The sequence below is a fragment of the Genypterus blacodes genome, unplaced genomic scaffold (genome assembly GCF_046128005.1).
Source record: "Genypterus blacodes isolate CSIRO-AG114 ecotype Tasmania unplaced genomic scaffold, CSIRO-AGI_Gbla_v1 ptg000156l_1, whole genome shotgun sequence".
In the NCBI taxonomy this organism is placed as follows: domain Eukaryota; kingdom Metazoa; phylum Chordata; class Actinopteri; order Ophidiiformes; family Ophidiidae; genus Genypterus; species Genypterus blacodes.
The window spans coordinates 5,360,001-5,413,059 of record NW_027466957.1 but is presented as its reverse complement, the minus strand read 5'-3'; the positions used below and the strand labels follow the sequence as shown (position 1 = coordinate 5,413,059).

Genomic DNA, 53,059 nt, shown 5'->3' with positions numbered 1-53,059 from the left:
GTCCAATCATTCGGCGTCACACCCTGATTGCTCGCCCATCACATCCCATCCACTCCTTTACATCCGTCTCCACCGTGGATCCATCTCATGCCCTCTCAGCATCCCTTTGATCCTGCAGGCTCTCTTCTTATCCCCACAGACACGCACACACACTCACACACACTCACACACACCATGACTTCCCCAGAATGTGAATGAAGCTGCAGCTATGAGGGCTCCTTCTTCGTTCTCTTCTCATGCTGTCTTCGCCCCAAACTTTTCTAAGGTTTCATATCACGTCTCACACACACACACACACACACACACACACACACACACACGTATGTAAGGAAACCCCACAAACATAGCTGCAGTGTGTTATCTACTGGCTGTATTTTCCTCGGAGCAGTAAATAAATAATGAGAACATTGTTAAAATTCTGCCTGTATTCAGCTGCTCGGCGCCTCTCTGCCCTCTGCTGCTCTGCTCTGCCTCTCTAAAGTCTAAAGTCTAAAGTCTGGCCTCACACCAAAAAGACACAGACTGCCTCTCCTTCCTTCCTTCCTTCCTTCCTTTCTTCCGTCTCCTCTTTTCTTCTCTCTTACACTTAAATGTTCAACCCCTCAACACTAAAGAGACTCTCTGCTGTGAGACAAGACTCTTGATTCGTCCTTTTCTCTCACTCCTGCATGCATAATATTTTTGTCATTTACATTTTTTCAGAGATGACAGCGAACTACTCTTCCCTCTAATGTGAGTGTGTGTGTCTGTGTGTGTGTATTGATGTGCAACTTGTAGAATGTTGCACATGGTCGTTGGGATTTGTAGGATATTATAAGATCACTAAGACGGGAGGAGACAGAAAGAGAAAGAGTTACAGGGTGTGTGGGTGTGTGTGTGCGTGCATGTGTGTGTGTGCGCGTGAATAATGGAGCTCAGACAAACCATGTGAAATTGTCTCGTTTTAACAAGCAGATGATATTTAATATCCACACAGAACTTTGACCTTTAACGCAGCGACGACCAGAATCTAAATCAGATGAACATGAAGTGTGTGTGTGTGTGTGTGTGTGTGTGTGTGTGTGTGTGTGTGTGTGTGTGTGTGTGTGTGTGTGTGTGTGGAGTATTCGTGGCTCTGTAGCCTTTTGAAATGGGCTGAAATGTACATAAACCTATTCAACGGCTGAACTCAGTGACCAGTGTTAAGTTGTTTGCTGCTTGTGTTTACAGCGGAAAGGAAAGGAAACCAGGAAACTAACAGGAGGAAATAGGAGATGAAGAAAGCATCTGCACTGAGCGACATCGCTCTGAGCAGTTTGATATCAAACCAATCTAATCCCCTCATTGACTCCTCCAGCCTGAGCTATTTGGCACTGACACTGCAGGAAATGTGCCAATAGAAAATGATCTAGTAAGTGGTACAAGTGTGAGTGTGAGTGTGAGTGTGTGTGTGTGTGTGCGTGTGTGTGAAGTTGAACAGAGGGGGGAGACCGAAAAGGAAGCCGGTAAATCTCAGGCCGGGCAGGTACTTAAAATGCAAAGCGTCCATATGCCTCCTCCTCCTCTTCCTCCTCCGCCTCCCCCCAGCAGGTCATTCTGATCACTGCAGAAAATCATTGTTCCATCTCATCTCTGCCTCTTCGCCTGCGCTCTCTCCCTCTCTCTCTCTCTTTCTCTCTTTCTCTCTTTCTCTCTCTCTCTCTCTCTCTCTCTCTCTCTCCCTCTCTCTCTCTCTCTCTCTCTCTCTCTCTCTCTCTCTCTATCTCCCACACACTCATTTGCATTTCCCTCTCCTGGCTCTCCTCCATCTCTCTAAAGCCATCCTGTCACACCTGTTATTCACTTGTTTTCCCTCTTTCCCCCCTCTTTCCTTCCTTCCATCTTTCCTTCCATCCTTCCCCTTCCTTTGGAGGCAGCGTGGCTCATCTACATGCACAGCCAGTCACCAGCTCCTCCACCTGCTCTTTGGGCATTTCTGCTGGTGTGTAACAGTGTAATCATCCTCCTCTCTCCTTTCTTTCTTTCTTTCTTTCTTTCTTTCCTCTTTCCACCTGACAGCCACTCAAGGTGACACAGACGTGCTCGTGTGCTCGTCAGACGTCTACGTTTCCATGGTGCTGCGCCGGATCACCTTGATATGTCACACACTTTAAGGTTCTGTGGTCCTGTTTCTGCCCGCCTGAGCTTTGCAGTGTTCCCGCTCTCTCTCTCTCTCTCTCTCTCTAGCCTGCAGACAGGCAGACTGAAAGAAACACAGAGGGGCAGGGGAGAGGAGAGAGCGAGTGTGAGGGAGAGGGAGAGAGAACGAGGGAGGGAGGAGGGAGAGAGTATAGCAAATGAGGTGTGGGAGAAAATTATGGGGGACCAGGAGAGCGCAGTAGCCCAGCCCTGGATGTGAAGAGAGAGAGAGAGAGTCAGCGAGAGAGAGGGTAGAGAGAGAGCAAGAGAGAGAGAGAGAGAGCGAGAGAGAGAGAGAGGCAGAGAGAGAGAGAGAGAGGCAGAGGGAGGAATCCTACAGTGAAAGATCCAGAATTCAGCTTTAGTAGTAGTGTAGCGTGCAGATCAGCCAGCCTTTGTGTTCCCCCGCTGCAGTTTGTGTGTGTGTGTATATGTGTGTATAGATGTGTGTGTGTGGGGAGGGTGGGAGTGCATTTACCGTCGCGCCCAAAGGGGGAGAAGCCAAGAAGAAGTGTCCTCCAATCAGCCGGCAGGATTTCTCTCTTCTCGCACAACGCTGGTGATGGTGATTTATCACTGACCTGAGACCGACTCAAACACACACACACACACACACTTACACACACCTAAGCAGGAATACTCACATCATGATTGTTATTTCCTCAAACCCAAACGCTCAGCTGAGGATATCTGGAGCCGAATGACCAGCGGGGGAGGAAGAAGTGGACTCGCTGAACACCGTTTGTTTGTTTGTTTCCTCTGTGCAGGGATGAAGATGGACTAACTTTACTGCTGCATTTGTGCCTCAGAGGAACAGAAAATATACGACACTTTCTTTCAAGAATACAGGCATTTTCATCACTTCTTTACGTCTGGACTTGCTGCTCTTGTGTTCTCATCCTAGTCTGCAGACATGGAGATCAGGGGACCTCACTGCACTCGTGGCGTAGGACGCTGACACTGGAGCAGATGTGCCTGATGAGGATGATGAGGATGCTGATGGCTGGGAGACAGAGATGAGAGGAGAGAGAGGAGATAAACAGCTGACACACCTGCCTAGCACGTCTGACACTGACATTTGAAGACTTTTTTTTATCAGATTGGAATCTTTTCTACCAGGAGGCGTAAGAGTGTGGAGGGCGTGCACGTGTGTGTGTGTTGTGAGCGTGCTGTTGGGATTACAGACACACACACACACATCTCCAGGAGGGGATACAGGTGTAGCGAAGCCTTGAATGAGGGATTAAGGAGCTCTAACACCTTATTTCTGGGCTGCAACACGCCGGGGATGGAACCTTCCAGACGAGGAATCGCTCAGGGGGGGGATTTAAGATAAAGGTTTGAACCAAGATGGCACTGGAGAAAGTTGCGTGGAGGCTGGGCTGCTTATCTCTGAGGGATGCAGAGTAGGAGTTCCATATCAGCAGATATTGAGGGGATTTATGAGAGCAGACAGATAAAGAGCACAAGAGCATGTTTACGGGAGAGGTTGATGAATTTTCGTCTAGGTTAAAGAGGGGAAAACAGGGCTGTGGGACTCAAACACGTGAATGAAATTGATCGTCTCGTGAGCACATCGAGATAAACATAGAAGGCGCAGACGATAAATGACCTCCAATTCCATAATCAACTGAAGGAGACTGAATCCAATTGATCCGTGCGTTGGCTTGATATTGATTTCCCCCACGTTGGCCCGGGACAGGAGGTTGTCTGATCTCTGCTTAAGAGGTCACTAATTTAATTATAATCCGTCACTCAGCCAGTCACGGCTCGGGAGCAGTTGTAGGAATATTCCCGGGGTGCTTCAGGTTTAGAGAATCCATATTGACCCTCGTAACGTCATTTTGTTACGCTGTTTTGTATTATGTGGCACTTGCCTGGTGGTGTGCGTGTATGTGTGTGTGTTTGGGTCCTTGCAGCTGAGAGAGGTGTGTGTGTTTGACGGTGCTGCAGGTGTGCTCTCAGGCTTATCTGGGCCCCACAGCAACAGCTTAGAGGTCTCTCACTTAAAGACCACCGGCACTCTGACCCACCTCCAGTCACCAGTTAAACTCCTTTAAGAAGCTCTAATCCTGATGTAAAAGGAGGCAGAAGAGGCGTTTAGTGAACAGGAGTTATCTCAGCTGGCCACACACACACACACACACACACACACACACACACACACACACACACACACACAGACCAAGCTGCGGAAGCAGAGGATTGTGGGAGGTGAGGGGAAGCAAGTTTGGAATCGTAAAACTTTGAGAGAGTTGTTTGGGTGCGTTTCGTTTGTTGCTTCCAGCGTGAAAGACTCAGGAAGGAAGACGGAGAGGAAGAGCGGAGAGGAAGAGCGGGCAGATGTGCGGCGTGATCGTTTTTGACAAGTCACCGGATAAGCATTGATTGGTCTGAAGCTGCTGTCTGCTTTATTTAATGACACAAGCACAAACCAGCAGAAAGACTGAAGCACATTTTTCTGTATCATCATCATCATATCGCGTCTCAGTGTTCCATCGGATATGATCCTCAACCAGCACAACAACAACCTAAACTAGACTTTGTTTTCTATATATATTTTTTGAACCTGCAATGGAGAAAGGAGCAGACGCCCGGACCGCTAAGGCTTCTGTCTCAACCTTCTCACCAACCGTGGATGGAGATCTTGTGAATGGACGGCGGGAGACGAGTGGCGGAGCGACAGAGTGACACCTGGGAGGGACGCGTCGTGTTGCACCGCGAGGAGAGGAGGAGGACGAGGAGAAGAAGGAGGAGGAGGAGGAGGAGGAGGAGGAGCGGCGGCGTGCGACAAGCGCCAGGCTGCGAATGAGGGTGGGGCTCTCCCACTGCCACAGACAAAGACCTTGAGAGAGAGAGAGAGAGAGAGAGAGAGAGAGAGAGACGCCGCTCAGCATCTGGGGCGGGTTTTGGACCTGCGCGGCACAGCGGCAGCACCCCAAAAGTCACAATGGGGTGCAACATGTGTGTGGTTCAAAAGCCCGAGGAACAATACAGGGTCATGTTCCAGGTGAGCGTCCTCTGTCCCCTCTGTCCCTCATGTCTGTCTGTGTCTCTACCTGTCTGTCACATTGCTCATGAATCCCAAATCAATGAATCACGTTTTAATTACTCATATAGTAAGTGCTACACGTGCATTATGATAATCAATACAGCAGTGATGACTTCACATTAACCAATGAACTAATTACCACGTTCACAGTTTCCATTCAGTAAGTGTAACAATGTGCATATATTAAGATTTAATACAATCTAATGATGTACAAACAGAAGAACAGGTGAAACATAGATTCCCTTTTCCTCTTTTTCACAGTCGTCACATATTTGTAATCCACGCTGCGAGGAGTGTGAATCATTTTGCACCTCTTGAATCTTGGCCTGCTTGTTGCTCTGATGATGACGATGATAACGACTCTTCACAGTGATTATACTGATTAGGATCAGAGCGAGAGGAGCTGAGCCGGTAGAGTGGTGCATGGAGACAAAGGCAGGAGGATGGATGGCTTGTTATAGACGGTCTAAAGAGTTATGGGAGAGAGAGAGACAGAGAGAGGTGTTGCCACGGTTACAGCCTCAGCACCAACGGCCAACTGGGACTGCAGATTGTATGTGAGTAAGCTCCTCTGGCTGTGCGGTGCTTTAAGGAAAGGCTCCCTGTTCGGTGACTTGATGATGCATGTGCGCGACCAAAATAAGCCCCCGCCCGTGCTTACTAAGCTAAACTCAAACTAAAACAGGAAAAAAAAGGTGCGAGCGTGTGCAGTGCAGCACTTTCAGTATCCCACGGCAATAGCGAGGAGCTTCGGCCCCGCTCGGGCGCTGTTGCATGTTTGGAGGGAGCGGAGAGGGTCTGGGCTGCATCTGGTGGCCGAGGCCCTGCCAAGAGAGAGAGAGAGAGAGAGAGGGGAAAACATGGAGGTACAGTCCAGATTGGGTGGCAGGAATGGAGGAGAGGGAGGGAGGGAGGGAGGGAGGGAGGGAGGGGGAGGGGGTGGGGGAGGGGGAGGGGGGCTGTGGGGGTTTCTCCTTCACTCCGGCTGTTTCTGCTTCCCTCAGACTACAGAAGTGGTTCATTTATTTCAGCGCTTCATGAAGCAGGAGCGAAGAGAAATGCTTGACCGACCTCGCAAACCCCCCGGGGTGGAGCGTCAGAGTCGAGAATATATGTGTGTGTGTGTGTGTGTGTGTGTGTGTAGTCTAGGGCTCGATGAGAGGGAGGGGCTGCACATTTCATAACCGGTGACCCCGCGTTACAGGGGTCAGCTGTAATGACACGGAGCATATGCAGGTCAAAGAATTTCAAAGTGGAAATCAAATTATTCAGTCAGCTGTGCTCCATAGGTCATGTCATCCCGGGAGCGTTTGCAGACAGATCGAGAACGTCACCGAGATACAGAGTCAGGTTTTTTCTTTTTTCAGATGGGTGTGGTGATGAGCAGAGGGTGAGGGCGACTCCCTGCTGTGCGCTCGGGTGGTTGTTACAAGAGCAGCAGTTAGTTTTGTGGCGTCGGAGCTGCACGTCTGCATCAGTTGCGGTCTGGTAAACCTGAAACCACATTGTCGGCAAAGAGCAGCAGAGTAGGAGACAAGAGACGGAGACAGGAAGCTGTTTGATCCTGCGGCGTGTTGAAACCCTGAACGCCTCACACGTGAAGCAAGAGCCACTGTTTGTGTTAAAACTGCAACAGGATGAAAGGAAACAGCAGGAAAATGACCTTGCCAGACTATAAATTTCCGGGTAAATTGGTATAGCGGCTCACAGACTCCGTGCTGCGTTTCCCTGCATCAAATTCAATTCCAGTTATTATTTAGAAATGATTAAAAACACATTGATTCTGGCTGTGCAGATGGCTGATTAAACCAAACACCCGCCGAGCTGAAGATGAAGGTGTGCGGCGTCTCCTCATGGAAGTCGGAACATAAAATCATATTTTCCTCACATTCCATGCCTTTTCACGCCTTCTATCTTCAGAGGTTTCCAGCTTACTGCTCTTTTCTTTAACTAACGTGTATAATTACATCTCCAAATTAGACGCAGTCACTGAGCAACCGAGGGGTTGTTTTATTCTTTATTTAGACAATAAATACGGCGTTAAACAGCTTAAAGCCACATTAGGAAGGCTGATAAATTTAACTCTATCCAAAACATTTGCTTCTATTGCCAAAGGAATCAAAGTCATGCATTATACATGGGCTCTCTGCTGCTGCTGCTGCTACACTCACGCTGCACAGTGGCGCTTGGTACACACCCAACTGCATATGTCTGATCAATTTGCCTCCTATAGCCTCGAGTAATGAGGCAGATTGTAGTTCCACTGATGAATTACACACCGGGCTGCAGCATCTCGCGCGCACACACACGCACGCGCGCACACACACGCGCACACACACTTGTGCACACACTGAAGCGAGCAAGGCCTTCGGCTTCACGTATGCATTTGACCCACTATTCCAGCACAGACACAGAAACCTCTGCCCCTGAATCCTGCAGCCCCTCTGCCCCTCCCCTCTCTCTCTCCGTCGGCCCCTTTCAAAAAGAGAGGCTGTTTCCATGGCAACCGGAGTCATTAAACAAACCTAATGTGTTTTTATCCGCAAATGACACGAGGAAACGTGCTGACAGCCACGAGGGGGGAGACAGATGGGAATCAATACGTGCACGATAACCAGCTGACAATCACCGGGGAAACGCACACATATGTATGCATGTAGGAACATATGCACACCCGAACAACACAGCATGACAATCTGACACCTTAACAATCGACCACATAGAGCTGAATCAACAGGACTCGACTCTTCTTCTCTTCTCTTATTGTAAAGCTCTTATCTCTGTTCTCTCTTTCCACCTTCACCCTCACATGACAACAGACCTCTGCTCAGGATCTAAAGCATCTAATCGTCTGTGAAATCACATCAAAGCTCTGAAACTCACCTGTGTTTGTCTCATTATAGCGTTCCAGCGAGTAATAACACTTTCTAACGCTCTGTAATTGAATCGCCTCCCAAAACGAGCATTGGGTTTCTTTTTATCTCCAAAGTGAAGGCTGGTGTGTGTGCAAGCGTCTGTGTGTGTGCTAGCGTGTGTGTGTGTGTCGTCTCTTCTCCCTTGTAAGACTTGTCAGGCGTGTGACTGACACGGAGATGAGACACGAAGGATGCTGATAGAGATGATGTTTACCTGCCACATGTCAGTCCCATCGCTCCCATCACAGGGACAAGAAATGGGAAAGAGTGTGTATCTCTGAGTGTGTGTGTGTGTGTGTGTGTGTGTGAGAGGGAGAGTGCCCATAATTCATGTTTCAATCTAATTCGTAATTGATGAAAGTATCGATGTTAGGTGTATTCCCACAGAGGCTCGTTAGCTCAGGTTGTTCTCCGTTTTACGATGAGCGCCGCAGCCTTCGCACGTCTTCATGACATTGAGTTTGGTGATATCAACCAGCAGGGGTCAGTGAAGAGCAACCAGAGGTCAAACTCCCACTGGAGAGGAATCGATTTTCCCAAGGAGGTGACTGCTCCCTCCTTCAAAGTGCTGGAGATGGAGGAATCAATTAAGGGAGCAAGTGGGATTGAATGCGTGTGTGTGTATGTGTGTGTGTTTGGATGATGTGTATAATTGTAGCGCTCGGAGATAAAGTCTGTAGTCGTTTGTTTGTGTTTCCACGAGCTGAGGGGCTTTGTGGAATTAAGGTGCTTCACCTCCTCCACCGTCTTAATATCAGCCTGCTGTACACACACACACACACACACACATGCACACACCACACACAGATTAATTTGCTCGTTGAAGGCCTTTCAGGTAAAAACTAATTACGCATCAACCACTTATTGTTTCCCACAGGCCTCCGCTGTGTGTGTGTGTGTATGTGTGTGTGTTTACATACACAAGCAGTGAACCCTGAGCAGCTATTTGCATTCACTCGACAGTTTGTTGTGTTTTTGCACATTTTTCCCGCTTCATTACCCTTCCTCACCTCACCTCCTCCTTCCTCCTCCTGCGCTCTCATCTCCTCTCCTCTCCTCCTTCACTTTGAACTCTTTGCATGTCTTTCATCTCCACCCCCCCCCCCCCCCCCTCCCCCTCTCAGCTCCTCACCCCTGCACCCCCTGCTGTGAAACTCTGAATTATGAAGTCCTTGGTTTTTTTATTCTTCGCAAAAATCGCTTCCATTTTAAACACAAACACAAATTAACATGTAGCGCTGGGACGTGTGTGTGTGTTTGTGTGTGTGTGTGTGTGTGTGTGTGTACTAAATTCTTCAGGACCAAACACAACAAGCACCACCCTATATGAAGTCATCTTCAAAGCAACCTCAGCACCTCTCATTGATAATGAATGAGGATCCTTGTCTCTACTCTCTCTCACTATTCACACCTGTCACTCATTTCCTAATAGCTTCCTCCATCTATGCATTATTCCGAGGCTGGAAAATGGGGAAGTGTGGTCAGTGAAACAATAGAGAGGTCCTATTGTCCAGCGGGGGGAAAGGAGCAGGAGGTGAGATCTGAAGTAGAGATGCAGAGCGAGGGAGGCTGCATGAGGAGGACACGTCTTATTTGTTTCCAAGTGGAAAGACTCATTAAGAGCGCAGAGGAGAGACAGCAAGATTTATGAAGGACCATTAGAGTGAGGAAGGACAAACGTGCACAGAGAGGGACAGACAGGAATAGAGAGCGTTAGTCATCTCCAGGGAAGCGGCTGAGCAAAGACAGATCTGCTGAAACAGCACGGCAATATGAAAACCAGCTCCTGGAGAAGGAAGGAGAGGTGGGGAGAAACACACACAAAGGCAATGCAGGGGAAGGGAGGAGGAGGAGGAGAAGGAGGAGGAGGGGTGTTGTGAAGGAAAAGGATCAAAGGAAGAGGAGGTGGACGAGGCGAGAGAAGTTTGTGCTTGGCTGCACAGGGGGGACATTGATTTGACAAGCAATTACTGGGAGAGGACAAGAAAGAAAGAGGGGTGGAGAGGAGAGAGAGAGGGGGAGAGAGAGAGGGAGAGAGAGAGAGAGAGGGAGTGAGAGAGGGAGGGAGGGGAGAGGGAGAGAGAGAAAGGGAAGGAGAGAGAGGGGGAGGAAGGGGAGAGAGCGAGGGAGGGGAGAGAGAGAGGGAGGGGAGAGAGAGAGGGAGGGAGGGGAGAGAGAGAGAGAGAAAGGGAAGGAGAGAGAGGGGGAGGAAGGGGAGAGAGCGAGGGAGGGGAGAGAGAGAGGGAGGGGAGAGAGAGGGCGGGAGGGGAGAGAGAGAGAGGGGGGAGAAAGAGAGAGAGAAGGAATCCATCATTTCATTTGTAAATACACTCAAAACAGTATTTCAGTTCCCTGCGCTACACTTCCGATCCTACTGAGTGTAAAAATGTATTCTTGAAATATTTATATTTCTTCATAAAGGTGTAAAAAAAAATGCTTTTACTAATTTTTCTCCACATCTACTTCACAGAGGACAGCTGACAGTAGTGTGTATCAGTGTGTGTGTGTGTGTGTGTAGCGCTGATATTAGCTGGTCACAGTTGTATTCATGTGAGTGAACACAAATGTACATTAACTCTTCTTCTTCATTGACTCTTCTCCTGCTTCTCTCCACAGAAGGGTCATCTCAGCCACTCCCTGTGCTCTTATGATGCTGCTGCTCGAGTAAAGGTCTCAGTAAACAGCTCTTAACCCTCTAGACCCTGCCCCCCTCCCCTCACACACACACACACACACACACACACCTTCTCTTATGATTCCATCTGAATGACGCCTTCATGTCCCCTGACGTGTGTTTACCTGTTGTTCTTGTCGTCTTACTGGTTGTTTGCTCCAGGTGTGTGTAGCAGCAGCTTCCCCCCCTCTAACCCTGCCTGTCTATTAAGTCCTCCTCTCTTCCTACTAGTTCATCTCCTCCATCTTTGTTTCTATTCCTTCCCTGCACCAGTAGAAGTAGATACACCTCCCTTCCTCCTTTCCCTCCTTCACGCCTCCTTTCTGCCTCCATTCACCGTACAAACCTTGTCTTCCAGGTGAACGGGAAGGAGCTGTCCCGCCTCTCTAGGGACCCCACCTTGGACATACGGGACCCTGTGCTGTCCAACATCCTGCGGAGGGGGGCCAGCCGCAGGAGGGCGGGCCTGGCCGGAGCCCCTGGCGGGGCGCTGGGGCCGGTGACCATGGGCATCGCCGACTGCGTGGACAGCTGCACCCAGACGGACATCAGCTTCCAGCATATGTTGACTCTGGGCAAGAGCAACCAGCATCCCTGCGGAGCTCCGCCCCCGCCCGACCCTCCACCATCCCCCCCGCTGCCCCCGCTACTGGAGCCGTACCTGCTCAATGAGCTGTGAGTGGGCGGTGATGTCCAAGTGAACTCAGAATTCAGCTAGGAGTTTGTCGCACCAAACAGTCAAAACAAGCTGAACATCCTCTTCCTCTTCCTCAGCTTCACAGAGCCCGAGTACTACGACCCCAATGACTACTTCGACATCAGCCATCATGAAGTGGACAGACAGGACGAGCTGGAATACGAGGTGAGAGACCAAACCAAACCTGAAGAGACACACACACACACACACACATACACACACATACACACACACACACACACACACACACACACACACACACACTTGTCCTCCATCTCACCTGCTCTCTCCTCTCCGTCTGGCTGCAGGAGGTGGAGCTGTATAAATCTCGTCAGCAGGACAAACTGGGCCTGACGGTGTGTTACAGGACCGACGACGAGGAGGATCTGGGAATCTACGTGGGAGAGGTTAGAGGATGATGTCACTCCTTATTTAGATCTATGTTAAGTGAATAATTCTTTTTCTCGTCAATGAACAAATGCACCTTTGTGTCCCAGGTGAACCCAAACAGTATCGCTGCCGTAGACGGACGCATCCGCAAAGGAGACAGAATCCTGCAGGTGGGGTTTTCCCAAACTCCCTAAATCCTCAATTCCCACCTTAAAGAGCCTATTCTGCCGCATTTATCCCCACTTCTCTCCCTCAGTGGTTGATTCTGATGACCTGTAGCTCTCTGCTCTTTGTCCCTGTCAGATTAACGGCCTGGACATCCAGAACAGAGAGGAGGCGGTGGCCATCCTCACCAGGGAGGACAGCACCAACGTGTCCCTGCTGCTCGCACGACCAGAGATAGAGGTGAGGAAACGAGAGACGCAGCCTGTGGGTTGGGTTTGGGGTGGGGGGATGTGGGTGTGTGTGTGTGTGTCTGTGTGTGTGTGTGTGCTGACCTACAATATGAGCTCTCGTCCTCTTATTTCCATCTTTGTGTTCGGCTTCGCCTGGCCGCTGACGTTAAGCGAAAAATGCAATCGCTGGTGGAATCGTATCAGAGAGGAGAGAGAGACACACACACAGAGAGAGAGAGAGAGAGAGAGAGAGAGAGAGAGTCAAAGATAAATAGTCTCTGTACACACTGTGCTAATATGGCACCACTTTGTTTCCCTCAAGGTCGCTGTGCTAGCAGATATGAGGACACTGCAACACACAGAGGACATACACTACACACCTCCACACACACACATACAAAGAGCACACACACACACAATGGAGTCTGGTCTTTTCAATATTGTAAAAAAGGGGCAGAAGATGGACAGAGACAGAGAGACAGACATGTAAGACAAAAAATCTGCATGCAGGCCACATCTGGATCAAAGGAGATAGAGGGCAGATTTAAAAGGCGCTCGTTAAAACAGGCTTTGAGACTGAGACACACACACACACACACACACTCTTCTTTTAAAATGTGCCCTTGCATTTGCAGAGACGAGCACAAGCGCTGCACCTGAGAAAGGTTGACAAGATTTATAATACTGAGGCGCCGTCCTGCATTAACATTCAAGGAGAGCAGAGGAAAGAGAATCATCAGAGGGAAGAGAGAGAGAGGGAAGAGAGAGAGAGAGAGAGAGATCAAGGCTCCCTTAGAATGAAGATGAAGCTAATCAATACTCTCGTCCAACCTTCTGAAAGCCATTAACATTAAGATTTAATTAATTATGCAAGATCAACGATGGCACTCTGAGGGCTGCATTGTTTACTCATTTGAGCCCACGTTTGTATTACACCGGATCACCTTGGGAGCCTTCAAAGTGGATAAAGTAAAGTAGGAAAACAACAGTAGCAGTTTTAGGTTTATTACTTCCACATTCTGTTTATTTGTATGGGACAAACTACTCAAGTCTGTAAGGTTACAAGCTCACACTGCTACAGCGCCGCCTACTGGCAGGAAGGAGCGCTGCTTTATACCGTCACATTTAACATGACCTCGTCTTTACCCGTCAGAACGACAACCACCTGGACCCTGATGATCTGGAGCTGGAGCAGCTGGACAACGCCATCCATCTGCCTGGAAGCCACAACGGCAGGAGCTGCGCCTCCATCCTGGGCGCCGGACAGGGAGGCGGAGCCGGCGGAGGCGTGCTGGGGGGTCACAGCCGCTCCCTGAACATGCACTCCCCCGTCCTGCTCCACACGGTGCTCAGCAACAGCCAGGAGCTGGACAGCGGGGTGGGACGCACGGACGAGAGCACCAGATACGAGGAGTCGTCCGAGCACGACCTCCTGGGCGACGACCACACCAGCGCCTCCAATACCAACGCCACCAACACGCCAGGCAGCATGCGCAAGTTCTTCTCCGGCTGCGGCGACGCCACCTCCTTGCTGCACTCGCAGGACTTCCAGTTCAGCACAGACTCCCTCCTGGGGCTGGACTGCATCAGCGGGTGCGGCCTGGAGCAGGTGGAGAGGCTGGAGAGGAGCTACATGGCGGATCCCGTGAGGAAGATGATGCCCGGGCTGACTGAGGAGGAGTGCGAGAGGTACAAAGAGCTCCTGGAGATCAAGTGTTACTATGAGAAGAACAGCAACGCCCTGTTGATGCTGGGAGTACAGGGGCAGGAGCAGGAGGAGGGCGGTGTGGCGCTGGACGTGAACAGGAACGAGAGCCTGACGCAGCACGAGATGGCCCTGCTGGAGGAGGAGCTGCGGCATCTGGAGTTCAAATGTCGGAACATCCTGAGGGCGCAGAAGATGCAGCAGCTGAGGGAGCGCTGCATGAAGGCTTGGCCCGCAGAGGAGAAGAACGGAGGAGGAGGGAGCGTCGGGGCAGGACGCCTGGATGTCGGTGGAGGAGCCGGCGCCCTGTTGAGCGAGGAGTCGTGTCATCACGCTCTGTCAGACATCAACGAGCTCCCAGAGAGGGAACGCTCGGATAAGGACAGCACCAGTGCCTACAACACCGGAGGGGAAAGCTGCAGGAGCACCCCTCTGGTCAACGAGCAGTACCCTTCACCCTCCACCCACAGCCTGGACGGGGGAGAGTCCGTCTCTCCGGCAAGTCCGCAGCTCCCACTGTCCGCCAGGCAGAGAGAGAGAGGATCCAGGGCTGAGAGAGGGGACAGAGGACAGGCAAACCTCAACCAGCCCTACTCTCCACACACTCACAGGAGGGGAGCAGAGGCTAAGACATCCAGTCCCGGAGCAAAGGTCAGATCTCTGTCTCGAGACGGAGGGACGAGGAGGGGCTCGGACGGAGGGGTGAAACGGAGCGGCAAGGGTAACGGGACAACTGAGAGGTCTGGTGGACACAGCGCCGACAACAGCCCCTACTTGTCCCGTCGTCAAAATAATATGAAGCCACCTCAGCGCTACATGAGCTGCATGCAGCTGAGGTCTCCGTCCACCTCTGAGCAGCTGGGGGAACTCAGAGACTCTGCCAGAGAGGGGAGCATAGAGACCAGGGACGACGCCAGTCCGATGAGCCTCGGGAGCACGTGTAAAAACGTCTCCTTGGACCCGCTGGCTATGACCTTACCTTTACCTCCCCTGCTACCCGCGTCCCCCCGCATGGAGTGGAAGGTGAAGATCCGCAGCGACGGGTCTCGGTACGTGGCCAAGCGTCCGGTGAGGGATCGTCTGCTGAAGGCCCGAGCCATGAAGATCAGAGAAGAACGCAGCGGCATGACGACGGACGATGACGCCGTGAGCGAGATGAAGATGGGCCGCTACTGGAGCAAAGAGGAGCGCAAGCAGCACCTGCTGAGGGCCCGAGAGCAGAGGCGCCGCAGGGAGTTCATGATGCAGAGCCGTCTCGACTGTCTGAGAGAGCGGGAGAGGGAGCAAGGGGGAGGCAGCGGCGGGGGCCAGCAGGGGGCGCCAAACCAGCAGGAGCCAACCTCCATCCTGGAGCTCTGCCACCGCAGGAGCACCAAGAAACGCAGCCGCAAGATCCTGGACAATTGGATCACGATACAGGAGCTGCTGGCCCACGGGACCAGGTCTCCTGATGGGAAGAAGATCTACAACCCGCTGCTGTCGGTCACCACCGTCTAACAGGGCAGAGCTGAGATGGAGTCAAGTCACAAATCTGGCAGCAGCTTTGGATGTTTAGGAGGAAAACGCTCTGAATTGGAAACAGAATGAAGCAACATGCATTTACTTTAAGTGTGAATGCCAAATTGGATTTCAAAGTGAGTCCCAAAACAAGAAATTCTGACTAATACTCTAATTATAGATATTTAATTAGTATTTCATGTATTTCTGAAATGCTTTCTGAAGATGCAAACGTACAGACACAAGGTAGAATTGGGGCCAAAATAATCAGACTTTTTTTTTTATTAATAAAACGCTCAGAAAGACTCGTGAGAAGGGAAAGAGTTGCATCACCACCTGCAATCTGCGGTCTAATATAAAGGATGGAATGAGACAGCACCCCCTGCTGTTCTGAAGAGGTAGTGCAGGTCTTTTTTTCGCAGGAAGACGTGCAGCTGCTGTGAGATCACTAATGATAAGAAGCGACAACTTTGATGCCATATTACTGCACATTTCGTGGTCTTTTTCATCGTCTAAGGAACAACTTGTGCCAACTCAATGTAGATACATTTCCATTCGTGAAGAGCTCGTGTACAAACGCAACATCGTGTTTTAAGTCGCAGGAGAGTTTTCCATAACGATTAGCCATCAGTCGAGCGGCGCCTTCCCTTCAGGCAGTCTGCAGTGTGAAGCACATTTTCCAGAGCTGAAGCACAGAGTAACTGACAGGGTTACAGAGCACACGGCGCCATACAAAGCACAGAGAATATTTACATGGCTGTTGAGGTACATTTACCTTCTAAAATCGTTTTTAAAAACATAATGTAGCTTCTCAATTTTGTGCCGCAGTTTTCCAATTTTTTAATTTTGGTCGCTATGCACAATGATTGAACGGTGACGTCGCTACTTCAGCACAAATGAACATTCATAGCAGAAAATGTTGATGGGCTCTGTAGTGAGATCATGTCTGCAAACCTCAGTCGTATTTCTCTGTGGTTTTCCTTGATGTTATTCCCAAAACTTTAAAGATTCAGGTTGTCAACTTTCTCCATTGTTTAAACTAGATTTACCAATCAGTGTATTACATTTTTGTTTACATTTTGTGCTCAGAATTCTTTGTGTATAAGACCATTTTGGCCAACGAGGTGACTTACTCATAGAATCACACACTTGATTCCCATTTGACTTTGCATGTTTGGTATTAAAAGTCCATATAAAAAAAGTTCTTGTCCTTAAAGACTAAACGCCGATGACATAGTGTAACTGTGGATGTGACTTTCTATAAAAACAGCTTACATTTCTAGCATAGAAAGTGAATCTGTGTGCTTGTTTGTTCGATATTGTCTTGTCCAGTGTCTGGCATTTTACAGTGAAAGCTTTTCTAAATAAACAAGATGATCATGAACACCGTTTTGTGATTACGAGTCGACTTTTGATCTTTATATATAAAGCGACAGAACTCCAGAGAGAAACCACGAGTCAGCAGGTCCTAAACAATTCTAAACCTTTATTTTTTCTAACAAGAGTGAAAAGAACCAAAGGCAACATTAAAATGAAAAGTTTTGTACACAAACTCCTGACAACATCGTGTCTGCAATATCAATAATAATATAATAATAATAATATAATCTGAACCCCAGAAAAACAAAATATAACATGACAAAAGTGAGTTTACAGTGAAGTTACCTTAATTTCTGCAGAGGAAGGGAGGGAGGGAGAGGTCAAATAAAAAAAGGAAACAGAACAGAGTGGAGGGTGGGAGCTTAAAAAAAAAAGAGAAGAAAACAAGGAGTGGAGAGAGAAAAGACAAAGCCAAAGAGGTACGGTTATCCATTTTGGGGAAAGTAGCACCAAAAAACACCAATGCCTGTTTTTTTCCATACTTCCCAAAAAATCGTCTCACCGGCTTATTTCTGAAAACTTTTTTACGTCCCCCTTAAAAACAGCATCATCGAGAAAACACAAGATTCAATACGACTAAGAAATACGAGTGTTAACACTGTGCCGTTATCTAAGACCAGCTGTCTGAACCCCCCCTCCCTCCCTCCCCCCGTTTCAGCCCAGAAGAACCGAAAAACAAACAAAGAAAGAAAAGAGTTCATCTTACCTCAGTGGTTGAGCTCATGTGAAACGAGAAAAACAAAACAAAAACAGCAACAGCCAGTGTTGTAACGCGCCCCAGTCCAAAATAGCTTAATACAGTTGGGATAACATAGCATACTGACTGACCTCAGACATCTCAGGACCCGAACACACTCTTATTAGGGTGAAGTCCCACATCAACCTTGACAGTATTAATACAGGCATGGCAAGGAAAACCAAAGTGAAGCCTTTGGAATGACGTTGGGAGTTCTGGAGTTCTGGTATATCAAAGTGGTAACTGAGTCGGCCGCCTTTCAAAAAAAACAAACCCCACACTCGTCCTCATCCTATTGGTTTTTTGGTTATGGCGGCCGCGTGAAACTGCAACTCCAGTTTCTCTGCAGGATACGGTGCCGCCTCTCGGCTGATGGGACGCCGAGGCCTTTCTGAAGATGCATCTGAAGCCATTATCCGGCTTCGTGTTTGTCTAAAGCTTTGATCGGGCGGCGATTGGTTTGACCTGAGCGAATCTTTGTCTCAGTAACCAGGACCTGTTATTGTCAGACGTTATGTTCTCCCCGGGAATCGCAACGTCGTCCCAACGCTCCCAGAGTTTAACTTTAGGTGAGGAACTGAAGACTGGAGTGTGTTTGATGGGAAATTCTACAACTCCAAATGATTCACTAATGCTTTCTTGCCATTGTAAGTTGGAGGGGGGAGAGAGAGAGAGAGAGAGGGATCTGGGAGAGGGGGAAGAATAAAGTTGGGAAATACAGCGAGGATGAAGAAGTCATATGGTTGGAGTGGAGGGTGAGATGGCGGAGTGTCGACGAAGAATTCTCGTTTGTTAGTGTTTGCAAGTGTGAGGCGTGAGAAGGGAAGGAAGGTACAGGGGGATGTCCTGCATCTTTCTTGAGTTCCGTACAGTCGCCTGGCACAGAATGATCTGTCCCTTCTATTCCTCTGTTTGACCAATCCATTTCTACAAAGCTCCAGCGTTGAATATATCACAAAATCTGTGAAACAACAAGAGGAAGGGAATCAATTGGGATTCAAATTTGTATGTTCTCTACTACTACTACTAAGTGTAAATGCGACAAAGCGGCATTATAATGTGACAAGAACACGTCACCTCTGGACACGTCTGGAGAGGCAAGAGAGGAGAGGGGCTGTGGCTGAGGGGGCGGGTCTTCTTCGACTCGGAGGCATCGAGCGACCTGGCCCCTGCCTCTTCACCACCAACGCCACCGCCTCTGTGGCTCTTCCTCTTCCTCTTGGACTCCTTTGTCCGTCCACGGCTGGTTCTTCTCTGCTCTTCGATCTCGATCTGCGGGAAAAGAGAAAGAGAAGAGCAACATTTTAATATCTATCTGCAAAAAAGTAGACAAAATTCTAATTCCCGAGTGGCCGGTCACTAGAGTTCAGTGTATCTTCCTGACCTGAATGAGTGTGTGGAGGATCTCTGTGGGCGGCAGAGAGGCGGCTTGCAGGACTCTGTGGATGGTGTGTGTCTGGTCCAGGGACACCTCCAGCAGATCTCCTTCCAGCTGCAGCTCTTCTAAGCGCCTCCTGGTGGCCGCAGACAGATCCACCACCTCACCCCGCAGCGTCGGCACGAGCGGCAGCAGAGACTCCACGTCTGCAAAGTCTGGAGAGCCAAAACATTCAGGGGTCTCGTGAGTCTCATTACCTGCTGCTGTTATTCTACCACACTCATTCATACTGCCATTGCCCTTGACCAAGGCAGCGACCCAAGACCTGGAGTTGCTCCCTGGGCGCCGCACTGTGGCTGCTCATTACACCCAGTGGTCAATGCAGGGGACAAATGTCCTTTATGGACACTAAGTTAAAGGACAACTTCACTTACCTGGAACATTTAACTTCTTGTTGATGCCGTTTTCACAGCCAGCCTGTGTGCAAACCAGAGAGATATGAAATTAACTTCAGAGGATAAAATATCATCAATCTGTCAAACTGCATCAATTGTAGCCCTTGGAACAAAATTGATCGTTTCTGATTATCAGTTATCAAGTAAAAATATGAAATAGGTGCAAGGGTAACCAGTCTACAGAGCATTTCATCCTGAAATAAGGGATGAGGTAAAGTAGATCCTTTACCTGAGAGCCATTGATTTCCTTGGTGTTCTTTTTAGGCGAGTTCTCTTCTGTCAGATCGATGATTCCGTCCTCTCCTTCCCCTCCCTCAGAGTCGGACAAAACAATCACCGAGTTCCCTCCCGTGTCTTTCTCTATCCTGTCCTTCTGTGCCTCACACTGGAGAGTCTCTTTGAGCTCCTGCAGCATCTTTAGCGCTTGCTGCAGCTCTGGGCTCTCCAGTGCCTCTTTGGCGCGGCCCTGCCAGGTGATGGCTCTCTCTGTCAGACACTGCAGCGCCTCTCCTTCAGGCAGACGCACGGGCAACTTCTGCAAGGCCATCAGCAGAGCCAGGATGGTCTCCAGGCGGGGACGCCGTGACCGCTGGCACCGTGGACATAAGAAGCGAGAGTCCCAGTCCCACCAGCAGAGGGGGTTATGCGACTGTCCAGTGGCGGGTAGCAAGGGCGGGAAAGGAACGCACCCACCGTGGAACCAGTCCTTACACAGATGGCAGCGGAGCTGAGGGAGTCGAGGCTGCCCGGCGCACACACACACCGACTGAGGGGGGGCAGTGTGGGCGTGGCTGCTGTTACCGTTTTCCTTTACAGAGTTCTCTAAGCGACTGGGCGTGTCCACCTCCATGGTGTCGTCCCACCCCCCATTCTCTTTGTCTTTCCTGTGGCATGTAGCGTTAAGTCCAGATTTACACATGTTCAGTTTCTGTAACCTCAGCAGTGCCTCCTTCTCCTGGTGCTCCCCTTCTTTGAATGCCATCACCTAAAGACGCAGCAGAGAAACACGGCTCACATTACTAATTCACATCTAACACACAGGCTCCTCTAAGATCAATTATTCATGAATTTAATATTAAGTTCTCAGTATCAATGAAAACATGTATTCATCACAACAATTTAACGACACAACGTTGCATTATTTGCTCAAAGAGCCTCAGTGTTGCTTGTCATTGTAATTTGACACGTCGTGAAACCACAGAGCTCATTTTCGTGGCGCTCTTCTAACTGCCTTCTGTGGCTCAGTTTTCCAGAGCGTGTAAATCATACGGCCATAAATATCTGCACAAAAAGTCAACAGAGACGTGCTCAGCAAACTCACAATAGCTGCAGGGTCCCTCAGGTCGTGAGCAGAGAGACCGAGTGTGTTGGTATCAGGATCATCCAACGGATCGTCCAGCTGCTCAGTCATCTCCTTCTGCCCTTCTCTCCTCTTTGCACACGGGCACAGCACCTGCACACACACATGGAGTTTAAGAGAATGTAGCTTTTGTAATGTAACGTTGTGTAATGTTTCAGATAACATTTGACTTACAAATAAAAGGGAACTTAGAACAAGACTTAACGGTTGGCATCTGTCGCAGCACAATGCTGACAAGACAAATTTTATCTAATTTTGATTCCATATTAGTTTGTCTTGCTAATTACCCATGAAGTGTTGTCAGAGTATAAACATCTGCTCCTTCCTCTCCTTGTCCTCTGAAACAACTCGTACCCTTGCCATGTAAGCTCCTATTTCACTTTACATTAATAGGATATGGCACTGTGCAGATACTGTATCTGGATGATGACATTTATTGACGGGACTTGTGTAAAGACACGTTTTGTTATCTGGATACTGCCTGTGCTGTGATCAGATCTCAGTAGCTGCTGGTGCTTTACCTCTAACAGACTGTGCTGACTGCTCTTCTTCAGGAAGGTCTTGCTGGCTTTGTCCCTCCAGGAGTGAGCGCTGGCCACCTGCAGTTCCAGCTGCCTCAGCTCCTCCATGCAGACTGGTAAGTCTCTCCCAATAGCCACCAGGCCTTCCAGGTCATCCAGGCATGGGTAATGCTCCCCATTCTACAAGGACATGAAGGTGTTTCTTCAGTTGCATTTAGAAAAGATCAGCCAGGATCTTACATAGGTAATGTACAGGGTGTTAGACAGCAAAACACAAAACTGTTTGAGAGAGAAGAAAAAGAGGCTAATTGAAATGGGAATAAAAGAACAAAGACAGGGCATAGCTATCGATAAGTCTGGCTGTAGCTTCTTCATTTACCTGAATCTCCTCCAGGTCTGTAACCCAAGCCCGCGCTCTGTTTAGACAACCCTGCAGAGCCAGGATATTTGGCAGTTTGACTGGGACAAGCTGAGCTTCATTCACTATGGCCTCCAAGGTAGAGAGAGGATGCTTCTGCCTGCACAACACCAAGAACAAAGAGAAGGAATTATGCCTTCTGAAAAGAAAGACGAGCTGTGATCTAAATGAAAGCCTCTGGCTGGTGGAGAGAAAATATTTCTGGTAGTGTGACTTGTTTATATTGCCTTTGTTCCAGACAGATCTGCGCCTTCTCCTCCCAACGCTCTGCTATTGTGAGCAGCTCCTGAAGCTCCGCCATGGCCGTCTCCACAGACACACTCTGGGGAACGTTGCAGCCTGCTTCCAACAGGTTTCTCAGCACGGGCAGGGTCACCTCTTGTCTCTCTCCTCCTTCTGTGCCCAGGGTGCACCTCACCTCTGCAAGCCAGCGGCCCTGCTCCTTATGGCCCCGCAGCAATTCACACTCTGGCACCTCAACAGGTAGTTTGGACCCCTGCTCTAACAAGGACTGCAGCTGCTCTGCTGACGGAGAGTCCCTCCTCCAGTCTTTGTCGTTGACAAGTACTTGAGCCTGCGTCTGGAAGTCCTCCACTGTGTGCAGGACCACCTGGAAGACGGTTGAATGACAGATTGAATCAACATATATAAAATGTTTGAAAATTACAAAAGACTAGGTTCATTTAATATACAATCACAGTTGCACGTTTGAAGGACAAAAGAAACAAAGAAAGGATCTTGTTTGTTTTGTTCTCACCTGCACTTCATCCAACCGGCTCATCACACACGGCAGGTTTAGCATCGTCTCCACCAAGGATTTCAGCTCTGCCAGTGTCATCTTGTCTTCACTTGAAAGACAGGAATAAACGTAGATGAGAAGAATGCATCGGCGTTTAAACAACAGTGTGTTATGTTTGGATTGTGTCTTACGTGGTCTTTGAGTTACTCAGGAGTTCAGTGCTCGTCTGCTGGCAGTGCTGAATGTCTTTAAGAACAGTGTTGAGTTTCCGAAGAAGTTCGTTGTCGGGGAACTTTTTCTCTGCTGCTTCCGTCTTCAGCACCTCCAGGTCATCCACTCCTGCAGGCCAATAATCATTTATTCTTAAAATGCTTAATCAAAGTCATGATTTGAATAATTTGTTTGTGGGATTCTGATTTCTTACCTATCTTGTTCCCTTCCTCCTGCTCCAGTGCCTCTTTTACTCGGTTTGCCCAGGAATCAAAGGACTCAGAGCGAACCTTTAATCGATGTAACATGGCTAACAACTCGTCCAGGGTATATCTGTACCTGTGAGGGATGATGGGAGATGAAAAGAGCTTACAACAGCTTTAAGAGAACAAATGAGAAAGTGGGTTGCACCACTGTTGCTGTTTGATGGACAATGACGAATTTAAGACTTTGCAAACCACTCGCTTACTGTAACAAATTGTAAAAGTACCTGAGGTAGAGTTTATCTGTTGGACAGTTGCACAGGTCCTGAGTGTGGTAGAGACACACCAGACGCTCAGTGCAGTTTGAGCAGGCCAGAGCAGAAAGGAAGCAAGTAGTTTTGCATTTATCACACTGTCTCTCATCGTCGGGCAGCAGCTCGAATGCCTCCCTCTCTGCTTCTGTAATGCCCTGGAGAAACATTACAATTATGTTTTAATACAGTCTTCACAGTATGAAATGTCACTGAGAAAACATTTATTGCACAATGAATAGTCACATTACCAAACCAGCAAACAAAGAAATCATCAAAATATTGTGATTCAAAGCCAAAGAGATCAACGAGAGTCAACAAAATCCATATCCTCTCACCTTTTCCATCAGGCCCTTCCGCAGCTTCCTTTCTTCCTGAACGATAATGAACATTTCTCTGTGTGTGGCTGCTGCCAGGTTAAGGTCAAGTTTCTCTGGGCTAGCAGCCATTTTACAGGTGAGCTCTTCATGGGAGAAGACACAGTATCTCCTCAAACGCCGGTAGTGCTCGATGCAGGAACGACCAGCAGGCAGCTTTGAGGGACAGAGAAGAGCAACCATGGTCAAATCCAGGGCTGAGGACAGTACGAGACAGAGGCATGAGACAGAATGTTTATCTCTTACACTTACCCAGTCTGCAGTGCAGAAGTTAACAGCTTCGGCAAAGTTATATCCCTGGTTGAAGCCGCTATGGTAGGCTCTGGGAAAGGTGATGACGAACTCACCAGCGCACTGATTGGTCCGTACAACCTGCCGATCATTCACTGATGTCAGACAAAGGAAGCGTTCTACCAAACCAAAATCCAGGTGTGTGTGTTTGTTTGTGTGAGACTGACCGGCACACCGTGAGACATGAGGATATTAGGGTTCATGATGGTGACCAGCTGGTGCAGAAGATCAGGCTGGAACTCAAACAGCTCTGGGGTCAGTTTCTTCATAACCTCCTCAAGTCGCTCAGCTGCCAGAGAAGGGACACCATACCATGTCTTGGGTTCTCCCCTGGACAAAGACAAATGGAGGGTTTGTTAAGAACAGGGAGGAAACGCAACAGTCTTGTACTCAAAATAAACATTTATGTGACACAATTACAGCCTTAACATAACAGCTGCAACCGACGTACCAGTGTAGGTAGTTGATGGAGTAGCTCCAGTGATCCTCAATGTGCCAGCAGAAGGCTGAGAACACCATGCCCACATAAAGCCAAGGCACCTTCATCCCAGATATGTCTCCATTTATATGGCACAGCAGCGATTGCTCCAGTACTGGCATCACATTCAAGTTCCAGCCACTGCGGGCATATTCCTGACAGATATAAAAGGAGTGAAACATTATTTTAGTGTGAAACTGTTTAAAATACTTAATATCAATTGAATATAAGATCAAAAAGAGGTGAGGTGTGTATGTACCTCTTCTTCCCCTGTGAGCTTCTTCTTGCCATTGTTCATTGGGAAGCCGCTGCCAAACTCCTTGGAGTGAATGTCGGCTCCATACTCGACAGTGACGTCTTCCTCGATGCTACTGACCAACCTCCAGAACTCTCTCTCCACAAGCTCAGTGGGAACCATCTACACAGATAAAAGCACAGTCAGCAAGTCAAGTCTCTCCACATTATGACAGGGCCGGCAGAGTCATGTTTTATAATGAACGGTTGAGGTAATGCGTGGGTGTACTAACATGGACAGGCATGTTGAAGTAATCTGATTTGAAGGCATCGGCCATTTCCCCAAAACTCTGCAACGTATATTCGCGTGTGGCCTGTTCAAAGCCAAACGCCTCCGCTGGCCTCTTGCATTCCTGAAGGGTAAGACACAAATGTAAAGATTCATTCCGTGGTATGAGAGAAGGCGCAGTGCTGTTGTGCATCATTTATACTCACTTCTGCCACACATTTAGGACACCTCCAGTTGCCTTTGGGTGGATCGACGAGTGGGGGCAGTAGACAGTAGATGTGGTAGTTGTCATCACAGCCGTCGCACAGAAGAAGTTTCTCGTCGTCATCTCCTCGACCGCACATCCGACACACAAAGGAATCCACCTGTGAACAATTGAATTCAAGAATGTTTACCTTTCCACTCCAGCTGGTTTCACACACCCTGTTCACAATGAGCTCTATTCAGAGTTGAGATATGCACATGCTATTCATAACTTAACGTCCAAAAAACAGATGTGTCTATGCAGGTATGCATTATTAAGAGTCCGAATTTAAGTCCCACTTAAGGGAGCAGTGGTCTTAAATGCCTCTAATGTGATGGTTCATTTGTTTTATTGCCTGAATTTCTTGATTCAAGTCCCACTTGTGCTGCCTGCTTATGTAGCCAACTCTAAATATAGTCCATTAAGTAAACAGAGCGCAACCTAGCCTCTTATTGGGCATCAACTGGCCTACTTACACACTGAGGGTTGTTAATGTTGCGTCTCAGCCTCATGGTCATCTTTGTGCAAGGTCCATCTTTAAAATCTTGCTCCCGGTCATTGGCCTTTACATCGTCATCTTCTGGTTCCTCCTTCTTAACTTCAGTCTTAATTGTGACAGTAGCGGGAGGGAGCAGGGGGATAGACATGCTTATGTCACATTTCTTGTCTTGAGGCTCCAGCGGCTCCAGTGCACGTGAAGGAGAAGCTGTAACCGCTGCTGCAGGCACGCTATCTTTGACCGTAATAGTTTGAGGCAGCTCGTCTAAAAAAGGAGAGAATCAGAGGTGGTTGGTAATCGCCACTACAATCTCTACAGTGCACAGCCTGCTGAAATGAGGTCATGGTCACAGGTAAACACCTTTCTTCCGGATGCCTTTGTCCCTCGCCACCAGTCCGAGCCCCATCATCTTTGGACCTGCTCCATAGATCTGCAGCTTCTTCAGCTCTGGGTTCTTCTCTATGTCTTCCTCTGTGGGTTCAGGCTGTGGAAACAGTAAACAGTCGGAATGAAGGTCGTGAGCGAATATAACTCCTCTCCAAGGCACAAAGAGAGCAAAGCAGGGGTCTGGGTCAAATACATAACAAAGTCTGAGAAAATAAATGCATAGCACTGCATCACAAGAGGGGGCTGTGCTAGGTTAGAAATGAAGGGAATGTTAGCTTACACACCAAAGTGATTGTTTAAAAACCAGGACCCACCACCATTATAACACACAATCACCAGCAGTTGCAACACAACAGTCATCTGTCATTGTGGACGACCTCTTCACACTTTCATCACAAGGCAATCCAGCCGGTTATAGCCCTCCAGGTCCACTTTATTTACTGTTCAGTAAGAGGCATTCTGATTTTATTTTAACGACTGCAGTTAAGTCAAGGAGAAGGACAGCATGCAGCAAGTGTTAGCTGCTTTAAGGAGCAGACGGCAAGAAGAGAACAGCACAGGCACACGGGCAGCCCAGAGAGAAAAAGAATTTCAAGTACAGCCACAGAGAAAGAGCATGAGTGAGACACACTACAGAACTCCACACAGGTTAGACTAGATAAGAACGTGTTTAGCAACTGAGGGAAAGAATCAAAGTGTTGGCAAGGGTTGCTGTGAAAGAGCTTAAAAGGACACCTGATAACTTTAGCATGGGGACCCAAATTTGAATATAGCCAGAAAATCCTGACCAAGAAGCACGCTGACAAAAATTACATTTATGAAACATACCTATAAAATGTGCAAAAACACTTAAGTTCCCCCAGAACACCATGGTCTAAAATGAGGCTACTCTTTATCCAATATACAACTGGACCTTTAATACCCCAGAAGTTGGGAAAGCCGATTAAGTACAAACGGGAACAGAAACAGAAAATAGTTACTAAGAATCCTCAAAGTTCCAACAACCTCTGAATTCATGGTCTAAAACTAAAGGACAATCGTGATTCGTGCTCACTTCCTTTTTGGTGATACGTTTGAAACAGTCAGCCCATGTTCAGAAAGAATGACAGGTGGTATGGTTGAATTTTAATGAAAATGTTAAATGAGAAACAGAACTTCTAGACAACGCCAGAAGAGGGTGAAGCGGTCTAGGAACAGAGGCAGAAGAGAGCAGGGGTGGAAGGTGAGCTCAAGCGCTCAAGAGGCAGTACCGCAGAGATGAGTTGAGAGCCAGTGGCGAGAGGATGGGGGACCAGATCCTCTGGACCCTGCAAGGGGAGACAACAACAGCAACAATAAACTAAGACAAGAGGACAGAGGGAGGCGCTAGAGGGAGGAAGGAAGGGAGGGATCGTAGAGAACAGAGCCAGTAGTTTGTGGATAGTATTACTGGGGCACATCAAAGGGAAAGGGCTCACGTTCACACTTAAGATCCAATAGGGACCGTAAATGTCTTATTCTTGGTAAAATGTTTGCTGTATGTTCAGTTTTGTTTTTTAACAGTTAAACCCCTTTTATCTTGCATACGGCCTACTGCGGTTGGTCACTTCTGTCATCAAACAACTGATTTGATGTGACACACACAAGCAGGTCTGTATACAATGTCTGATGCCATTTCTCTCATAATAGTTATTGTTGTTTTATGTAAATATGGTCACGTCATCATTTTTGATGTCAGTGTAGTTGTCCTTTTCTTACACTTGTGTAACTGACACAGCATATTGGCCCCCGCAGTTCTGTCTTTTCTGTGGTTCTCTGTAAGAATGCAGTGGGTCCAAATAAGCAGCATGCTTACAAAGCAGCACAAATGTTCTTATATGTGATCTGATCTTTCAGCTGCATGTAACTTTGGAGATTCAGCAGAGAAACTGGTCAAGTTGGTCAAATCTTGTCACTGTGGGGGAATTCCTGGGGAAATGCTTTTTTGAAACACTTCTCCACATTTCTCTTTTTCCCTATTGTGACAACACAAATTATACACACCAGTCTAGTTTAGGAGGAGGACTGAGGTGTTGTCATAATCACTTATCAGCATATACAGCCAGTAGCAGTGGAGCTGCGAATGTGGGACATGCTGGTTATGAAGCTACTGGGCAAAGACCCCTGCACTATAGAAACATTATCTACTGGATGGATCTTGTAATTCCTATTACTATCGTGATGATTTCAGATAATATGACTACAAAACTGAAATGTTACAACACATTCTACATTTTTAATCAGTGAGATTCAAAGTCTCATAGTTTAGTTAAGTCACAAGAGCTTAATGCCCCTTTGTTAATATTCTGTGCCCATGTGTATGTAAAATCAAATGTGTTTTCTAGCTGAAAGCAATATGGGTTGGTCATCGATAACATAAGGGGTTTGGGGTAGAAAATGAAACATGGTCGGCCTGCGTGTTAGCAGCATGAATGTAGCCTAGTGGTGAAAATGTGTGGCTCATGAAGTGGGACTTTGGTCTGGTCTGCTTCAGAGATGGGAAGGGGTGGGAGAGGTAACATGGATTAAAAAAAATCAGCCATGAAGCAAAGTGTGACGACACAGCACGGCTAAGCACAGCAGCATGGAGGGGTAGAAAGTAAGCAAGCAAGCTAGAATGCACTGAGCGCAACATCAAAGCTCCCATCACACCATAGGCAACGCACCAGGAAAACAGGAAATACCATGTTAGCATGGTAAACACAGGAAGCTGGTCATCTAACAAACGCACACATGGAGGTCGCTAGTTTGTATTTCTATGATTTTGTCTTGACACCCTGCTGTCTTTATTCATTTATTCTTCTGTTGATATGAAAAGCTTGATGGATTTGTTATGGCTGAATCTGCAGTAACGGGTGAGGAAATTCAGACCGTGTCTGTGTGTGTGTGTGTGTGTTTGTGTGTGTGTGTGTGTGCGTGTGTGTGATCAGCAGTCTTCTCATGAAGGAACACCATTTCATAGGGCAAGGAACTTTAACCTCGAGACTCATTGGTTCATTTCCTGTATTTTGTTCCTTGTGCTTTTACACTTGCCTTTTTCATTTGTACATTAAGTTAATTCAATGTGGAACTCATTTCAAATATCAACTGATAGTAGAAAAGCTGGATGTTGAGAGTCATAGCCTAGAGTGGACCTACATGAATTATTCATTCTCTTTTGGACAAATCCTACAAAATAGCTTTATTGAAATAAACTACATTATAATAGTAGTAGTATAATAGTTACCATCACCATTTTGGCTGCGCTTGATATTGTCTTTAAAAAAAATCGTAATTCTTGGATATGCAGATTTTACAAAGTTTTTGAAATCTTGCATCTGCAATTAGCAACTATGGCACGTAGATGAATGTGGTGGTATAGTTTGCTCTGTGGCAAAGTGGAGGACTCTGAAAAATAGCAACCATCTGAAATAGCAAGTAACTATGTACGTCGAGGTCATATTTAATTAAAGTGCATCAATAAATATACCCACATATTCCCATCTCAGAGCCATGCGTTAAGACGTGGCCACAGAAGTGATGAGGGTATTGATCTATATCTATATGAGGTCACTAGTCCTGTGGGAAACCATACAAGCAATAAGAAGTTAGATAAGACTTAATGCCTACTTTTCTCTTCGCTCTTTAGATGAACTAAGTTATCCTACTGAAGCATGATAAAATTACACACACTGTCCTTATGTCCTTTGTCATCCAAATTGTAATTTTTCAGTTGCACTATATCTAATTCTGACATATGGTCAGCAGACCGTCTTTGTTGTGCTCTAATGCTTTTTATTCCATGTCAGCGTTTGAGCTCCCTGAGAATGCACCCTTAAGTGTGCATTGTGACATCCATGACCTTTATCACAAAGTCACAACAGTAATACTTCCACCCAACATTAGTTTCACTTTACATATTTGATTGTTGACTTAATGTCAGCACATATGAAATAACAACCACATAAACTGAAGTTGTGATATTGCCACAAACAGTCGGAGTTGTAGCAAGTTTGAGCACGACACTATCACACTGTACAGGACGCAAATAAATGGAAATATGTTGCAAAAATGTGAATAAATACTGAAACGTAATGGACGATCCCAGGGCACAAGAACAAGCTCTGACGTCGATCCCAAAATGACATACAAGGGACAAGTATCGAAAGTTGTGATGACCTTATAGGTTAGTAAATAACATCGATTCTCACACTCACATCAGGCTGGCAGCGGTTTGCTCTGCGTCCATAGCTGCTTATTTTGGAAGGATGGACAGACTGGCGCAAGGGAATGGAGTGCGGCTTGTACTCCTTATCCACATCCTCACCGTCGTAGTGCTTTGGCTTACAATGCTGAAAATGAAGTAAAGGTTGGATCAGTTTAGAACAAAAAAGTGCAAAAGACACTACAGATGACTTAGTCTCAAATATATTAAATGGATAGTTTGCTTCCGACCAATGAAGTGCAAATGAATGACAATTATTAAGCTACTATTTACAGGTCTACTCTGTGTAAGTGGACTTTATGAATCGGTCTCTTCTGCTAACTTGCAGAGAGTGGAGAATGTATGTGGCGTTACCGGCAGGCTGGTACCAGACTGGAACATTTCAAAGGGGCAAACAATCCTCTCGTAGTGCGAGCGCAGAAGAGAGCCGATGTTCTTCCCTGCAGGGTAGCCAAGCCTCTGGGCCACGCGTGCCCAGCGTCGCTCTTTACAGACCATCTCAAATCCGCCTTCATCTGTCACAATCTGGAACAGGAGAGCATCAACAAACATTTTAGTCCATGCAAGTACATATAAAGGCATCCACTATAAAGAGACTTCTTTTAAGTATAAACAATTAAATTGAAATACCCTCGACAGGCTGAAAAGGTCAAGGATACGCCTTTCAATGTGTGGTATTTTCAAGGAGGATCCCTGGATCTCCCAAAACCTGGCAATGCGGTCCAGATAATTCAGCTTCACTCTGGTCTCCGCCTGGAGTTAGGTGAATAAGATGGTTAACCACAATTATTACTATGAACAGGTCTATTTACAACTTCAATCATTTGCCAGTTATACACCATTTCAAAAAGAAATGCGATTCCCACCTCTAACTCGTTAAGCCTTTGAATGCGAGGTGTGAAATGAAAACTATCCAGCTCCACTGAAAATGGTGGCTGCCAGTCCTGTTTCGGGAGAAAGCACATTTCAATCAACTTGTAAACAGCAGGCCAAATATTGCATATAAACAGTTGTACTACATGAGCCAACTTTAAGCAAATAGTTACTGGTGGAGGGCGAATTTTGCAGATTCCAGACTTCTCTGCAATAGGTCGTATCTTGGCAATGTAGCCCAGGGGATCTTGAAACTCTTCCCATGATGGCTCAAACACTGGACACTCCGGAGGAGGCACAAACTCTTCCAACACTTCCATCGCCCTGAAAACAGGAGAGATCACAATGCAAGGCAAGTTAAGTTAATGAACTTTTGCAGTCTCAAGGATTGGCAATCGACTTTGGTGTCAGTTAACAATCAACATGTCCCAAATGATCGGTTATAGATGACTATACTGAAGCCAGGAGTCACAAGATAGACCGGATATCACAGATTAAAACCAGTTTCACAAATTAAATGACTAGAGCACTTTTTGTAGATCGCACATTTTATACATAAATTATATTGTTTAAAGACATCGTAAAATTGTTTCTTCTATTTCTATTCAAGACTTGTACATCTTGTTTCTTGATGGTGGAGGTCGGTGACATCCTTTTCTGGAAGTTTAAGTAACTTCATACTTGTATGAACTTGAACGCGCACGACCCCTTCGCTTGCACCTCTTCATCAGTGTAGATGTGCCACTTCTTGGCAAATTTTAATTCGAAAAACAAATTTGCAATGTACGGACAGAAAACTGAGTCGCTTCAAATGTCGCAGTCAACAGTTTATCAGAACCTAAAGCTGCTTAAATAAACAATAATGAGGTCATAGAGCCAACAAAGGGATGTCTTCATATAAGCAAGTTGTAACAATGATGTCATCCAAAATAACAGCGATAACAACGATGTCATACCTTAGCGTTACTAAATCTAGTTCCTCTTTGGGGTTAGGGTTACGGACAGCATTTGCTTAATGTAAAGTGTTAACACCAGTCCGGCCACATTTAAGCTAACTGAATTTGTCAAACAAATCATCTAAATTTATAATTAATTGTTTCACACAGCTCCTGGTGGACAACAAGAGACATGTGGAAGCCCTGACCAGCTTGTTTTCAATGTCTTCCTTGTTCCACCCCCCTCCCCCAACACCAAAGAAACACATAACAAATACAATTTCCTTGTGAATTCACAAAGAGAGAGAAGATTGAGTCAAAACTGGCATTTGTCAAGAGTTAATGTAGAAGCTTGACCAGCAGCAGGACAATAATATTTTAATTTAGTACATATGTAACCACAACCGTTCTTTACGCAACACAGTATGTAACTTGTGTGGTGAGGGTCTCGATTTGGTCCCAAAGCATTCCATGCTAAATTTGTTCATAAATGATCAGAGCCCGATGCTGGGATTCGACCGTGTCCCGAGCTTTCTGATGCTCCGTGGGCCTTCAAACAAACAATGGCGTGGAGGCCATGAACCCTAAGGTGAGGAAAGCCATGCAGGCATCACTTCTTGCAGGTGGCCTTGGGGTGAATCCATTAAAAATATAATTATCCACGACAAAAGACACTAAAATGCTAACTAAAACTTAACCGCGAGGCCCAATATTAGTAACACTAAAACCATATGTGATTTCCTGCATCTAGTTGAACTTAGATCAAATAGCTAACAGTTAGCTGGGAATTGTTAGCTAGATAGTACACGTAGGTTTGGACTAACCCAAGCGTTCCGGCGAACAAACTTAATTGGAAACAATAAAAGACAAAAGTTGTAAATTCGGTTACTCAGTAATAGGTCTGACTTAATCATTCATCTTCTTTGATAGCATCCATCTGTGGTCAATGTTATGCTCCAAGCTCTCGGTCGCGATAACGCTGCTCGAGGCTAGCGGTTAGCATTGCGGCCTCCACTTTTGCTTCGCCCCATCCCATCGCCTCCCACGGTTTAGGTAACCAGCGTTAGTTAGCTCACTGCCTGGCTGATGCTGGCAGAGGAAACCCAGACTCCGGTAACCTACACACCGCTTGTCGACGGTATCAGCCACCGTAGCACAACATAGCCACATCATTTGCACAAAAAATATCGAAAAGGCTACAGAGGCACAGTGCTTGACCAAATATATTGTATTTGTTATATTTCCGTGACTAACCCAAAGACACTTGGATGTCCCGGGGTGTGATAGGGACGGTGGCTGCTCTCCTTCCTCTGTTGTTGTGATGACTGGTGGTTAGCTAACGTTGGTGGCTATGGTTCGGTCCAGTTGGCTAGCTACGGCTGCTAGCAAAGTTGAGTGTTTTCAGGTCTCAGTGTTCCATATACTCCGTTCTGTCAAACACATAGGACGAAAACCTTGATAGTAGATGTTCGTTTCATATCAAGCGAGAGTCTCACACTTAATAAATGATGTCGTTATTAATCATTTCCGACAAACATCATCACTCTCTTCTGGCCATCCTATCTTTCTTGACGAGACGCCATCTTAGCTTTTTTCTCACGGCCGAAGCACAACCTCGTATCTTGAGGTGAAGTCCCTCTACGTTCGCCCACGCTCTCAGAAAGTAGATCCCCACATAACCCTTTAGAAATAACTATACGAACATTTTATTCAATTATTTAACAAAAAAAATGTTTTTTATCACAGCATACGGCTTCTTCTCTTCCGTATGAGAGTAACTGCATCCACATTTCACCAGTAATTGTAGTGGTGAGGTTATGATGGTGTGAGAAACAACAGCAACTGGTCATATTTTTAATTATGTCTTTAGGAAGGGAACTAAATGTGCTAAATAAAAAAAAGTTGCCTTGTCTAAAACTTATTCTTATATATCCTATTAGGGGAACGGATGTATTCAGCCTACATTAAAGTTATATCCTGTCTGTTACATCACTAGTAATGAGGCTCTTTTGTAATCAAATTTAAAATTGTTCTAATATTAACTAAAAGATAAAATAAGCTTTGAAAGCCAAATATGACTTAGTTGATTAATATTTCATAAGGTTCATATCATTCAGAAATGTATATTTAGTAATGTAAAAGTGTGATGCCATTGCTGTAACTCTGTAACTGTAAATGACATCACTGCTGTTACCGTGACAACACTGTTTCCATTTGATAGGGTGCTGCTGGCGACTTTGGAATTGGAAACCTTGAAAGCAACGGAGTCTTTTGACCGCACACAGGACTTTAGACTTTAGGTACAGCTCAATGTATCTTGGAGTTTGAAATTTAGTCACCTGGTCTTGTTGTGCGTAAGACAAACACAGTTTGCCAATCTTTCCCATGTAGTGACACGTCAAGGCAAGACGTGCTACTACATGATCGGACCATCAAACTGAGCTAAAACTGGTGCTGTGTTTGGGTGGAGAGTTCAGGTTAAAACCAGATATGATATCTATGATAGGATTGATATGCAACATCCTTCCATTACATCTATCATGATTCATTAAAATGTCTTATTATAATCGAGGAGGCAGTCCTCCATATGAGGTAAAACAACACACAAGGCCACTTCACTGCAAGGACACTTTTTAATTTATCAGAAGCAATAAATATTCACATATGAATTCTCTATTCTTCCAGTACACATAATACATACACAAACAAAAAAATTCAAATCCTATGTTTAAAATAATAACAATAAGTGCACTGACATATAAACACTTTTAGGCTTTAATTTATATCGCGGTAATTCATTCTCTCACCTTCAGTCTAAAACAATAATAACGAAAAAGAAAGAAAGAAAGAAAGATATATTCCTTTTGGCCAACATCTCCTCTCTGTGGTCCCTTTTATATGTACATACTTAGTGGCACTCACATGCACGCACCTGAATATAGAATGGGAGTCATTTATCCCATCGTAATGATAAGCCTATGTATCATATATTATGTACATCCAGGTTTATACAGTACAATCTATTCAATAAGTGCAGTTATATTCATGCAAGAAGAGTCAAAAAGGACACCATAAAAGCATTAGATTAGCCAACACATACTTCAAAAAACCTCTCACATACAACATTCTTGAATCTCTCCAAACCTCTTAAATCTTCATTAAGACTCTTTTTTAAGCATCACATTTTTAGTAGATAGTTGATGAACTTCCTTCATTATTTAGTCTTCACACCCTCATCTTGTCTTTAATCAGAATGTAATTTCCCTTGGTAATAATGGCACCAGTGCGATTCACCATTAGTGCTCATTTTCAACTGCAAAAATTGCTGTAGCAAAAGTGATAACACATACAAGGCTATTTTACATTCTTGACTCTTGTCGTGTTATCAGACAAGAAGCCCTCAGCAGGATGCGGAAGCATCAGACTATCTAAGAAGAGTTATCTAAAAGTGGTGAGAGAGGAAGGGGTAGAAGAAGGCCATTTCTGACTTAAGACATCACGTGTGCAAATCCACAAAACCTCATGTAAAAGCGTGCTTCTTCAAAACACAGAAAAACACGCAATGATTTACTTTGATGACTGCGAGTAAGTGAGCACAGGTGCCGTAACGAAGGGAGTGGCACCTTCCAAAACCAGAGCCTTTATCCACGTTGGATGGCCATGTCTCAAAGCCTTTTCCAATGCTGGGAGGCGTAAAGAAAGTAAAATAATGAAAATAACAATGATAATAATGATATTAATAATAATAATAATCAAAGCAATGTTAAAACATTGGTTTAAATTCATTATCTAATTTCAGGTTTTGTAACTCACCCCCCTTAAGAAATGATATCCCAGTTTGCTCACATGTCTTCCTCAAACAAAGAATAAAAGGAGGAATATTGTCAATTCTATTTGAACAAATGTTTTAGTAATTATTTTCCACAATCAAAAATACTAATTATTTAAAAGCTTAACTCAATGGAAATCATGATACTATGGAAATAAATCACACTTCACATATCATAACGCCCTCTAGTGGTTAACACAAACTGAGGGAATTTATATGTGCATATACTTTCTATAACCATGTACAAACATTTGCTGATATAATTAATCACTGATCAGAACAATTTTCAGACAATATATATATATATCATACTCATAGCAGGTATATTATAATATCGATAAAACAGCAAGAAGCTTCAGAAACATTCAAAATATATTATTGATTGTATCATTATTTCCCACACCCCACAGGGAATGTATCATTGTGAAGTCAGGGGGGCTCTGTTGACATGTTAGAGACCATCGAGCATAAAACTGCGCACTCATAAAATTTTAGGACAAAGCAACATCTCCGAGGTCTATTTTAGAAAAAAGATTCCTTTCAGCAAAGCAGAACCTCAAAGAACAGACAGAGACATCATGAAGCCAAGTAAATTATTGCAAAGTCAAGGGATGTTTTTTTGCAGCTCTCTGCCGTGACTGTTTCTGATGCCAAACTCTGCTGGAATCCATTTGGTCTTGTGTAAGCAGCTGGATTATCTCTGGTCTCCATGTTCCCAGTGTCATATTATCACATGTTGGTATTGTACATGATACTGCATAAATAGTCTCAGGCTAATGTCTAACACAGACTGCACTAGACTTCAAACAAATAAAACTGAGGCTATATACCTATAGATTTAATTTCATCATAAATTTATGGCTATATATTTTTTTGATTGTGTGTGCAAACATGGGAGTGTAGTTGTGTTTTTCTGTGTGTGCAACGTAGCTAAGATGTGTGCACGTGTCATTTAACCTCGGCCGCAGTGGCTTAGCTTCCCGTCTACACCTACGTATGTGGAAAACGGAGGTGAAAGTAGCAGAGACGGAGTAAGCTGCGCTTCCTCTTGTCACTAGCGCTGCTGTTACTTTCCGTCCTGGCAGACTTGGTCCTAGCCCTGGTTCTGCCCACCTCCTCCACTCTTTCATATGACCTCTGACCCCTGGGGCCCCACATCCTGCTCACACCACGGTGCTTATCCGATTGATAGGCTTGGATTTGGAGCTGCCCCCTGTGCCGGTCGCCTGTCCAGCCCCCGTCACCTGTGGCCCCTGCTGAGGCTGCCCTGGGTGCTGGGGGGGGTGAGGGGAGAGAGGTGTAAGAGGGGTAAGGGGGGACGAAGGGGGGGGTAAAGGGGAGTGTGGTGGGGGAGGGGGGATAGAAGAAAGAGGTGGGTACTGGGGCAGATACGGGCCGGCGGAAGCTGCGTGATGTGCACTGACGGTAGCGGACGGTAGGTTGTGGGGCAGGGTGCCGAATATGAAGTGTGTTTGATGGGTAGAGTGGCTGGCTGGGTGCGGCGTGTGTACGTGTCCGGGGTGGGTTTGGGAGTGTGCGTGTGGGTGCGGGTGGGAGTGTGACATGGTTAGTGGAAGTTTGGTACCAGGGCCGCCTCCCCCTCTGACAGAGTGTGTGGATTGTGCGTGGTACAGGGCAAACTGTGGGTTCTGGGAGTGTTGGGAGTGAGGAGAAAGAGGTGGGGGGCAACCCACCACCATGTTGGTGTAACGACCCACAAGCCCATGCTGGGAAAGCTGGGAGAGATGGGCCAGCTGTGGGTGCTGACCGTGTGGGGGGCCAAGCGGTGGACGACAAGGTAGTGGGCCTCTGTGTATAGTATGAGGTGGGGCACTTTGCAAAGGAGGTGGAACGGGCTGGACGTGGTAGCGATGGTGATGGTAGTAAGGTGGAGGTGGCTGCACGGTGCCCACGTGACAGTACTGTGCATGTAGCGCCTGGATCTTGGAGGGCCCCCCATCCAGCTGGCACAGGGATGAAGGGGAGAGAGGAGGGGGCCCTCCAGTAGTCGGTGGGGGGACAGGTGCGGGGTACGGTGGCCCCGGTGGTATAAGGGGCCCCGGTGGTTTGGCGCGTTTGCTGCCAAACAGGGAACCCAGGAAGGAGCCGCTGTTGTTGGTACTCCCCCCAGGGCCGTTCCCCGATCCTGCTCTCTCTACACTGCTGGAGACTCCCCCAACTCCTGTCCCAGCAGTGGTGTGTTGCTGCCCCGGCCCACCCCCCACCCCCGTTCCGGGGCTCAGGATGGGGCGGTGAGGCCGGAAGTCTTCTGTTCCATAGCAACCAGGGACCACACCTGGCACCGAATAGCGCTGGTGAGGCTGTGGGCTGCTAATGATGGATCCCTGGGAGGATAAAGCATCAATGTGGTTTAAATGAATCATCGGAGTTCTGGCAAAACATCGACACGCACAGCAAACACTGGAAGGTAAAGATGTGCTGGGGGAAATATGAAAGCAAACAGCCGTGCAAAGGGTTTCACTTCAGCCACATGTGGACGCATGCATGCGCTTGTTCACAGTACTATACACACACTCTGCATGCTAAGGAAGAGTCAATCTATAGCACTAGTGAAGAGGGGAGGATGCTTGTTAAAGGTTTACAGGTCTACATCTATTCTGTGAGACTTACTTCCATGGTACTGTCCAGAGAACCAACACTGTTCCTGCGACCACGTTTCCCTGCACCCCACCAGGAAGAGTCAAGTTAGCAAAAAGCGAAAGAGTGGAATGCTTGAATATAAACTGCAGAAGGTGCGTCTGAATGACAGCGAGCGGTAGAGGAAGACGTAGCAATAGAGCAAAAAGTCAAACTCCTGTTGAAGCTCTGCACCTGTTTAAACCCAGATGATAGGAAGGACATAGAACTGAACCCATCTGTGATCTCACCTGTATCTGATAGGTCCCTGAGAGATGAGCTGAGTGCTGTGCGTTTTAAACCCTCTCCTATTGAGCAGTTGTCATCAAAACTTGTTCTTCCCAAGGTGCCATTCACAACATCACTCTTCACACCTCCTCCAACCACACTTCCACTTAGCAAGCTGGGCCGCATAACACCTTTCTGTTTCTCCAACTCCGCTGTAAATAAATACAGAAGACAGAGTGCAATTCAAATTGAGAGAGAGCGAGAGATGAGGTAAGAGGATGATCTCTGAGAATGAGTCACATTCTGTTCATCAGTTAACGTGGAGGTCACAGTGATGGCCAGTAGATGGGGGTGCTTACATTCCACTCTATACTTCTCCATTTCCTGCACTTCAGCTATACTCTCCCTGAGGTCACTGACAAAGCGGGTGCGGTCCTGCTGACTGGGTGCCATGAACACGATAAGGACTTTCCTGTCCCCACCCAGGACAGCTGAGGTCAGACGAATACCGTGAGGGTAGTCTAAGAGAACCAGAGGAGTATTAGTGCCACTCGTGCCATATTTGTGAGGGAAGAAATACACAAAAACAGAATAAAGAATATATTCACGCTGCAAAAGTAAAGATGGTTTCTTACATGAATTCTGAAACATGTGCACTTGCATTTCAACCAAAGGGAAAGATTGTCTGAAGCTGTATGTGACGGAGGTTTTCTTCTTCTGGAATATCTTCGTCACCTGAGGCACAACATAGAAATGATTATGTCACATATACTGTGAGTTTGAAACATAAAAGGATCTATCATATATGAATCAATGATCAGTGTCTGTCTTACCACAAGCAGGTCATTAAAGAGGAAGACCTCTCGTTGATGCACTCCTGTTCTTTGAGGTCTGTTAGGGTCCGGCACCTCATAGAGCTGGCAGCAACACACCAGCCTACGATGGGGAAGCGACAGAACCTGTACAGAGAACACAGTTACCAGAGTTGCCACATACATATAAATTTGCTTAGTTAACAAAAGCTAAAATGCCAAACTCACAGGCTTCTTGCCAACAACGACCCTTTCCACTGCCTGCACTTGGGACACATGGTCATCGTTGGTCCGTAGCTCCCACTTCTGAATGCGCTGATAGATCCCAACCAGTAGGTCCCTGGGTATATCCTGACCGTTGTCTACACCTTGGATGGAGACAAGCGAAGAGGTTTATTATTTGCAAATGATGAATATTGCTTAACAAATGATCAGTGCAAATCACATTATAATGTTATGCAAAGCGTGCCAGTGACCTCCTTTCTCATATTTTGTAAGATATGACATTTTTCATTTTGGTTATCCTTAAACACAATTTCCATAATCATCATCAAGACATTCCAATGTGCATTTTGCATAAAATGAGCTATATTCACTCATAATGCAAATCTATGTGTTTTCTGTGCAGCAGCACCTCTCAAATTCTTGATGAAGTCCTCTAGTTTCATCTTCCTTTCAGCTTTGACGTTGGGGCTGTACATGTCTGTGTTGAGAAGGATGATGGCAAAGGCCAAGATAAAGATGGTGTCTGGGTTTTGGAACTGGCGGACCAATGTTGGGTTACACACACAGTACCTTTGACTGCATGAGAGACAGAAACAAAGTTCAAACATTAATCTTTAGATAATTATTCTGCAACAAAATAATTCTGTATCTACAGTAAATCCAAAGTGGCCACGGCATCTCAAACCTGAAAGCTTCTATCAGCCTCTCCACCTTTTGGGCTTCTCCCTGGACTTTAATCTGAGCCTGGAACTTCCTCAGGGCATCATCAAGGTCCATACCTGAGAAATCCATCTCATCCACCACACAGCTGAAACACACAGAGCAGAAGTGGTACTGTAACCTCTCCTGTTCCACACCCTGAGGCCTCAGTAACATCCAACATTCCACACAGATCTTTACATTGCACCTTTTTACGACAAAGTATCTTTTGCCATTGTGCCATTGTGCTTCATTTGTGTATGGTGCATTCATGTGTCACCTATTTAACTTGATTGCAATACTGTTTGTTCCAATGACTTGACTCATTCAGTCACTGATTTACACTATGAATCAATAAATAAGTGATTGCAACATATAATTAAAAACATCCATTCATGAAAATTAATGTTCCCTGCTAAAAAGAACATTGATGTGTTGTTAACCACAAGTATTGCACATAATTTGAGGTATCAGGAAGTGAAATAGCACAATTTGTATTGCAAATGTGTTGTGCAATCAGTTCATCAGCGGCGTGAACACATTTGCTGACTCTCTGTGGGAAACTTCATGGTGATTAGTTTGATGATGGTTTTTATTTTACAAGTCTATAAAGACTCCTTGGACGTGCTTTTAATTTTGGTCTTAACTCTCATACTCACTCTAAAACATCCTTGTTGAATTGTTTCTGTCGGTTTCCAAGGAACTCTCCGATCATCTGCCTGCTCAGGCCCTTCCTCTCCAGGATGAACCGTGCAATGCCAACAGGGGTGTCTGACACGAAGCCTCTCTCTATCAGGTACTGGATTCCTTTCTCAGGCTTCCTATGATGAATGAAAAAAAAATGACACTTCTCTATAAAACATTACCAAACAATTGACACGTGTGGTATCATTAGGTTCTCCTGTCCATTCATAGTTCAAGCATCTTCACGATCTTACTTGTTGAAAAGGTTGAGACCTATACGGTACTGCCGCCTTTGCACCACATCACTGTTGAACGGTGGAGAGTCCCAGCTGTGGCGGCTCTCTCTCTGGTAGGTCTGCTTGCCCAGAGGAGGCAGAGGTTCCCTCAGGCTGTCCTGCGACGAGGAGCCGGAGCTGCAGTTGACCGTCTCATTAGAGTTGGTTGTGGAATTAAGCGAGTCGTTGTCTCCGTCAGAACAGCATGGCTGCTCCAGACCACCAGGGGGCAGAGCTGTCGAGGAGGAGGAGGACAGGGGGGTGGTGGGCGGCTGTTGCGGGGAGGAGGAGGACGAGGGCGTGTCGGGATACTGGTGGTGGTGGATAGGGTGGTGGTGATGGTGGTGGTGTGCCACCTGGTGAGGGATGTGCGTGGGTATTGGTCTGCCAGGGGCCCGGGTCTGGCCCTGTGCGGCTGCTGTGGAGGAGGGGCGGGTGCCTGTGTTAGGGGAGTGTTTGAGGGTTCCCTGAGGGGAGCCAGCCCCTACCCCAGACTCCTGCTCGTAGACCAGCTGCCTGCTCAGAGAGCCGCGGTCCGAACGGTCACTCATGTCCACTGAGCTGTCGCTGGGCGGCTCGATCGTGAGGAGCGGCAGATGTGCACCCCGTAAACGATAGTCCCGACACTCTGTACACGGGGTACTGCGGCGACTGTTACTGCTGCCCCCTCCCTCGGTGTCCCTGCTGTCTTCGCGTACACCAACGCCACCACCTGGGCCCCAGTACTCCGTGTCGGTGCTGCTGGGGGCCCGGTCCAGGGACAGCGGTGAGGAGGGCATGCCGTCGTCCATGTAAAGGGTGACGTCACTGTATGAAGTGGCCGTGCTGTCCCCGTGCATGCTGAGTCCTCCCCCACCACCCCGGGCTCTCTCTCCCAAACCTCTCTGCGACGAGGGGTTGCTGCTGCTACTCCACACACACTCTCCAAAGTCTTCGCTAATCCCTCCACCTTCCCTGCTGCCCTCCTGGGAGTCCTCGCGACCCGCGCGGCAGGTAAGGGCGTCGTCTATGGAGTCAGCTAAGGACTTCACCTGGAGGGGACAGAAAGTAGGAGAGGAGACATGGCATTAGTCTCACATTTCTCTCTCTATTTATGAAGTCATTTGACATGTTTGTGTTTTTGTTGCTTACCTGTTTTGAGAAAGAATCTTCTAGGTGGGTGTAGTCTCCTGGGCGATCTACGTCTGGGGAATGAGGCGGCCCGATGGCGACGCTGTGTGTGAAGTTGGTCTGGGTCTGGGCTTGCTGCTGAGGTTGTCGCTCGTCGAAAGAATACTGTAGTCTCATGTTGGACAGGATGATGCGACGCGTCATGCGGCTCTCTGAGGCAGAGCTTCGGAGGCGCTCAAAGTTCTTGTTCATGCGATACTGTCTGAAGGCCGTCTGAATGATCCTGGCTGCTCTGCGACTTACAAAGGAGCCACCATACTTCCTCTCCAGCATCTCCACCTGGCAATGTGGTGGTGGGGACACGAGAATGAAGACACAGAAAAATACACTAAGAGACAAATCTACAACAACAACAAAACCAGCTGCAACACAACTGAGCAACCTGATACCTTCTTATCCTGCAGATCTGTTGAGAGCTCGTAGCTGTCAGAAAGTGCTTTACATCTCTTGTTTTCTTCTTCCTCCTGCTTGCGGAGAGCCAGACTGGCAGGTTGGTGACGAGATCGCAGTGCCCAGGCCAAGCTGGAGGGAGTGGAGACAGGCACGCACGAGGGGCCCCGGGGGCCAGAGGGAGCACCACTGCTGTCACTGTACCTCTCTGAGCCGCGCAGGTAACACGTCTGGCTGAACGGGCTGTCTTTGTGGGTGCCGGTCTCTGGACACTGGGATTCCCCTTCCACACTAGAGGAGAGAAAGAGCGTCAGGGCAAAAAGGTCACACCAAACAACGCTGAACAGAGCGAATAGAGTTCTGATGTAGCTCATAAACGTGGGACTCACAGGTAGACATTAGAGCGTCGAGGAGCTAACCATCTCCTAGCGGAACTCATGATGGGTGAAATGGAGCAGATTCAAAAGTGTATATAAACTTTCACCTTATCTTCTTTCTTCTCTCTCTCTCACTCACACACACACACACTCTCTCTCTCTTTCCTTTTTACCTCCTGACACTTTGATTTGCAGCCTCTCCTCGCCTGTCAGCATATTGAGGGAGTCACAAACCACTAACGCGCTCACATACCTGCGACACCATCCTGACTGGAAAGACCACAGTGCTTCATTCACCAGCAGATGTAAAACAGACCCCTGCAGCCCTGAGAACACTTATACAATATAGTGAAGGCAGAAAACACCGCAATCAGTCACTCTCACTCTCACTCAGTAATGCTGCCACTCATTGGGGGGAAAGGCAGCAGTCAAGAGTTGCAAGCAAATCACAAAAATAGTTAGAATGAAAATGGAATAATCCTCCGGTCTGGTAATCCTCCAGCGTCCTGCTGTGTATTTTTGCCCTGACAAACATCCCCCCAGAAGCCTTTTAACCAGTGTGTGTTTGGGCAAAAGCTATGGTCACGTGCTCCTGCCTACATTTCCTTCTGGACTCGGCCACGCCCTCTTTTGGTCAGCTGTGCCCTGTCCCATAACAGGACAGAGGAGGGGGAAGGCCGGGTCAACTTAGTGTCGAGGAGGCATTCACATTCATCACACAAAATGGGACAACTTGGCAGTGTAACATTCCTATTAGGTTTTTCCGATTTGACATGGCGGCGGCTCTATTGCAGCTCTGTTGACTCTATATGGTCATATTGCTCAGAGTGGGTAAATCTAACGTCCTCCTCCCTCTCTCCTTCTACTGTGTCTGTGTTCCGCTGGGTCATGGGGACTTCCTGTGTTAGTGTTTCGCTGGTAATAAAAAAAACAAGGCAAGAAGGAAAAGGCTTTGTGCCGAGCAAGGAAACAAACTTCAACATATTTCAAAAACCACAGCATCATCAGGAAGAAATTTCAGTTGTTGCAGTTGTGATGCTGTAGCTGATACTGATAAGGAAACGCTGCATATCAGCAATCAGTGGAGAGGAAGGAGAGGAAAATGTTGTACAACGCAGCACCTCTCTGCAGGACTTCCTGTGCTTTAAAGTTACACATGATGGCGCACAAATTACTGCTGAATCTCATGGAAAGCAACCGAGCACACGTCCATTATGTTGCACAATACAAGAATCATACAAGAGCAGCTCAGGAACTACAGGGAAGTAAAGCAGCTAGTGGAAGCTGTTTTCAATATTCAAGGCCAAAGCAATACATTAACATTTATACCCATGGAATTCATCAGAATACCAACACATTTTTGAGCATTTACTGGCATCAACTTGTTGCTCTGTGTCCTCTTTTTCTCCACGCAGCGTTAAACATTCCTCCTCTTCTGCTCCTTAAATAGAGAAACCGAGAAGAGGGAGGGGGTTGCTTGGTGACTGTTGCTGTGGGACCTTTGTGGGCGGTGAGGCAGTTGTTAGGATGAAAATTGCAGTTGCCATGACAATGTATTTACTGTTACCACCATTGAGGTGGGTGTTGAAGATGCTTCACAGGTTGTGAATGACATTCTACTTAGTACTTGTGCTGTCAGGAAAACAGTGAAAATGAAGCGCACAGCCGCAGCAATGTCTCAACCTGTTAGTGTATGGAAATGGAAGACTGGGTAATTGTGACAGGGCTGTTTACGTGTTCTCTTACAAAACCCTGTTACCGTCAGAGCTGCTCATGTTGTGCCTTTCAAGGGATGGAAACACGAGCGTCTCTGTTCTGTGCCAACAGGTAGAGACACAAGCAGCGACACAGCGTCACTGAAACCTCCCCGCCGTGCACATCAGCACGAGCAGATGGCATTTCTGTGTTCGAATGAGACTCAAACCAAATTCAACCCAAAAGCGCAGGAAACTCCAGATTGAAGAGCCACGAGTTCTGATTCATAAATCTATCTCTGGATATTTGAGGTTACCTCTTAAAAGATCCTGACCTCCATGTTCTTGTACTCTCTTTTACTTCAAACTTCCTAAGAAGAAAATGGAGACTCCACTTTCTGAAAGGAGGACTGGGCATTACGTGACTGTATCCATGGTGATTTGCACTTATTGAGTCTATATACTGCAGATATAACACATATTTCAGCCCTGCATGTCTGCTTTTGAGTTTTCGAGATTTCCACATTGAGAGACGCTCATTAAACTGTCCAACTGTGGACATTATTTAGACTTAATGAATTCCCCTGTGCAGCTCATCTCTAAGCGTGCATGTATTAAACAGGATTTCATTTTCCTTGGCCGGAGGCATGGAGCAAGGTGGTGGTAACAGACAAGGTGGGATGATATACGAGTGAAAAGTTTGTTGTATAAAACATGAGGGTGGCCATATCACACCTGGCATCTGCACCTCATTACTTATGTAAGAAACCCTGTATTCCTGTTACAGTGCCAGGGGAGAGTGACGTCTCGCTCTCTCTCTCTCTTTCTCTTTCTCTCTCGTGCGCCGTACACTCGTAAAGACCAGCGGCGACTTTCCCCACTTCCCATAAGTTAACAATCCAATAAACAGCAGAGACCTCAGTGACAGTGAGAAAGAAAGTGACAAAGAATTCTGACAAAACAGCGTGAGAAGTGCAGGATCGGCCCTGTATAACCTTCTGCCTCTCTCATTTAATATTGATGTGTGTGTGTGTGTGTTGGGAGTGTGTGTGAGAGAGCCGGCAGTAAGTCTAACTGTGCCCTGGAAACCACAGCGGGACATGGAGGCATGGAGATAAACGTCTCTGCTGTATTCTATGACGAAGCCGATACCTGCATCGATCTGTGTGTTGACTCCTTTCTACCCTAGACACACATACACACACACACACTGACACACAGCTATTATCTCTAATCACTCCTAAGCCCTTTCTCTCAAACTGTTTATGTCATTTTTTACGGCACAACAATACACCATCGGGTAATTAGATCAGTTTGTATGAGAATCCTGTCAGACGAGGCTCAGGGTGAGATATTTACTCCAGTGATGTGATAATATTTACTGTTAATTTGTGAACTCAAATTCTTTGTACCACTGAGTATGAATGCATGTTCTCTTTTGCCACACGTGACCTTGTTCTTTCTAACGGTCAAACAATCCGGATCATTCATGGCTCTGAGCATTCCTCCTCCGCCAACACTCCTGCCACTTCACTGTCTCAATCTGTGAGTTTCCCATCACACACACACACACACACACACTGTTCACTTCTCTCTCTCTCTCTGTGTGACCCAATGCCTCCGGTTCAAAGCTTCGGCACAGGCTCACACTTCAACCAGGGGTAAAAACCCTGTATTAGTGTGTTGTGTGCATAACGAATGGCTGACGTACTTCAAAACCAGCATTGTGGTTGACCTAAAGCCTTATAAACATAAATGTATCTTTCATTGAACCATGTGATGGAATGAAGAGTAGTAACAGGCAACATAATATAAACCCCTTCATGAGAAACGGATTAGAATTAAAGTAACTAAATCAGCAAAACCAACATAAACATCCATCATATGAGTTTAACTTCTGCTTTTCTTCTTTGTCATGCAGTTAGTAGCCTGTTATTTAACACGTGATGTCATTATTTTGAAGACTTTTCCTAGTTACAAAGTTGAAAATGAAAGCTGTAAATGCCAGACCACAATGACAGCTGAGAACTGTAGTGATAAATATGCAATAAAACATAATTTCGGCCTTGTGACATCACGAGTTTAGCATCTACGACAAATCAATCAAATTCCCCAAACGCGCACCTGAATGCGACACAGGTTGCTCATTTGTCATCTCGCTCTCCTTCTAGTTATATTTCTATCTTTAGCAAATACACACACACGCTGGGCGGCATCACTTCATTCATTATCAACACCGTGAAACACACACACACCCAAAAAAGACAGTATTATCTGTCCCGCTGTAATCTCTGTTGGCTCTGAGGTGGTGTCGTTGCATAATACCTACACAGGCCAGAGGTGATCACACTACACACCATACACAGCGGCGTTGGCAAAACTTTCAATGCAGGCGGCCCACAAAACACAAACAATCTCACCTGTTTCTGCCAAACTTTAAAATCTCTTTTGGGATCAATTTCAAGAGAGAAATGCTGAGTTCTTACCATGCTGCCACTGTCAGAGAAAGGTCCCACACTGACTGGTGTAGCGTGATAACAAACACACCCTCTGACTCTCTCTCTCTCTCTCTCTCTCTCTCACACACGCACACACACACACACACTGAATAATGCCGGTCCTCTTTGACTCTCGCTCGCCCTGCAGAGCTGTACAGGCTACATTCTTGACAGTCTTTTGACAAACTTTAAACTTCCTTTCCAGCCACCGTCCCTCCCTCCCTTCCAGCCACAGATCACTGACACATGCACAGTCACGTCCATGACTCAATCACCCACCAAACAAAACCATGTCAAAAACAGAACAACAGAGAGCCAGACGTACACACACAGAACAAGTAGAGTCATTTATTGATGAGATAGAACAAGAATGAATGAAATTGTTTTGAAGTTGTTTCCACCGCTGTGCTCGGGGGAAAGATCAGCAGTGAGTATTTTGAAGTAGCTGACAGGGACAGATGACAATACAGACAATATACTAGATTAAAAGGTTAATGGGAAGGAGGGAAATAGCTAAAACCTGTTTGGCATCATTTCTGAAAAGTGTGCAACAATTCCACGTGACAAAAACAGAGAATTATTACAGAAGCAAGCCTGGAGGGTTGTTTGTTGGTTCATTTGGCTGTGCAATGTTACATAATACATCAAGTATCTTGAGACACAGCGTTTTTGTTGGTGTGATTTCAGTTTTGGCAAAATTCTGTGCTTGAACTCTGAAAGTTAAATCACAAAAAAAGTGAAAGATCTCACACTTGTCTCTGCGTTTACACCAGGAAACTGTTGAATAAAAGCAAAGTTGTCTTTCCTTTGCAAAGCTGATGTTGTAGATACATCAGCTTTGCATAATATGCTAAACACACTGCCAATAATAATAGAGTATATAGTGTGTCTTGTGCAACAGGAAGGATTCTCACGAAGGGTTCTGCATATCAGACAAACAATATGTAATGTAACACCCCTAAAAACATGTAAACAACCAACATATGGATCAATGTTGCTGGATATTCCCAAAGAACATCTGTACCTCAGAGTGTCTTTCACTTTCATTATGCGATCATTATACATTCTTGGCTCCTGTATCTAATATCAGGATTGGTTGAGAGAGACCTTCAGCATCTTCGTTTGTTTGAACACGCTTACTGCATGCTGACCACTGGAGCAGGCACGTCAGTCACTTTATGAAGAATTTATGTCAAAGCAAACTGGAGGTTAAAGTGTAGAAATCCTGACTCAGGTTCTTATAATTCATGTATGAAAGGAAGTATGGGTAAATGGGTGAGGACGACATGCAGAGGTGCGCCGGCAGCATTCCAGCCTCACCGAAACAACGCAAAGCAATTAAGAGCCAAATATATCACCTGAAGACGTTTGGAACTCAAATGAAAAGAGATGGAATGCGTTCAGCGATGAGAGATCTTTATTTTGTTCAAGATTTGATTGACAGGATGTATCGAGTGAAAGAGCTTAAATGAAGATGGCGAGAGACAAAAGAGAAATACAAACGGTTCAAAGTGATATGATACACAAAAACACTTTACGTAACACATTTCACCTCGTAATGGTTGGTGACAGGACAGTATAGATCATAAATGGAGTCTATGAAGCACATCTGACGTGACATGACTCATATAATGTGTTAAAGCACGAGTGACAGCTATGCACAGACAGTGGAGATGGATTCTGACAGCTGAATTCTATGGACAAATTAAGTGACAGATGAATAAAGAAATTGTACCAACAGTCACAGCACGCATGCATGTCCCAGCAAGATGTTCTCCTATTGCACAGCTTGGAGTGAATTTGTGAGTCTTTACACAGGTTAGCAGGTGGAGCGAGCGGCCGTGCGGTCGGTCACAACCATGAGCTCAGCGAGAGGAGGGGCTACTGCAGTCTGAGGCAGAGCAACAGAACTGATGGGCGCCCTCTTCCTCGCCCTCCTCTCTTGGAAAGCAACATGGGATGAGTCAAAGCAGAAGAGGCGAGGAGGCAGCGAGAGAGAGAGAGAGAGAGAGGGAGAGAGGGAGAGAGAGAGACGGGCGAAACAAGGAGAGAACAGAGACAACAAGACAGGGTTGGAGAGGTGGAGGATGAGGAGAGAGAAGAAGACACATGTGAGACACGGACAGCATGAAGTCAAGCAGGCATGCATCCTTCCGGCATCTTCAAACTGTGTGTTTTTTGTTGGTGTGTTTTGTTGAGCGTCACAGCCCTCTAAGGCCATTAGGTGGCAGTGTTGTTGCATCATGCGCTGATGTGTCTCGGGACGCCATCAGTTAAAGAGGACAAACGAGGGAAGAAGACAGAATTCAGCGGGTTCACTTGTGACTCAGACCACCTCGGAGCCGGCTTTATTGAAGACGAGTGTAGCCTCTCGCTCGGAGTGGATTTCAAGCTGATAAAAAAAAGGCCTCACTCCTCCTATTAGTCACAGCAAAGGCTTCAGCTTAGAATTGGGAGAGGTGGGGGTACTGGGGGGGTGGAGGTGGCGGGGTAGTGTGTGTGTGTGTGTGTGTGTGTGAAAACTTGAAGGTGACAGTCATACAGTCTGCCCAGGCTATTACGTGGGTGTAACTGCAGACCTCCGAGGTGCTTTACAGGCTTTTCAGGGGTTCTGTTTGCGGGCGGCGTGCAAAAGGATCTCGCTGTCCGTAAAGATATCTGTTGTACTCACTGCACCTCAGGCCCCGGCTCAGCACCTTACCTGCGCTCCTGCAGTGCGCTTTGGTCAGCGGGGGGGCAGCAGTACTGATGGAGACTGACGAAGCTGTGTACGGTGGAGCTTTTGGGGAAGAGATACGCAGCTCTTCCTGCTGCCGTTGCTGTGGGCGTGCTGGGAGCGGAGACGTGCAGACCGGAGAGAGACGCCGGCCTGACGCTGATGGGATGGCGGAGAAATGGAGGACACACGGAGAAGAGCAGAAAAAACAGACACACAGACAATCAGCGCAAAAGCAAGGGGAGAGAGGGTGGAAATAGAGACAGACAGAGAGAGAGAGAGAGAGAGAGAGAGAGGATTGCACATTCATAGTGACAAATCACAGAGAAGCAATGGTAATACAAGTAATGACGCACACATTCAATTGGAAACAGCAGACAGTAAATGTGTGACAGACGAACAAAATGGCAAAAAAAACAAATCCACAAGTTTTGCTGAGACCAGCTCCAGGTAGCAGGTGTGTGTGTGTGCGCGTGCGTGTGTGTCAAAGACATCCTGAAGATGACAAAGAGTGGTGGAGACGGCAGCACAAACACGGGAGTCAGCTGGATTCGGCTAAAGTCAGGCGTGTTCGATGAGACAGAAGAGATTTGTTGTAGAAATCCTGACTACTTTAATTCCTGCACGGCTTGTCGTGGCCCTGAATAGAAATGTGAAAGCACTTTACTGTAATGTATTCTAAAAGGGCACGTACAACACAAAAAGCTGGAGTTAGAGCTTTTTTCCCCCTCCATCTGCAGCGTGCGAGCGAGCGAGCGAGATGCTGAAGGGCGAGCAGTGGTTTTTGCAGATTAACATGTAAATGGCGGGTTTGTTGCTGGGGCCAGCTGCTGTCAAGGACACGCAGTGCCTGTCATTCTAGCACGGAGACACACTCAGAGAGGAAGAGGGGGAAGGAGGAAGAGGAGCGGTGCACTGAAAGGCCAACAGTATTTCCCCCATTCATCCCAGCGATGCGGATAATAAACAACGCGATTAAAAGGTCGACGGGGTTCTGGATCGGGCCGACCCGAGTCTGGAGAAGGCAGAGGGGCCGGATCACGCCGGTGACGGGGCTGTTCGCAGGAGTAAACGGGTTCCTCCGCGAAGGAGGAGGCGTTTTAAAGATGGAGAGTGTTTAAGGTTATAATCACGTGGGCGGCAGGCTCCTTTTGCTTGGCGCAAGATGATAAAAAGTTCTAATTAAACGAGAATAAGCTGTCGGCAGCTGGTTTTAATATAGCGGCAGGCGGCCTGTGGTAGCTCCTGGTTGGTGTGTGTGTGTGTGTATGTGTGTGTGTTCATACAGATTACATACTGCGTAGGTGACGTGTGCCCCGATGAGGCAGGTTTGAGTTGAAAGTAGCCGCTCGCCCTCAGAGAGGAAACGTAAACGATACAAATGCTTAAAGGGCCTCGTTTGCGTGAAGATGTGAAGAGGAGCAGAGGTGTGTGTTATGTAATCCTCATCCGTGCTTGTACACACACTGTTGTGTTGTATTGGCAAGACTTGTACTTCATCAGTACTAATTAATTCCGCCTTTCCTAGCATCCCTGCAGAGTCGACCGGCTCATCAAGGATCTGATTCCTGAATCCCTGAACACTTTAAAATAGTCACACAAACACACACACACACACACACACACACACACAATGCCCCTTTCTTTACCCTCCACCTACTCCGCCATAGAAAGAGCTAAACAAACATACGACCCCCACACACACACTCACACATTGATATAACAGGATAATTAGTTGAGATGAAGAGGAATGCAGCCCAGTATGACAGGTGTGACACGACGCACTCAAAGGGTCAAAGGGCGTAAGCGAGAGGACACGGGAAGCCGAGGCGCTGAGATGATGCCGTGCATTTAAAAGCGCCCGAGCTGACCGAGGATGGAGGCAGGAAGAGGAGTGGGAGGAGAGAGAGAGAGAGGTCGAATACAGAGGAGGGCAAGGGTGAACGTAATCAAGAGGGAAGGAACGGGGAGAGGAATAATGGAGAGGGAGTGTGTGTTTGTGTGTGTGTGTTTGTAAGGGAAATGGTTGTTGTTGGAAAAATCACCCGCTTCCTCAAAGTCATACAGCGGCGTGGGGGCGGGCGGCGTGTAGGTGAGGCTATGTATAGACCAGCAAGCGGAGCGGGAAGAGGAAAATGTGGCGGCCATCACGGGAGAAACGTCACCTGCGCTGTCGTGGCTGCCCCTCTCTCTCTCTCTCTCTCTCTCTCTCTCTCTCTCTCCCTCTCTCTCTCTCACTGTTTACACACCCGGCCACCTGTTCCACAAAGCAGGGAGGGGCGGGGGGGGGGCCCACTTGGCAGCCCCGCGGGTCAGAGTGCACTTCCTGTTCGCGTCCGCCAAGGCTCTTCTTCTACCCGTTTCAAATCGAGCCGCTCTGCGTTCAGCCGCGCTCTCGCCCGTTGTCTACAGATGAGCGTGTATGTGTGTGTGTGTGTGGGTGCGCCACTGCGTCATCCCCCCTCCAGCATGTGACCCCCCCCCCCTCCCCCCTCCCCCCTCCACCCCCTGACTCCTGCTGACAAACAGACATTTGATAATCACACACACACTTGCTGCATTGTACACTTGACTTAAATGTGTTTATGCCCCACCACCACCACCACAACTACCACCAATCAATCCCCCCCCCCACCACCACCACCATGCCCCCTTCCACCCTCCACCCCCACCCCCACCACCACCACGCTGCCTTCTACTGTGAGCTTGAGTCTCCTGCTGCTTGGCAACAGTGCGGGCTGCCTGTGTGGGCGTTTGGTGTTGAGCGCCGGGCGAAAGCACTGACAAGGAGGGGCACAGTTAC

The 53,059-nt window shown here is 47.0% G+C and overlaps 3 protein-coding genes across 4 annotated transcripts; 1 reads left to right on the top strand and 2 right to left on the bottom strand.

Annotated features, from left to right (window-relative positions):
- The first annotated feature begins 5,107 nt into the window (after positions 1-5,107).
- Positions 5,108-15,482, top strand: LOC143013320 (PDZ domain-containing protein 4-like). Its single transcript, XM_076166896.1, has 8 exons — positions 5,108-5,167; positions 10,741-10,794; positions 11,157-11,473; positions 11,573-11,660; positions 11,804-11,902; positions 11,993-12,055; positions 12,165-12,290; positions 13,434-15,482. The coding sequence occupies exons 1-8, from the start codon at positions 5,108-5,110 to the stop codon at positions 15,480-15,482; spliced, it is 2,856 nt and encodes a 951-aa protein (XP_076023011.1).
- A 1,466-nt stretch (positions 15,483-16,948) lies between these two features.
- Positions 16,949-33,618, bottom strand: kdm5c (lysine demethylase 5C). Of its 2 annotated transcripts, XM_076166385.1 has the most exons (29): positions 33,277-33,618; positions 31,261-31,411; positions 31,081-31,158; positions 30,845-30,967; positions 30,569-30,739; positions 30,207-30,341; positions 27,243-27,299; positions 25,966-26,089; positions 25,583-25,869; positions 25,069-25,227; positions 24,867-24,986; positions 24,599-24,757; positions 24,313-24,494; positions 24,029-24,191; positions 23,823-23,942; positions 23,532-23,726; positions 23,170-23,351; positions 22,894-23,018; positions 22,661-22,808; positions 22,488-22,578; positions 21,958-22,340; positions 21,692-21,830; positions 21,313-21,492; positions 20,753-20,884; positions 19,661-20,416; positions 19,411-19,453; positions 18,983-19,191; positions 18,676-18,870; positions 16,949-18,559 (listed from the first exon to the last, which is right to left on the bottom strand). In XM_076166385.1, the coding sequence occupies exons 2-29, from the start codon at positions 31,405-31,407 to the stop codon at positions 18,551-18,553; spliced, it is 4,812 nt and encodes a 1,603-aa protein (XP_076022500.1). In that variant the 5' UTR covers positions 31,408-31,411; positions 33,277-33,618; the 3' UTR covers positions 16,949-18,550. The 2 variants fall into 2 exon arrangements, with proteins under 2 accessions (XP_076022500.1, XP_076022501.1); XM_076166386.1 differs by lacking the exon at positions 27,243-27,299.
- A 1,018-nt stretch (positions 33,619-34,636) lies between these two features.
- iqsec2b (IQ motif and Sec7 domain ArfGEF 2b) lies at positions 34,637-44,243 on the bottom strand. Its single transcript, XM_076166757.1, has 14 exons — positions 43,361-44,243; positions 42,971-43,262; positions 42,543-42,860; positions 41,391-42,442; positions 41,112-41,273; positions 40,439-40,561; positions 40,163-40,329; positions 39,757-39,896; positions 39,550-39,675; positions 39,352-39,451; positions 39,076-39,237; positions 38,740-38,928; positions 38,483-38,532; positions 34,637-38,196 (listed from the first exon to the last, which is right to left on the bottom strand). Exons 1-14 carry the CDS (start codon positions 43,408-43,410, stop codon positions 37,015-37,017), a joined length of 4,113 nt encoding a protein of 1,370 aa, XP_076022872.1. The 5' UTR covers positions 43,411-44,243; the 3' UTR covers positions 34,637-37,014.
- Between the last annotated feature and the right edge of the window lie 8,816 nt (positions 44,244-53,059).

Coding starts and splice junctions, on each gene's coding strand:
- LOC143013320 (XM_076166896.1), top strand. CDS start 5,108: ATGGGGTGCAACATGTGTGTGGTTCAAAAGCCCGAGGAACAATACAGG. Junction 10,795..11,156: donor ATGCTGCTGCTCGAGTAAAG/GTCTCAGTAAAC, acceptor CTTGTCTTCCAG/GTGAACGGGAAGGAGCTGTC. Junction 11,474..11,572: donor CCGTACCTGCTCAATGAGCT/GTGAGTGGGCGG, acceptor CCTCTTCCTCAG/CTTCACAGAGCCCGAGTACT.
- kdm5c (XM_076166385.1), bottom strand. CDS start 31,407: ATGGAAGTGTTGGAAGAGTTTGTGCCTCCTCCGGAGTGTCCAGTGTTT. Junction 24,987..25,068: donor GTCCTAAATGTGTGGCAGAA/GTGAGTATAAAT, acceptor CTTACCCTTCAG/GAATGCAAGAGGCCAGCGGA. Junction 23,727..23,822: donor ACTTCTGCACTGCAGACTGG/GTAAGTGTAAGA, acceptor TGTCCCTCAAAG/CTGCCTGCTGGTCGTTCCTG.
- iqsec2b (XM_076166757.1), bottom strand. CDS start 43,410: ATGAGTTCCGCTAGGAGATGGTTAGCTCCTCGACGCTCTAATGTCTAC. Junction 40,562..41,111: donor TTCAACAAGGATGTTTTAGA/GTGAGTATGAGA, acceptor TGTGTGTTTCAG/CTGTGTGGTGGATGAGATGG. Junction 38,929..39,075: donor GGAGAAGTATAGAGTGGAAT/GTAAGCACCCCC, acceptor ATTTATTTACAG/CGGAGTTGGAGAAACAGAAA.